At 38.7% G+C, this 72089-nt stretch overlaps 4 protein-coding genes across 4 annotated transcripts; 2 read left to right on the top strand and 2 right to left on the bottom strand.

Annotated features, from left to right (window-relative positions):
• The first annotated feature begins 12795 nt into the window (after positions 1-12795).
• LOC104426427 (putative receptor protein kinase ZmPK1) lies at positions 12796-15346 on the top strand. Its single transcript, XM_010039485.3, has one exon. The coding sequence runs from the start codon at positions 12915-12917 to the stop codon at positions 15336-15338; it is 2424 nt and encodes an 807-aa protein (XP_010037787.2). The 5' UTR covers positions 12796-12914; the 3' UTR covers positions 15339-15346.
• A 3411-nt stretch (positions 15347-18757) lies between these two features.
• On the top strand, positions 18758-21345 carry LOC104426426 (putative receptor protein kinase ZmPK1). Its single transcript, XM_010039484.3, has one exon. The coding sequence runs from the start codon at positions 18767-18769 to the stop codon at positions 21185-21187; it is 2421 nt and encodes an 806-aa protein (XP_010037786.2). The 5' UTR covers positions 18758-18766; the 3' UTR covers positions 21188-21345.
• A 19674-nt stretch (positions 21346-41019) lies between these two features.
• Positions 41020-47279, bottom strand: LOC104426425 (BEL1-like homeodomain protein 9). Its single transcript, XM_010039483.3, is given in 6 exon segments — positions 41020-41719; positions 41722-41952; positions 42137-42197; positions 42313-42683; positions 46003-46256; positions 46259-47279. Coding segments are annotated over 6 exon segments (1932 nt in total). The 5' UTR covers positions 46971-47279; the 3' UTR covers positions 41020-41416.
• A 16038-nt stretch (positions 47280-63317) lies between these two features.
• On the bottom strand, positions 63318-67986 carry LOC104426424 (protein NRT1/ PTR FAMILY 5.6). The gene is given in 5 exon segments (XM_010039482.3): positions 63318-64108; positions 64110-64338; positions 64468-65015; positions 65108-65325; positions 67591-67986. Coding segments are annotated over 5 exon segments (1788 nt in total). The 5' UTR covers positions 67748-67986; the 3' UTR covers positions 63318-63472.
• Between the last annotated feature and the right edge of the window lie 4103 nt (positions 67987-72089).

Here is a 72089-nt window from a genome sequence, read left to right as displayed (position 1 = left end):
GAGCCTTGTATTATGGAGTCTTTCTCACTTCTTATGACCTGGAGAGCTTTGTATCCTAGAGTCTTCCCCATTTCTTATGACCCGGAGAGCCTTGTATCCCGGAGTCTTCATCACTTCTTATGACCCGAAGAGCCTTGTATCCTGGAGTCTTCATCACTTATTATGACCCGGAGAGCCTTGTATCCTGGAGTCTTCATCACTTCTTATGACCTGGAGAGCCTTGTATCCTGGAGTCTTTCTCACTTCTTATGACCTAGAGAGCTTTGTATCCTGGAGCCTTCCCCATTTCTTATGACCCGGAGAGCCTTGTATCCTGGAGTCTTCATCACTTCTTATGACCGAGGAGAGCCTTGTATCTGAGTCTTTCTCACTTCTTATGACCCGGAGCGCCTTGTATCTGGAGTCTTCCCCACTTCTTATGACCCGGAGCGCCTTGTATCCTGGAGTCTTCCCCACTTCTTATGACCCGGAGAGCCTTGTATCCTGGAGTCTTCATCACTTATTATGACCCGGAGAGCCTTGTATCCTGGAGTCTTCATCATTTATTATGACCCGGAGAGCCTTGTATCCTGGAGTCTTCATCACTTCTTATGACCTTGAGAGCCTTGTATCCTGGAGTCTTTCTCACTTCTTATGACCTGGAGAGCCTTGTATCCTGGAGTCTTCCTCACTTCTTATGACTCGGTGGGCTTCTATAGCCCGAAGTCTTTCTTCACCTTATTGACAAGACGTGTTTCCATAGTTATGAGTCATTTTTGTCGACCTAATATGTGCATATGCACCTGGGGTCTTTCTATTGCCCAAATAATTAGGTGTCTTCTTGTCTTTGATTGCAACCCCTTGAGGCTACATTCAAAGAGGGGCACTTGACACCTAATTTTTGTTTTCCAATACATAAAAAATTAGAGAAAAAGAGAAAAAAGAAAAATAACAAAACAAGAAAAAGAAAAAGAACAAGAACAAAACAACAAAAAATAGAAAAAAGACATGGAAGGGGCCGGGCCGGATTTCGCCTTGGCCCGGCCCATGCCGCTTTCTCCCTCCTCCATTTTCGGTGAAACCCTAGCAATGGCAGAGGGGAGGAGAATGGAGAGAAGGGGGACGAAGACAACAAACAAGGGAGGGAGTTCTCAGCAGAGAGAGGGAGCTCGAGAAAAGGGAGCTATACCGCCACCACTGTCGCGGACGAGCCGCCCAATCGACGCCGTTCGTCCCTGTCTTCCCTGGAATCCAGATTTGAAGAAACGGAGGGGAGGAGGGCAGCGGCAGCGCTGCCTGACGCCGTCCGAGCCACTACCCTCCTCGCCGCCTCAACCGACGCCCGGCCGAGCCACCTCGCTACGGCCGTGCCATCGCTCGCCCGCCTCCACCTGCAATCCAACGCCGCCGCGGCAACTGCTGCATCCGACTTCGTCACGCGCCGCGGTGACCACGGGCTTGAAGTTGTGACACCGCTGCAGCACCGCGGCGCGGCGACCATCGCGCCAGCAATCGGAGCTCGAGAGAGAGCTCGGCGAAGAGCAACCCCGAAACGAGAGAGAGAGAGAAAGGCGCTCGCCGCGGCCACTCGAAGCATTCGCCGTGCCGACCGCCTCGCGGCGGGCCGCTCGCCCGCAAACACCGCGCCACCACCGCTGCGCCCCAACTCGCTGCGGCCCGAGCTTTCGCGACCCCCACGCTACAACCGCGACGATCAAACGCTCACGCCACCTCCCGTCCGGCGCGACAGCGCGATTCGAGCTGCCGCCGCCCTCCATCCCAGACGCCACCCGAGCTTCCGCCGCTCCCTTCTGCCGGATTGCCGCAGCAGCACCCCTACACGAACACCCTCCCGCGATGCCAGAGCCGGTCGCCACTGCATTTGCTCCGCAACGCAACAACCCCGCCGCCGGCCGCGACGCCACGCGCCCCTTGTCTCTGCTCGACACCGGGAACCCGTGCCGGCCACCGCACCTCGGCCGCCACGCCGCGCCACCGTGACCAACTTCCGGCACCGTGTCGTTGTGCCTCGCCGCGAAGCCACCGGAGAGAGGAGGCGCAAACCGGGTCGGACGAAACCCCCATCGGGTAGGGTTTTGAGTAATTTGGGCTGAATGTTAGGGCTTGGTTTAGGCTGTTTTAAGTAGTGGGCTTATGGGCTTTGTTTTTAAAAAAAAAAAAATTAAACCATCGGGCGGGCCTACACATCGGGCCCAATCCGACTGGTTTCTGCTTGTTTTGGGCCGCCTAGCCCGATCCGGTCCGGGTTCGGGCCCTATTCACCGAACCAAGTCGGACCCAACCCAGGGATCCGACCCGGTTCGTTTCAAATATATTATATTATTATAATATTAAAAAATATTTTAAATAAAAAAATATTTAAAAAAATTAATTAAAAAATTTTAAAAATTTCGAAAATTTAAAAAAATGTAGGTTTTGACTAGGAATGGCCATGTATTACTTTTATAGTGTAATTAGACTTTTATTTGCTCGTATATTAATTATGTTGCATGTTTAATTTGCATATCTAATTATGTTTAGTGCACGTGTTTAATTTTACTGCAATTAGGCTTTGATAGCTATGATTTTTACTTTAATGATTGCGCACCTGCATAATCACCTCACATGTTAGTGGATAAGCATAAAATCAATTCAAGCTACTTGCCAAAAATTATTTTGATAAAATGAATAAGATTAGGTACCGAAAGGGCACTAATTGGTTAATTAGTGTAATCAAGTCATCGACCCTAGATTCTCTGGTTGCGTAGGAAGTAAGGCACGCTCCCATGCCTCACTTGGTTTCTAGCCGACCCCAATAGGCTAGTGGCGACTCCTTTTGTGCAAAAATTGTTAAGAATATCCCAACGTCACGCGAGGTATGGGCTTGGGAGAGCCTGCGCCTAATCATGGGCTTTAGGCTCGTCCTTTAGGCAATACCCCTAAACATGTTCCCTCCCCACGAGAATAGGTCGCGACAGTCCTTTTGCGTACAAGCAAACACTTTCCCAAAAGGTCACCTATCCTAGTAGTGTTGTAGCCTAGACTCGCTTAACTTTAGAGTTCCAAAGCAAAGCTTGCCATTAAGTCAAAAGGCGCCATCGTGAGTTAATTTTAGTTTTCTTACATACACACACACACACATAAGAATCGCTCTCTCATTTTTCAGTGCATAGTTCGGTTCATTCGTACCTCCCTTCGCCATTGTAGAAGTTTGCCAAAAGCCGCTTCTTGTTCAAGCCCTCTCTAGCCCTCGCAACCATTCCCCGCCTCATCAAATCAGGCCATTACAGGCCCACCAGCTTCCACATAGTTTGTCCCCAAACCATACACCTACTAGAAGGGTCCCTGTCTATTACATATTATGCCTCTTGACACCCACCTCCTGTAACGACCTAGTCTGACGAGGACGGGAAATAGTCGCCAAAGCTAGAGGGTTTGAACAAGGAGCAACTCCTAGCAGACTTCTAGGATGGCGAAGAGAGGCAAGAATGAACTAAGCTATGCATTGAGTAGGGGGAGAGTGATTTTGGAATGTATATATAAAAACTGGAATTGCCTCACAAAGACGTAATGGCAAGCTTTATTTTGGAACTCCAAAATTAAGCAAAGCCAGGCTAAAGCACTACTAGAATGGGTGACCTCTTGAGAAAGTACTTGCTTGTATGCCAAAGGATAAAACCATGAGGCTTGATATGGGACAAGCCAAAGTCGAAAATACCTTGAATGAGTTGATCTAAGGATGTCACAATATGGTATCAGAGTGAAACCCCTCTAGTAGGTATATGGCTAGGGGACAAACCATGCAAAAGCTGGTAAACCTGTAACAACTCGATTCGATGAGGGTGAAGAATGAGTTAATCTAGGGATGCCATATTATGGTATCAAAGCAAAATCCCCTCTAATAAGTGTATGGTTTAAGGATGAATCATGCAAAAGCTAGCGGGCTTGCAATTACCAAGTCTAACAAGGGCAGGGAGTAGTCACCAGGGCTAGAGGGCCTGAACAAAAAGCGGCTCTTGATAAGCTTCTAGAATAGCGAAGGGAGGTAGGAATAAATTGAACAAACTATTCATCAAAGGGGGAGAGCGATTCTAGAATATATGTGAAAATATGAATAAATTCGCGAAGGCACCTTTTGATGTAATGGTAAGTTTTGAGTTGGAATTCCAAAGTTAAGCGAGCCCAAGTTAGAGTACTATTAGGATGGGTGACGTCTTGAAAAAGTGTCTACGTGTACATCAAATGATAAAACCATGAGACTTGATATGGGACAAACCAAAGTAGACAATACCTTGAGTGAATTAATCCAAAGACGTCACATGTAGATACCTTAACGAGGGAGTTCGAGTTTCACAAAACTTGATGTGAAGTACAAAGTCTCTTGGAACTCAATGATTGTAGGGTGTGGAATGCATGGTTTAGGAATAGATGCAATGAGATACATTGATGGAATGATCAAAACTGGAATTAAGCCAGATGAGGTCACTTTTGTTGCTGTTCCTTCTGCTTGTAGTCATGCAGGGCTTGTTGTTGAGGGTCGTAAACTTTATGATCGAATGATTGAAGAGTTTGGAATTGAGCCGCAAATGGAACACTCTACATGTCTAGTTGATCTATTGAGCTAATCTGGTTCCCTATAGGATGCTGCAGAGATAGTAAACGCCATGCCATTCAAACCTAATGCTTGTTTTTGGAGAGCTCTTCTTCACCCTTATAGGATGTTTAGAAATACAAATTATGTGCATTTTCAGTCAGAACTCGGAAACAACGGGAAAAGTTGCGATACAAAGTTGAGAATGCTTAATTAGTCTCTCTTCATGGAATTGCTTGTTTCTTCACCCAAATGGCCAATAGGCTATCGAAAATTCTCTGCAGTCTTAACAGATTTAGCTGGTAGATGACAAAAGGGGTTTCGACACTAAATTCTACTCGTCTTTTAGACGCTTCTCATAACTTCTAGTGATTAGTTCGTGGAAAAGATTTCTCTAGACCAGGCTGACTGGGCATATTGTTTTGCACCCTTCAAATCTAATTGAAATTTTTTGCCATATTTCTACCTTATATTTTGCCACATTATGCATATATTTAAGTACGAAATCATGGAGGTATAAGTAACTCTAGCAGTGAGGACGAGGATTCACATCCCAGTTAAAACAGCACATCCTCAATATAGCTTGCTTTGTAGCTCAATGAGCAAAAGCTTTAGGTGCCCTTAAGAATACAGTTAATACAAAAGACTGAAAAGAAATATCCTCAATTAGCTTTTTATATCTCCAGTTGCCTTCTAGATGTTGTTCCATGAGACATTCAAAGACATTAGCTGGGCCCATCTCAATACATACCTTTGGCCAGCCTTTCTCCTTAACTAGTAGTACACTATTCCAGCATGAAGTTCAACCTCTGCAGGAGAGAGAGCTGGCATAATGATTCTCCTACACCTAACAAAAAATTCAACGCTATCACATGCAGCAATTCCAGCAGAGGCCTTATTTGTCTCTTGAACAAACGAACCATCACAGTTTATTTCCATGTCTAGGTTTAGACCGACCCTCCTCACACTGCCCTTCATCTGGAATATTCTTCCCCGCCTTACTAAGCTCTTGGTACTCCCACAATGCATGATTGATCTGCCCAATAACAGCCTCGCATATAAGGGCTATATGATTAAAGACAGCTGCATTTCTGGCCTTCCAAATGTACCATGCAGTATAAGCAATCTTCTTCAACAAACCCCTCACCTCAGTCTTAATCAACTTGTTATTAACTTGTTGTAGCAACCATCTATCAAAATAAATAATTTGGGACCTATCAATCATAAATTTAGTAGCTGCAAACCACACAAAGCTCCTCCATTCACAGCAAAGTAGCAAATGTTCCATCGATTCTGTCTCCCCTCAGGGAGTGTAGTCCAGAGATTGCTTAATCATTCTTTTTATAAATTTTCCCCTATTGCCACTACCACAAAGCACATAGTCCCATTAAAAAATGTTCCATTTTTTGGCTGGCTATCCAAGTTTCATACCAGTTTCCACAATCTACTTTCCACTTTTCTAGAACTCGAAGCTTTAGCCACATTAACTTTCTGTTCCAGCTTCTTCAAAGGCACTTGATAAGCAGATTTCAAGGTGAATGAATAATTCATGTTCCATGGCTAGAATAATTTGTCCCTCTTCTGGCTCAAACGAATAAGGACTTCGTAAATTAGCTATTTTCCCCCTCCAACAGATTATGTCAATGCTTTCCAATTTCCATTCCTTTGTCTCCCCATCATTTAGTTGAGCTACCTTCGTATCTCTATTGGCCTCCTCATCAGTTTTTGGATGGAGTTGGAAGTTTCGAGCATCAATTGTCCACTTGTCACACCAGATAGAAATAGATTTTCCATTAGCAACTTGCCATAAATCACCTTTCAATAGTGATCTTCACTCCAGGATGCCCCTCCATGCCCAAGATGCCTTGCCTCCTTTAAATGCTTCCTAGAAAGAACAATGGGAGATATACAATTCTGTAAGGGTGCGAATGATAATCATTTTGATTTTTGACATAATTTTATGCCATAAATAGATTTTTGTAATTTTATTTCCTTATAAAGTTTCTAAGAAAAATACATTCTAGCAACATAAATTCATTTGATAACAACACAAAATTTCTCATTCCCAAGCGATCGACAAGCGGCGGTGGGAGGCAATCGAACAGCGGTAAGCGATGGCGAGCAACACGAAGGACAGCGGCAAGCAATAGCAGGAGGCAAGCGGTAGTGGCAAATGGCGCCCGATGAGGGGCAAGAGAATTGTGAGCGCAACAATGGAGGGCAAGCAATAAGAAGAGTGTTTATTTCTCATTTTTATTCCCAAAATAGAAATTTTTTACCTTTTATTTTGGTTCCAAACCTATTTATGGACTAAAAATTTGTTCAAGAAATTGAAAAAAATTGGGTTACCAAAGGGGTTTCCGTTTCAAACCTATTTTTGGGAACAAAAAAAATAAATTTGACCAAAAATAGAATAGCTATCATGCATGTCTTAAATAATCAAATGCATTAGTCGTTTGGGCAATATATAATTCTCCATATCACTTTGGCTAAGAGAGTAGTATCAAACTTCATCATGACCCAGTTCAACCACCAAACAGGTGACTGATTGAACCGAATCAACACATTAAAAACATAGATTCAGGGGGGAGTCCAATCTCAAAATTCACAAATTTACTATTTTCGCAATTTCGACCTATTAGGCTCACTAGAGAATTTTTTATTTTTTTACAATCGGTACGAAACTCATCTTAGGTAGATAAATTTGGCCCTATAAATTAGGAAATGAAAATTACATCATCAATTCTAAGAGCCTTAGATGAATGGAGAAGATAAATAGATATAAAGGGAAAAGTACCAAAAAAGTCTTAAACATATTACATTAATACAAATTCAATCATAAACATTTCAATCGGATCAATTTAATCTTAAATATTGTCACATTTATACCAATTTAGTCCATCCAGCCAATTTTGGACATTCGACGCTGAGGTGGACGTCGGACACTAACATGAGAACTTTTAAATTTTATTTTATTTATTTTGAATTTTTATTAATTTTTTCTTTTCTTTTTCTTTTTTTTTTTCCTTTTTTTCTTTTCATTTCCTTCTTCCTTCTTGGACTTTCTTGCAGTGGCCGACAAGCCTCTAGCGAGGCTAGCTGGCCACTAGGCAAGGGCCGCGAAGCCCTTGTCCGACCTCGCTCAAGGCTACGAGTGAGGTTGGTCTCTCCCAAATTTGGGCGAAGCCACCTCGCCCGCAGCCCTAGGCAAAGGTTGCAACCTTCACTAGCAGTTGGCGGCTTTGCGGCCATCACCCAGTAGCCACAAGCCTCGCTACAAGTAAAGTCCAAGGAGGAAGAAGAAGGAAAAAGAAAAGAAAAAATGGGAAAAAATCAATTAAAAAAGAAAAATTATTTAAAAATTGTCACGTCGGCATCTAGCCACCAATCGACGTCCACATCAATGTTGGCCAGCCAAAATTAGCTAAATAAACCGAATTTGTACCAATGTGAAAAGGTTTAGAACTAAATTGGTCTAATTAAAAATTTAAGACTAAATTGGTATTAACGTAATAAGTTTATGACTTTTTTTTTATACTTTTCCCCATTTCAAAATATTCTTACTAGAAAGAGTGAGATATGTAAATATTTTAGGCGAAAAATTAATAGATCACAATATATATTTACGAAGAGCTTTATCGAGGACCTTTGTCTTAATCACTTCCACAATCAATTTTGTTCCATTTACTATAGGAGCTACCTAATTTGGAAGGTCCAATGTTGGGATTTTCCTAATTTGAGTTCTATTATTATCCAAATTGGACGATACCTTCCCCACCTCCCTTCATGGTTTGTTCTTCTTTTATAATTAATTATGTGCCTAAACCGTGTGCTTTAGACCAATGGACAGAGGAGAAGTTTCTGCCGTCCTTGTCTCTAGAAAAAGAAGTGCTCTGGAATAAAGTAACCCCGTGCTTCTTGATTGGGAATATGCAGCCGTAGGCATTGATTTCATATTCTTTCTAAGTCGCAAAATACATATTTAAACAAAGTTGACCAGAATACAACAACATAATCATCTGATAAATTCAAAAGTGACACTAATTGATACGAATTTCCAAAGTATACATAAGTTTTATAAAACAAATTAACAAAAAAATATAGTGCTTTTCAATTACAAAACTTAACCCATCTATGAAGCCCAATTATAACAAGTGAACATGAATTGCCAGCGCACTTCAATCAAATTAATGGTAGTTCATTCAAACGGGTGTTCACATAACACGCAAGGTCCTTAATGTCTAGCTTTCGCATACATCAGAAATTCTTTTTGTGACAAGTAGATGATTGAACTATTGTGTACCGTAAGAGTGAGATAATCCAGAGTAAGCCAGAAACCTAGTTTTTACTATTATTTTCATTCATATTTTGGTTCTACCATGCAACATAATTATAAAATCCAATAGCGTAGCGATATACTTTTAGGGTCCCTTTTTTTTGTGGAAAATGAACTATTATCCACATTATTTTGGTTAAGGTGAATAAAATCATTATAGGTAGAGCTTCACCCTACAAAAATTTCAAGTATTCCCAAGCCAATATTGCATTAGCTATTATGTGGAGACTTCCAATCTCCATCCTCACCCATTATTAGTTCTATTTGTAATGTTCAAAATGCCCGTAAGTTTATATATTTCATTTTATAAACGATAAAGAAATGATTAAGTGACAATTTTTAATCCATCATGATAATAATAGTCTATTGGGCCACAAAAAATAAATAACAAATAATTAGAAATTGCTGCAAGTATACTCCTTCAAAAATTTGTGACTCACAACATGTTGTTATTCTCACGGTTACCCAATGACTGTTGCGCTGGCAAAACTAGGGGTAAGCATGGTCCGGGTTGGGCCGGGTTACCCCTAACCCTAGGACCAACCCGCACGGTCTGGTTTTCAATTTTTGAGACCAAGAACCGACCCTATTGAGCTTGGGCTGAGGATTGGACCGACCCAATGGGTTCGGTCCGATTCCGGGGTCAACCCGAGACCAACTAATAATTTTTTATTTCATTTTTTGTACTCTTTAAAAAAGCGATTGAGGACCGGATTGATCCAATGGGTTTGGTCCGATTTCAAGGTCAACCTAGGATTAACCAATAATTTTTTATTTCATTTTTTGTACTCTTTGAAAGGGAAATTGAGGACTATACCAACCCAATAGGTTCGATGATGAGCAAGGTCAGCTAAGAAAGGTAAGCAGTGAGGGTCAAGTGGGGTGAGCGTCGAACAGAATGAGCATCGAATGTCAAGCGAGGAGCAACAAGCCAAGCGAGCATCGGGCGGCGAGCAACATGAGTGACCAAAAGCGAGCGAGGCGAGTGTCGAGTGGCAAGCAGAGAAGTTTTTTTTTTCGATTTTAGCAAATTGAAGACTAAGAGAACAAATAAGATAGAAGATAATGAATACTAGAAGAGGAAGCCATAAGGTGCCTTTTTGGATGCCGTGAGGACTCCTCACAAAAACATTTTCCTCATTCGTAAATTATGATTATTGACGCCGTAAAAGACATTAGAAACCTAAGTTATTAAAAAAACAATGTAAAATTACTTAAACTCCTCACTAAATAGCCGTTTAATGTTGTTGACGCCATTTATTTTAAGATTTTCTCTATATAAACAAATTATAGATAATATATTAGATATATAGTTAGGGTTGGTCTGGGTTGGACCGACTCGAAACTCTCAGGACTGAGAACCGATCTGCATAGTACTGGTCCAGGAACTCTCGGACCAAGGGCCGACCCAGTCTTTCTGGGAACCAGACCAGGATCGGCAGGGTTAGGCCGGTCCAAGGTTGACTTTAGACCGATACTCGCCCCTAACCCTGGACCGATGCTCACCTCTAGGCAGAACTCTACATGTTACTTATACTTTACTCCAAATAGAAATAATAAGCATTGTTTCCAGTCAATTTCCACGCTCGTCTATTTTTGGACCAAGGGAATAATCCCTAGGTTGGTCTTTACACATGTGGCCATTTTGACAACTCACGATTGCTACTTGGTTTTGTTTTTGAGATATTCTCAGCCAATAGGACCCAACTTGACCCATTTTTTAAGGGTAAACATAATTCTAGGGTAAAACTTGAAACTGAAGAACCGGACCAATGAAAACTTGTATAGTTCCAAATTTTAAGATATGTAAAGTAGGCTTCATGTTTCAAAAATTGGGGAACCGATCTCAACAATAGATTCCAGATTCTAGATAGGTGGAAATTAGAATCTAGAACAAATTAGAACCTGGAACAAGCTTTTGTATTTTTCTTGGTCTATATCTTCGCACGATCTTGCGATATCCATGACATCCCATGATAAGTACATAATTTGGAACCACTGATCTAAGCTTCAATTTTATAATCGAAACTTTTATTTTGTTAATATTTCATTTTTTTATGTGTCTAAATATTAGTTATGATTGACGAATTATAATAATAAGTGATGATCATTAAAGGTATTTACTACAATCATTGAATTGTTAATATCGGTAGAACTTAGGTAAAACCAATCTTGAAATCTGTGACAATGTGGGTTCTCGGTTCAAGATATGTAAGGTAGTTTTTGAGTTTTGAAAAATGATTAACCTATTCTAATGAGTGACTTCCAGATTCCGAGTAAGATTTGCATAGAATTTGAACGAAACCTAAAACCATTCCCTCACACCATTTACAAGATAGGACAACAATTGATTGACCCTAAGACGATCACTTTTGCATTGATTTTTATAACTTTTTCTAAAATTTGCTATTCGATCCTCAATATGATCCGTGACTAAATGTGGAAACTGATTACTAATCTCTTTTGAAAGCGCATTGGATTGTTTTTCTGTGGAGAGTTGGTGGGTCCCACCGCACCTGTAAAAGTCAAGCAAATATCCTAATAGTTTGAGAAGATTCTTGTTAAGGGCTGTCCTTGGGACACTAATAAAGAACCATTTTAAAGAAACCGAACAATTTTCTAGCGCATCGTGATTATCATAATCGACGCATTCGAAATCAAAATATTCTTTATCAGTTACACTTAATAAGTGCTTTGGGACTCATTAACAAAACCCTTTTAAAAGGTTTACTCAAGTGCTTCTTGATTTCTAATCGTTTAAGTAACTAACTGAAGGCAGAGGTGTACATAGGAGAGTACAGTTAACGTACTATAAAGTACTTGTCCAGGTTTTTGAAATGCATAACACATCCTGTAGGATTCAAAATTACCCAGAAACATATTAGTTCCATGCTATCATGTCATATATAACCGACGCATTCGAAATCAAAAAATTTCTTATTAAATACATTTAATAAGTACTTCGAAACTCATTAATAAAACTTCGTGGTGATCATGTTATGTGTAATCAATGCATTCAAAATCAAAACATTCCTTATTAGATACACTTAATAATTACTTCGGGACTCATTAACAAAACCTTTTTAAAAAGTTTACTCAAGTGCTCCTTGAAGGTAAAAATGTGAGTAGGGAGTACAGTTTCCCATTTGGGTATTTGCTCAAACCTGAAACGTACTATATAAGTACTAGTTCTAGGTTTTTGAAACCCATAACCCATTCTATAGGCTCCGGAACCCTCAAGAAACATATCAAATGCACATGTTCTAGGATATGCTCGATTACCCATCTTTCTTTTCCCAAAAAAAATTATGAGAAAAAAATTGTCGCATAGTTATCAGTACATTTTAGATTCAACACAAAACATATGGATCACGTGATACACTACATGTTAATGCTAGTAAAAATAAATAGAGAAGTGAATCAGTTTCCGCTCATGTTTTATATCTCTAAGTTTAGATGGAAGCCTATCCCAGCATGAACACAAATGTTCCGACATAGACATGGCCAGACTTGTCACAGAGAGAGGGAGGGTGAAATGAAGTTGGAGATTTATTTTTTCTAATGAGATTGAAGATTGCCAATGAACTAGGCTTTTAACGCAAAAAATGTCAAATATTATACTCGATTTGAAGTGTTTTTTTCATCTTTTAAATTAGATAGATCTATATAATAACATTAACGATTTCTTTATAATATGTAATTATTTATATTTAGGTACTAATTTATTTTTTCTTTCATCACATTCTTTAAAATTAATTGTGTGGACCCTCTTATGATTTTATAAGCAAAAAGTCAACTTGTTTCTATTCAAAATGCGTGGCCTTAGTTGACGTCATATAAGCCGAACCATTTCCTAAAAATTAAAAAAGACATTCAATTTGGGCAAGTCATTGACTTTTATTATTCACCATTTATACGTGTTTTTGCGCCATCGGCGTGCACTTCAAGCGTCTATCAACAAAACAAAATCGAGAACTCCCTGTCCTTACAATTCGTAAAACTCCAGCGATGAAATCCACAGCCATGACATTTTCTAGCTTTTCTCTCTTCCCACTCATTCTATTTTCCACATGCTTTCCCTTTGCAAGCTCAGACGTTTTGCTTAGAGGCTCTTCTCTGTCAGTTGAAGAACATGACTCCGACACACTAACATCCCCAGATAAGACCTTCACATGCGGCTTCTATGGTCTTGGAGGCAATGCTTACTGGTTCTCAATCTGGTTCACCAACTCCTCGGACAGGACAGTCGTTTGGACGGCCAACCGGGACAATCCCGTTAATGGCCGAGGCTCCAAGATCAGTCTCCGGAGCACCGGTGCGTTGGTCCTGACTGACGTGGATGGTTCCGTGGTTTGGGAGACCAAAACGACTTCCACCAATGCCAGTTCGCTCAAGCTCTTCGATACAGGCAACCTTGTGCTGAGAAGTCCCGACTGGAAAATTCTATGGCAAAGCTTTGATTATCCAACCGATACTCTGCTGCCAAACCAGAACCTCACTAAGAGCAAGAAATTGGTGTCATCTCGGAAAGGAGGAGCCTTTTACTCTGGCTACTTCAACCTATACTTCGACAATGACAATGTGCTGAGGTTGATGTATGACGGACCACACATATCCAGCCTCTATTGGCCTAACCCGGCCTTCAACGTGTACCGGAATGGGAGAACGAATTACAACAGTAGCCGGATCGCAGTCCTTGATGAGACGGGCCATTTTAAATCGAGCGACCGGTTTCAATTCGATGCTTCCGACCGTGGCCTTGGGATCAAAAGGCGGCTGACGATGGACCAGGATGGGAACCTGAGGCTCTACAGCTTGGACAAGCAGTCCGGATCTTGGGTGGTGACATGGCAGGCGCTTCCGGGATTGTGCAACGTGCACGGGATATGTGGGATGAACGGGATTTGTGTGTATACACCTGAGCCCAAGTGCACATGCCCTCCTGGTTATGAGATGAGCGAGCCTACAGATTGGAACGAAGGTTGCAAGCCCAGGTTCAATTTCACTTGCTCCAAGTCTCAGGACGTGAAGTTCTTGGCGCTTCCCAACACGGACTATTATGGGTTCGATGCCATCTACAACAACAGCGCCTCGTTCAATTTCTGCAGGCAGGCCTGTTTGGATGACTGCAGCTGCTTGGGGTTCAGCTACCGGGAATCGCAAAGATGGTGTTTCGGGAAGAACTTGCTCTTCAGCGGCTACAAGACCCCGTCTTTTCCTGGAACTTTACATCTGAAACTGCCCATCTCCATGGTGGCATCCTTGGAGCAGATTCACAACGGCAGCAATCCCAATTGCTCCGCAGCTGGAGACCATTCAGCGGAAGGTTCATTGACCATGTATGACACTACAGGCAAGAGGGTGAGATGGACCTACCTCTACTGGTTCTTGTCCGCAATTGGGGCGGCCGAGATCCTTATCTTTTTCTCGGGTTGGTGGATTCTCTTCAGAAACTGTAATGCGCAAAGCATAGTGGGAGACGGGTACCACGCGATAATGAGCCAGTTCAGGAGGTTCAGCTATGGGGAACTCAAAAGCGTGACCCAGAACTTCAAGGGAGAGATAGGGAGAGGAGCGTCAGGATCAGTCTACAAGGGCGTTTTAGCGGATGAAAGGGTCGTGGCCGTAAAAAGACTCGGAGATGTGTACCCTGAGGAGGAGGTCTTCTGGGCTGAAGTTAATACAATTGGGAGGATAAATCACATGAACCTGGTGAGGATGTGGGGCTTCTGTTGTGAAGGCAAGCACAAGCTCCTGGTCTATGAGTATGTGGAGAATATGTCCCTGGACAAGCACTTGTTCTCTGGGAACATCGTCGAGTGGAGGGATCGGTTCAGGATTGCGCTAGGCATGGCCAGAGGCCTGGCCTACCTGCACCACGAGTGCCTCGAGTGGGTCATCCACTGCGATGTGAAACCCGAGAATATTCTATTGGATAAGACATTTGAGCCCAAGATCGCGGACTTTGGGCTGGCGAAACTGCTCCAGAGGGACACCGTGAATTCACAATTCTCGCGCGTAAGGGGCACGAAGGGCTACATGGCACCTGAGTGGGCCCTGAATCTCCCCATCACGACGAAGGTCGACGTATACAGTTATGGTGTGATGGTCCTGGAGATAGTGAGGGGGGTTCGGCTCTCGAATTTGGTCGTGAAGAAAGGAAAGACTAAGGAGTGGGAAACCGAGCTGATGGTCTTCAACCGGGAGATGAAGAGGAGGATTCTATTTGGGGAGGATTTGGGGATAGAGTATTTGGTGGACAAGAGATTGAAAGGGCAATATAGCAGGAAACAGGCAAGAAAGCTTGTTGAGATTGGTGTGTCATGTGCGGCAGAGGACAGGAACAAGAGACCCACCATGGCCTCAGTAGTGAATCAGCTGCTAGAACTTGATGATGAACCTAACTTGCCTAAGTCAGATCATCAAGATTAAGCCTAGTGCCGATGCTTTTGGTAACGTGAAAGATTGATTTCCAATTTTTCGCTTTTTTTGTACTTCATAAATGATAATGTCATCTTCATGTTACGTGAGAAATTCATCGCATTATGTTTTTATCTGAAAATGAAAGAAATTATTCATCATGACATCGTGAGACGAATCTTAATTGGTCAAATTTGCTTTTAAGAAGATGGTCGAAAAGTCAAAAGAATGCCTAAAGAGGGCCGCTAGAGAGGAAGAAATAAATTTCGGTGCTTGATAGGCATTATAGAGTGACGTGGCAGCGGGGCCAGATACTAATGTCAGTTCCCCACTCGTATTAAATTCAAACATTTCAGCTTGGCCGGCCGCTTTTGTGATGTGACAACGACCGACCGAATCTTTCCCTGTTACAGCATGTGATTGGACTTGCCGAAGGAACCATATTTACAACATCCTTTTCGGTCAATCCATCATCTATTTTAAATTTTGAGGTGCCCATTTAAACGCCTTCTAGTGTCAGACATTTAATAATTTCGTAAAAAATAAACAATTTAAAAATACCTTCTTAAAAATAATCATTTTATATAGTTTACGCAGATAAAGATATAAATAATATTTTATCATCTGTAGGATATAAATTATCTTTATTAATGAAAATATCTTTTATTAATTAATTATTTCAAGTATTATGAGCGATTATTTTTAAAAAACATCTTTTAAATTATTTATTTATCATGAAACAAATCAAAAAGTATCATTCGAACGAAAAAAATCAAGAAAAATTAGAAAAGTTTTAACTTGAAATTAGATTAGAAATTTTTTAACTTGAAATTGGATTTTTTTTTTTTGGGGCCACCTTTGTAAAAAAAAATATAGGTTCATATTAAACTTTGTTTCAAATAAATGATTAAGCTCGTCAGCCAACCAAATGTTCACAGCGAACAAATCATTTTTCTGGTGGCCGGACCACGGGGCCACCTTTGTAAAATTTAAATCCCTAAAATATAAAATCTCCGAATTACTTCTTTTTCCCTTCTTCCCATCTTCTTCTTTCCCTGCACCTTCTCTATTTGGCACTTTCACCGGGCCTACCCATCCAACAAAAGAAAAACGCGCACACACAAATAAAATGTCATCGCGTTCGCACCGGAAAACGGAAACTTTCCTCTTGCGTGGTCTCCTTCTGTCCTTGGTGATCTTACCGTTTGTGGGGAGAGCCTTCTTCATGATGCGGCTAATGTTGGCAAAAAGGAGGTACCTGTCCTGCTCGCGGACGCCGGAGCAAGGTTTGTGGTTGCTGCTCTTGTGATTGCTGCCATCGGGACTCAGTGGAGCCTTCGCCATCGTAACGCCCGAGATCCAGCAATGGCGAGCTGCGTGAGAAAGCCCCATCGTCGCCGATGGAAGGCACCAGATTGAAAACCCTAGCTCATCGAAAGCGATTGCGAGAACGAAGAACTAGGACTAGGAATTAAATTGCCAAGGGTCATCTCTCTTGCTGTCTTTTGGGGCTTGCGTGGAACGAGTAATTCCTGGAATGGGATTTGTTGGTATGTGTATGGACAGGTATCTTGAAGTATAAGAAATTTCTGATTAAGTGTATGACTTGATGTGTGAAGGACAAAGGTACAACCCACCAATCAAGGATAAAGTATTGAAATAGATGGCAACTCACTATCAAGGTGTGAAGAATTCCTCTATTGGCCAAAGAGAAAGGATTGTTGGACTCACCACCAACAATTTTAGATAAAAAATCCGGATAAATATTCACTCTTGCAAAGGAATTCTCGTACATTCACCAAGTCTACGTTGTTATAACTGAGAACACTCCTCTAATTATAAGGACTAAGAATTAGAAAATAGACAAACAATAAAAGACATGGGGACTTCCCAAATATTAAAGACATACTAGAAAACATGATAAGGACCTAGGAACTCAGAGATGCAATTAATGACATGGAGACTTGTAATCTTGACCCTTCAACCTTGCGGTTCATCTCTCAAAATTCGTCCACCAGCCTTACACGAAAAATAACTATCTTAGAACTTCAATAAATAGCCAAGGAAATCGCTCAGAATAGCCTCCTATCTATATGTTGCCAATTAGCAATTATTGTGGTGAAACGAAACTTCATCGACAGAACTCAAGAATCGACAACTCCTTACAAGTTAACCGGCAATCGTCCTCGTCATTAATGAAGCTCTCACGCCTCCGCGTCATCCATCTCTCACCCCTCCCCCTTAGCATCTCATCATCTTTGCAAGTCTCCCTCTTGTCCGGTTCTTGTGATATCTAGCTCCTCACCATGACCCATTTTCTCTGCTCTATTTTCTGTGCAGATAGTGCGGTTTAATCTTTCTCTTGGTTTCTGTTGTTAATGGGTTAAGAAGATGCAATTTGCCCAAACTTGAGAGTCTCACTCGACTTGCTATTCTCCAGAGACTCTCCGGAGCTAATCCAACTGATACTCTGCTGCATAAGTTTTATAAAACAAATTAACAAAAAAATATAGCTCTTTTCAATTACAAAACCTTAACACGTCTATAAAACCCAATTATAACAAGTGAACATAAATGGACAGCAGCCTTCAAACAAATTAATGGTAAATCACTCAAACGGGTTTTCACATTCTATATTTCATAGAAAAGGCCTAAGCAAGGTCCTTAAAGTCTACCCTTCAATACATTCAAGTTTCGTTTTGTGACTAGTAGATAAATGAATGATTATGTCCCATAAAAGTGAGATGATCCATAGTAAGTCGAAGCCTAGTTTTTCACTATTCTTTACATTCATATTTAGGTTCTACCATGCAACATAATTATAGGGTTCAATCACATAGAAAAATGAAACAATCATCCATATTATTTTGGCTAAGGTGAGCAAAATCATTAAAAGTAGAGCTTCACTCTACAAAAGTTTCAGACCTTCCCAAGATAGTGTTGCATCGGATACCATGTGGAGACTTTCTATATTTTCTCGCATTATTAGTCTCATTTGTAATGTTGGGGACGCCCTTAAGTTTCTGTATCTCATCTGATACTTACATTTTTCTCCATATTAAAAGGGGAAAAAAAACGTTGTTACCGGTCAGACTTGTCACAGAGAGAGGGAGGGAGAAATGAAGTTGGGGATATATGTCTCTCTAATGGGATTGGAGATTGCTGATGAACTAGGCTTTTCACGCATAGAAATGTCAAATATTATCCTTGACTCGTGCAACGCCATCCACGCAATATTTGATCGGACATCGAAGTAATTGCATGAACCCCACCTGTGAATTGTCCTAAAACAAAAGAAAGACATTCAATTTGGGCAAGTAATTGACTTTTATTATTCACCATTTACACGCGTGTCTTTGCGCAACCGACGTGCACTTCAAATATCTATAAAAAAACCAAACCCAGAACTCTCTGTCCATTCATTTCCTAAAACTCCAGTGATGAAACCCAAAGCCATCACGTTTTCAAGCTTTTCTCTCCTCCCACTCATTATCTTTTCCACATGTTTTTCCTTCGCAAGCTCAGATGTTTTGCGTAGAGGCTCTTCTCTGTCAGTTGAAGAACATGACTCCAACACACTAATATCCCCAGATAAGACCTTCACATGCGGCTTCTATGGTCTTGGAGGCAATGCTTACTGGTTCTCGATCTGGTTCTCCAACACCTCGAACAGGACAGTCGTTTGGACGGCCAACCGGGACAATCCCGTTAATGGCCGAGGCTCCAAGATCAGTCTCCGGAGCACCGGTGCGTTAGTCCTGACTGACGTGGATGGTTCCGTGGTTTGGGAGACCAACACGACTTCCACCAATGCCAGTTCGCTCGAGCTCTTGAATACAGGCAACCTTGTGCTGAAAAGTCCCGACCCGAAAATTCTATGGCAAAGCTTTGATTATCCAACCGATACTCTGCTGCCAAACCAGATCCTCACTAAGAGCAAGAAATTGGTGTCATCTCGGAAAGGAGGAGCCTTTTACTCTGGCTACTTCAACCTATACTTCGACAATGACAATGTGCTGAGGTTGATGTATGACGGACCAGACATATCCAGCCTCTATTGGCCTAACCCGGCCGTCGACGTGTTCCAGAATGAGAGAACGAATTACAACAGTAGCCGGATCGCAGTCCTTGATGAGACGGGCCATTTTCAATCGAGCGACCGGTTTCACTTCGATGCTTCCGACCGTGGCCTTGGGATCAAAAGGCGGCTGACGATGGACCATGACGGGAACCTGAGGCTCTACAGCTTAAAAAAGCAGTCCGGGTCGTGGGTGGTGACATGGCAGGCGTTTCCGGGATTGTGCAATGTGCACGGGATATGTGGGAGGAACGGGATTTGTGTGTACACACCCGAGCCCAAGTGCACATGCCCTCCTGGTTATGAGATGAGCGAGCCTACTGATTGGAACAAAGGTTGCAAGCCCAGGTTCAATTTCACTTGCTCCAAGTCTCAGGACGTGAAGTTCTTGGCGCTTCCCAACACGGACTATTATGGGTTCGATGCCATCTACAACAACAATGCCTCGTTCAATTTCTGCAGGCAGGCCTGTTTGGATGACTGCAGCTGCTTGGGGTTCAGCTACCGGGAATTGGAAAGATCTTGTTTCGGGAAGAGCTTGCTCTTCAGCGGCTACAAGGCCCCGTCTTTTCCCGGAACTTTACATCTGAAGCTGCCCATCTCCACGGAGGCATCCTTGGAGCCGATTCACAACGGCAGCGATCCTGATTGCTCTGCGGCCAGAGACCGATCAATGGGAGGTTCATCGACCATGTATGACACTATAGGCAAGAGGGTGAGATGGACGTACCTCTACTGGTTCGCGTCTGCGATTGGGGCAGTCGAGGTCCTTATCTTTTTCTCCGGCTGGTGGATTCTTTTCAGAAAGCATGAAGTGCAGAGCACATTGGAAGACGGATACCGTGCAATAACGAGCCAGTTCAGGAGGTTCAGCTATGAGGAACTCAAGAGCGCGACCCAGAACTTCAAGGGAGAGATAGGGAGAGGAGCGTCAGGATCAGTATACAAGGGCGTTTTACCGGACGAAAGGGTCGTGGCCGTGAAGAGACTCGGAGATTTGTACCATGAGGAGATCTTCTGGGCTGAAGTCAGTACAATTGGCAAGATAAATCACATGAACCTGGTGAGGATGTGGGGCTTCTGTTGTGAGGGCAAGCACAGGCTCTTGGTCTATGAGTATGTGGAGAATCAGTCCCTGGACAAGCACTTGTTCTCGGGGAACATCATTGGGTGGAGGGATCGGTTCAGGATCGCACTAGGCACGGCCAGAGGCCTGGCCTACCTGCACCACGAGTGCCTCGAGTGGGTTATCCACTGCGATGTGAAGCCCGAGAATATCCTCTTGGATAAGACATTTGAGCCTAAGATCGGGGACTTTGGGCTGGCGAAACTGTTACGGAGGGACAGCATGAATTCTCAGTTCTCGCGCATGAGGGGCACGAAGGGCTACATGGCGCCTGAGTGGGCCCTGAACCTCCCGATCACGGCGAAGGTCGATGTATACAGTTATGGTGTGATGGTCCTGGAGATAGTGAGGGGGGTTCGGCTCTCAAATTGGGTCGTGAAGAAAACAAAGGATGAGGAGCAGGAAACCGAGTTAACGATCTTCATTCGGGAGATGAAGAGGAGGATTCAACGTGGAGAGGATTTAGGGATGGAGGATTTGGTGGACAAGAGATTGAAAGGGAAATATAGCAGGAAGCAGGCAAGAATGCTTGCTGAGATTGGTGTGTCGTGTGTGGGGGAGGACAGGAACAAGAGACCCACCATGGAATCATTAGTGAATCAGCTGCTAGAACTTGATGATGAACCTAACTTGCCTGAGTCAGATCATGAAGATTAAGCCTCTTGCTGATGCTTTTGGTAACATGAAAGATCGATTTCTGATTTCCAATTTTTCACCTTTTTGTTTTACATAAAATATTGTGTCATCTTCATGTTATGCGAGAAATTCATCTCCTTTTGTTTCTATCTGAAAAAATGAGAGATTATTTATCATGACATCGTGAGGAGAATCTCAATTGGACCAAAAGATGGTTTAATTCAGGTCTTGAAGATGAATTACCTCGAATTTGCTTTTACATGATTTAATCCAAGTCAAAAAGTCAAAGAATGCCTAAAGAAGACCACAGGCGAGGAAGAAATATTGGTGCTTGACAGGCATTATAGAGTGACTAGGCGCCTGAGCAAGATAAAAAAATTTAGTGCTAGCATTCATTTAAGGGAAAAAGACCACCAAAAACCCTAAACTTTGCTCAAAGTAACAAATTTACCTCAAATTTTTTTGTGACAAAAAACCCCCAACTTTGCAAACGTGACATATTTACCCCTTCAAAGGCATTTTCATCTTATTATTTCTATTTTTCCTTTTTCTTTTTTTTTTTTTTTTTTTTCTTCTTTCTTCTCTTCGCCGGCCATAGCGAGTTGGAGGAGGGAAGCCAGCGTCCGGCAAGGGTCGCCCTCGCACAGGCTAGCTAGGGCCACCCTCGCCGGTGTCGGGCGAAGGCGACCCTCGGTGGGTCGGGTGAGGGCCTCCCTCCCCAAATGCCTAGCGAGGGCACCCTCACCCGGCACCGACGAGGGCTCTGGCGAGGGGCCCTCGCCGGATGCCAACGAGGGCTGGCGAGGAACCCTCGCCCGCCGCATCAAGCAAGGGCCACCCTCGCTGCGTCGGGCAAGAGGTGCCCTCGCTTGCACCGGGCGAGGAGGTCCTTGCGACCCGGCCAGGGCGGCCCTCACCCGACGCCTGCTTCCCTTCGTCATGGCCGACGGAGGGAAGAGAGAAGAAGAAGAAAAAAAAGGAAAAAGTTTTAAAAAGTAAAAAGACCAAAAATGCCTTATAGTTTATGATAAATGTGTCACACGGATAGAAGTTCGGGGTTTTTGTGTCACAAAAAAAAAATAAATGTGTCACGATTGACAAATTTGAGATTTTTTATGTCACAAAAAAATTTGAGTAAATTTGTCACTTTTGGCAAAGTTTAGGATTTTTTTGTGGTTTTTTCCCTTCATTTAAACAGTAGTATGATGAAAGAACTAGGTTTTTTTTCTTCGAAAATAAGCCAACTAACCCAAAACCTCTAATGCCAGTACATTTCCTCCTTCTCCAAGAACCAGCCAGTTCTTGGATAAGTTGTTCATCAGGGGAGCCCTCCTGTCCTTCAGCTAATTTCTTTTTAAGTTCCTCTTTTCCTTCTATTGAGGTGGTCCTGTTCCTCCACCCAAGTAGAACATGATGGCATTTGACAAGTTTAGCCTGCATCTTGTGAAGATTCTTGGCTTCGAGCTGGCTATTCCAGGCTTTAGTATAAGATAGATAAATTAACAATTTATGTCACCCCCAGATGTAAATAGCGCGTCCAAATCTATTGTGGGATTTTTATTTTTTGTATGTAACTGAAGTTATTTTCTCAAAAAATGATCTAAAGTAGATTTTATCTCAAATAAGGTCATGAATTAGTCAACTTAGCCTCAGATAAGAGTTTTAGTTCAGCAGCCGCCTAAATCTTTGCTGGTAAGCTTATTCAAGAGGCAACATTAGGGGCAATTTTGTTTGACATTTTCTGCTTTCACCCACTTTTTGAAGAAGCCCCAAAATAAATTTAGGATTTATGCTGACTAATCAAGAAATGTAAAATCACAAGAACCAAAAAGCCCCAAAGTGAATTTTGTTTGAAGCTAGGGTTCTTCATGAGTTTTCTAGCTCTCCCGCTGGCTCAGGTCCCAATCTCCGACATCAAATCGCTCCTCACCCCCTTCAGTCCCTTCTCGCAAGCTCCATCCTCAATTTTTTTTTTTTTTTTTTTTTTGGGTTAGAACTCCATCCTCAATTGGAGGAACATCGGTACCATCTAAATATCAGCGTCCTCTTTTTATCACTTTTTCGATCACTACAAGTGTTGTTTTTTCTTTGGTTTTGCTTCTTTCAGAGTGAGTGATGGCGTTGGGAGAAAATTAGGAAGAGGCGTGAAGGGGTAGTCACTAAAAAGAGTCCTACTTGATCGGTTGAGCCCGTAGATAGTGTCATACCATCATATTGCGAGGATATATCATAATACCATCGGAGCACTAGACTTTTAAACCAGTCAAAAACTGATATTTAGTCCATATTTCAAGCATTCCAACTGAATTATATTGTCCTTTTAGCTAAGTAATTTCCTTTTGCTATTATAATCAAGCTCTCTCTCTCTCTCTCTCTCTCTCTCTCTCTCTCTCTCTCTCTCTCTCTCTCCCCCCCCTCCCTTTCTGAGCTTTCAATCGGATCAACACATAAAAATACTAATTTAAGGGGGATTCTGATCCAAAAGATCTAGATCTATTAGGCTCCCTAGAGAAGTTTTTTTTTTTTTTTTTTTTTTTTTTACTATCATTACCAAACTAAACTGGGTAGATAAATTTTGTACCCATAAATTAGGAAAAATTGCATCAACAATCCTAAACGTTTCATTTAATGCATAATCCAATCCAAAAAATTTGAAAAAAAAAAGCGATATTAAGTCCTTCCAGACAAACACTCACCTAATTTCGCCTACTTATCATGACCAAATCCGACATGTCGTTTTTAATATCTTAGTAGTTATGGGAGCTGACGTGGCGATTTCAGATATACCTAGAGGAGTAATCTCTTGATAATTTCGATCCATCGCCATCGACTTTTCTCGGGGTAGTGTCGGCAGAGAGGTCCGATAGGATGAATTCACCGTCCCTGGATTTCTTAAGAGGGGACCATCACAGAGAAGATTTTTCTCGTTTGTGTCTTTTGAGACTGAAATAATGATAGAAAAGTCACCCAAAAATGATTAACAAAACAAAGGACTGAACACAGAAAATTAGGTTTTGGATTATTGGGAGGTGATCTCTTTAGGGCCCCCGAGCAAAGACAAAACGAAAGGAAACCATTCACCCAGATCTTTCTATCCTTGCGAACGTGGGAAGGCAGGTCTAGGTCGCTGCACATGAAGGGAAGAAATTGTACACGCACAATAAGATATTTCCATCTATTCAAAACAATCGTCATAATTTTATCATTGATTTGAGCGAATGTGAATGTATCGAAATAGTGGCAAGTAAAAGTATTTGAACAAATGAGATGATATAGATATATGCTCAGTTCAAAAGGTGACATAGAAAAATGTTTGTTCTTCTTTTCTAATTCATTATTAGGAACCACGTGCTGAGACGAATGGACACAGAGCTCTCCTCGGTCCTCCTTTCTAGAAAAGGAAGTGCTCGTTCGTTGAAGCGACCATGCGCTTCTTCTGGATGAGCAATATGACAATCTGCATAAAACAACGCATTCATATGACAATCTCCAAAGTGATACAAATTGACACTAACTTTTAACGTGTGGACAAGTCTTATAACCCAATTAACAAAAATAGAATGCTTCTTGAATGCAAGTCATGACAAGACTAAGAAAATTCAATTATAACGGGCGACTTGGTGGTGTCGCGAATTTTCTAGGGGCGGCCAAGTCCTTCCAAAAGTATTGTCTAATTTTCCCCTCGGAACATGGTTAAGTCATTTTTGCCGCACCAAAAAATAGGTTTGTTGATTATTTTTGGCAATTTGTTCCTATTATGGGAGAAAATACTCTGTTTCCAGTCATTTTCCGCGCTGGTCTATTTTGGACCCTTGGAATATTCTCCAAGATTGATCTTTCTACACGTCATTTTGACAACTTGCGATTGCTACTTGGCTTTGTTATTGAGATATTTTCAGCCAACTGGACCCAACTTGTCCCCTTTGCAAGGCCACGGCAACAATTGACTAATCCTAAGATTGTGTTTGGCAATCAAGATAAAATTCAAGATATGATATGATACGTTTAGTACTCACTTAGGACGGGGATAAAGTCGGATATAAGGAGAATATAAACAGTATAAAATTATTTCATGGGGGAGGTGGGATATAGGTGGATAGGATTTAAATGTACATAATAGGAAAGTTATTTTCTCGAATAATAAACTTATTAAATTAACAAAATTGAAATTATATTTCAATATAAATAATATTTGAATTCTAATTTAAGAAATTAAAAATTAAAAAATTATTTTTAATTAATCCTATTTTAATTTATATATTCAACTTTAATTCTATCTTATAATAAACATTCAATCTATAAATTAAATATTTATATTTATTATATATTTTAGGTATTTTTGTATTTTTGTATTTTAGGTATGTTAGTACAGTTTACTATTTGATAAAATTTTATTAAAGAATGTTGAAAGGGGAAAAAAGAAATAATAAAGAAAATAATATCAAAAAAGAGGAAAAATAAAATAAAATAAATTAAGAAATAGTGTTACGAGGGATTTTTACTATCTCCATTTATGAACATTTAGGTTCATTTATGATGATATGTTGTTTATCTAAATAAAAAATATATACATGATATGATGTAAATATATCCGACTTTAATATGCAATTCACCAAATGATAGATAGGATATAAAAAAAATCTCAAGATTTGATATCATATCCTATCCAGTTCTATTCCGATTAGAAATCCGGACGACCAAACGTATAAGAAGATTATTTTACATTGACTTTTACAATCGTTTTAATTTGATTTCTAACCAAATGTGGAAACTGGTTAATAATCTCTTTTGAAAGCGCATAGTATTGTTTTTCTGTGGAGATTTGTTGAGTCCCACCGCTTAATGTAAACATTAAGCAAATATTCAAATGGTTGAATCTTAAGGGCCCTTTTAAAGAAAGTGTGCAATTTTCTAAAGCACCATTTTCATCATGTTACATGTAGTCAACGCATGCAAAATCAAGCATTTCTTATTAATGAAACCTTTTTAAAAATATCTCAGGAGTTGTTACAAAGCGCCCCTTTGAAAATAGACTTAAGTATCTGATTGTTAACTGTTTAAGCAAATAGGGGAAAGGGTAAAAATATAAGTAGGGAAATACAAGTATTCGATTGGGTAAGGTCTTTGCGCGACCCTTAAACATACTTTATAGCTACTATTTTTAAGCTTTTGAAATCTGAAACTCTTGGAACTCTCTTAAAACATGTTGGTTCCACAGGTTCTAGGCTACCCTCAAGTACCAGTCTTTTTCATAAAAAAATCTATTAGAAAAATATTGTCACGGTATTTTTTAACACTATCTACAGTCAATACACAAACATATGGATGACGTGATATAATGCATGCTCATTTTAGAAGTAAGATCATTTTTAAAGGATAGTAGAAATAAAAGTAAAAGATAAATAAAACAAAAAAACAAAAAAATTAATTGATGTTCACCTATTATTTGAATCTTAGCTTACCTGAAAGCCCATCCAACTTTAGCAAGAGGATGAACTAAAATCTTTCGGATAGAAATTGCCAAGCACATCACAGAGAGAGGAAGGGTGAAATGTAGTTGGAGATTTATTTTTTCTAATAGGATTGTAGATTGCTGATCTATTAGGACTTTTGCACATTTAAATGTACAAATTTCATAATTAATAAGAGAAGGGCCATAAATAATTAAGTATACACGGCAGTACCCTTTACTCACTAGTCATGTAATTTTTGAAACTTAAACCTACCCTGCAAGTTCGTATCCCCATCATAGAACCCACCAAACCATGCCGGTTCTGCAGGGTTTACAGGTTTCGTAACTTCTCCTGTACACCCTAGATGAAATAATTCCAATACTTAAAAAGAATTAAGCAAGCTATATGAAATAATTCCAATACTTAAAGTATATTTGTTTGAGAGTTAATATCAGGAAATATTTTAAACCAGTATATTTACAACAAATTTACTTCAAATTAATTTACCCAAATCTAATGTCTAGATCAACAAAAATCCTAAACCGATATATTTTGACATATTTTCCCTCCATTACCTTATGTCAAATTTTACCATGAAAAAGCTTAATTAAATAACAAATGGTTGTATGGCAAATCTACATGGAAATCTATATCAATTTGGATAAATTTATCATAAATATGCCGACTTAAGGTTTTTAATAACCTAAAAATTAATTTTGAATGAAATTTATCATAAATATATAAATTTAGAATTTTTAGTGGTATTACCTCAGTTTCATTTGCGGACTTCTTTTCCCTTGTTAGTAGTCTTTGATGGGAGAACAGTAATAATTTGAACAATATCAAAAGTAACGCGGCGGAATAAAATAATCTTCTTCTTTTGTAAACCTAACAGAAATTGATATAGTAGAGTAAAATAAATACCAAGCATGCGAACACAAGACGATTTTTTTACGTGGAAAACGCCCTCGATGTGAAGAGATCAAAAACCACGAGACGAGAGTCCACCCCAAAATCTTCACTATCAACAAAATTGGGTGAACAATGTTCTTCTCTAGCAAATACTAGAGGTACATAGTAGTAAAGACCTCAAAAACATAATTATTGGCAATACACATGAATTTTACAAGAAATCAAGGATAAATCTGACCAAAAACGCAGGTTTTGATTAATTCATGAAAAACCTGATGTAAGGAGTTTTAAACGAAAATCAAACCGTTCATATTCGAGAAGATTATGCCACGAACATGCTGACAAATTTCAACTCAATCGGACTACGAATCGACCTCCAATGCCAGCTTGATGTAAATCAAACTTTGCCACAACCCCTAGATTTTCTTTTTTCTCTTTTTCTCTTCTTACTACGTCTTTTTACGGCTACCACTTTAAAGATAGTAAGAAACCCCATTTCTCCATATGACTTATCATATGGGCTCAAATCCTTTTTGAACTTGCAACTCATTGGGCTTCCTCCACATAGGAGTGAACCCAGCTAACTGTCCCATCGAGGCCTTTGAAGTCATGTCATAATGATGATTTTCTGTATTCACAGATGTGGGCCAAGGTCAATCAAAATAAATCGTGTAAACCAAAATTTCTCCTTTGTTTCCTCTTATTTGGCCTTTTAACTATTTATACTTCAATATTGTGTTTGCACGATGAAACATCTTTCACCGAATGATATTTTCAATTTTTATTTAAAGGAGATATGGGTTTCGGGCTTAACTCCGGACAAAGGATATCAAATGCGATAATATAACATCTCCAATCACGAACAAACCATACTACAACCTTGATGATCAAACTCAAACTTAAATTATGCTGGAATCTTATCGACAACACCATTTATACATGTATTAGCATAATGTCAGAATCTAATCAACGACCATGTATATGGGTAGAGGACACAAAGCCAAAATTCAATCAACGACGCTGGACAAAAGGTATAACACCAGAATTTAATCGACGGTACCGCATCAAGATAAAGATATTCTCCGAAATCTAATCAACGATAGGAATCTAGAAGTTACAGCTAGAGAACTAAAATGCAATAATGTAAAGATAAAGTAAAGACATTTGATGTATTGTTCAAGCGGGAGGGGGATGCTCTGTTTCTCGACTGGGGTATTTACGGAGAGATTTGGTAACCGTTTAATAACCGCCTGCTTTATCTTCAAGCACATTCCTTCTACAACCAACTCGCCCGATAACCACTTTGATGTGTCTTAGTCCTTACTAGTTTGTCGACATTAATTCCATGACTAGGTATTAATTTCTCCTTCAATTGCGTGCTCTCTTGGCGCTCCTTGAAATATTTTGAATACCTCAATCAAAGATTTACCGCCAACTATTCGGGCAGCCATTTTGGTCCTCCTCATTGCATTTCGTTAATTGGACACGTGGCAATTCCTTACTTTATTATCGATCACTAAATTCTCCTTCATAGGCTTGCCGATGATTAGTTATACATCAATATTCTCAAGGTGCATAGTTGTGATGTATTTCTTACTCATGTGCCTAGCGTGTGATGGTACGATTTTCAAATTCTCACTCACGTGAGCAGCACGTGATGGTATAGCCTACATTGGGTGCCAACTCAGCCTTTTATCCACGCAACCGACATATGCTAATACGGTCAACTTTGGGTGTCAACACTATGTAATGCCATTTATTTAATATTCAATCAAATATCAAAATAAAAGTTCGCACCCTACTTGCGACAGATATCATCTTCCTAAAACTAAAAAAAGACATTCAGTTTGGACAAGTCATTTGATTTTTATTTCGCTCCACATATATGTGCGTGCGGAATCGACATGCACTTCAAATATTTGTAAGCAAAATAAAATCCCGAACTCTCTATCCATTCGTTCCCTAAAACTTCGAGTGATGAAACACAAAGCCATCACATTTTCAAGCTTTTCTCTCTTCCCAGTCATTATTTTTTCCACATGTTTTTCCTTAGCAAGCTCAGGCGTTTTGCATAAACGCCCTTCTCTATCAGTTGAACAACATGATTCCGACACTCTAATATCCCCAGATAAGACCTACACATGCGGCTTCTATGGGCCTGGAGGCAATGCTTACTGGTTATCAATCTGGTTCACCAACTCCTCAGGGCAGGACCATCGTTTGGACAGCCAACCCAGATCCCGTTAATGGCCAAGGCTCCAAGGTCACTCTCCGGGGCACCGGCGAGTTAGTCCTGACTGACTTGGACGGCTTCGGGGTCTGGGAGATGAACATGACTTCCAACAATGCCAGTTCACTCGAGCTTCTGAATATAGGCAATCTTGTGCTCAGATGTCCCGATAGGACAATTCTATGGAAAAGCTTTGAGTATCCAACTGATACTCTGCTGCCAAACCAATTGTTTTCTCTAAGAGCAAGGAATTGGTGTCATCTCTGAAAGGAGGAACATTTACTCTGGCTATTTCAGTCTGTACTTCGACAATGGCAATGTGTTGCGATTGATGTATGATGGACCGGACAACTCAAGCCTCCATTGGCCAAATTGTGGACTGGGCTTTGGCAGCTTTTAAGTGTTTTAATCCATCAACTTTGCTAGAATTTTTTTGTCATTTGACAAGTTCATGTACAGTACTTTGAGCCTCTCAAACTTTGCAATTTTCTTCACTAATGTTACAAGAAAGTTTCTCAAAATTGGCCATTTTTCTTGCATGAAACGACCAATTTAATTTAATTTGGTCCTTGAACTAGCCCAAGCTCAATTTTGAGCTTAATTAGGGGTAAAAAAATGATAAAAATGATTATTTGAGGGCTCGGGTAAATTCTGTAAAATTTTGCAAATTGGTCCCCTAACTTTTGGAAACTGCACTTTAGCCCCAATTGGCTGTTTCAATTGCAATTTGACCCCCATAGGACTTGGCTACTTACATTTAGATCCTTGGTTCCAACTTTTTCCTTGTAGATTTTGAAGAAAAAAAAAAATTTATATTTAATAACTATACTAAATGTCTAGTAATCTATATGCAAAAATTCGATATTGAATATTTTTGTGGAAAAATAAGTTTCAATTCTTTAGAAATTAACCAAACGCGATTTTTGAGCAAAAATTTAAATGTCAACAATTGTCCCTTCAAAGAGATTCTTTTTAAAGACAAATGATATATTAATTTTTTCAATAGACCATGCAGATATAATTGTGATCTCTCTCTCTCTCTCTCTCTCTCTCTCTCAATGTTAATCATTTTCATTTTTTCTTTTAAAATTTCTTACCTTTATTTTCTTTATTTTTACTTTTTTTCTTTTTTTGCTTTTTTTCTTCTTTATTTTTTTTGGAATTTCTTTATTTTCATCATTTTTAAGTAAATCGAAACAGAGTTGAAACTGAAAAGAGTAAGGATACTTACCTGATGTTGCTTGCAAAGGGAATTTGATGAAGAGGTTTCCGGGCAACAAATTATCATCGTATTAATCAAGTCAACACCACTTGGGAGGTAGAAAAGTCAACTCGGCTGGGAGGTCAGCTCCACTCGGGAAGTTGAAAAGATCAACTCCACTAAGGAGCTTAAAGAAGTCTGCTCCACTGGGGGTTCATTTAAAATATAGTCGTAAGACGCTACGGGTTGCGATCTGAAGAGGTCCCGAGGCTGCTGACCCGCGTGCAATCACAAAGGACTATGAAGAAATCACTCCACTTGGGGGTTAATTGAAAAGAGTCATCCGAGACTACATGCTACGATCACTGGCGGAGGGGGAAAGCTCTGAAGCTGCAAACGTGCGTACACTTGTGGAAAGATTATTAAAATCACTCTATCCAAAGTTATGACAAGTCTACGGACTTGTAATTTGATTTGCAATGCCTATTTTACAATACCATCATTTAAGATGGTAACAACTTGCGGTTGCGACTTGGCTCTGTAATTGACGTCAAACAAAGTGTAAAGAAGTATGAGGTAACATATGTAATAACTAAAATGGATAGATCATTCGCCAGTCGTAGGAATCAATCTAAGAGATGAGAGCAAAAGAAGAAATCATTTTTGTACTCAAGGCAAAGGCTAAACAAGTCATCAATCAAAACAAGTATTCCTCCTTATTCATCACGGCATGCTTATATAGATGAACTTGGAACAATCCTCCAAGTATGAGTAATTATAAGACTCTCTGAAAAGACGAAAGGACTCATATGGAAGACAACTAGTCTTACTAGAAAACAATGACAACTAAATAAAAGCTCTAGAAACTTTAGACGATATTTAAGAAATAAATATTGTTAGGTGCACGTATCCAAAATTTGCTTGTTCCAATGTTACGGAGTTGATGTCCTTCAAGGAGGGATCGGTTCAAGATCGCGCTCAGCACCGCCAAAGGCCTGGCCTTCCTGCATTAGGGGTGTGCAAAAAAACGAGGATCCGCCTAGCCGCTCGAAACCGGTGGTTCTTGAGGGAACCGAACCGATTCCCAATTCCAATTTATGGGAACCGATGGGTATCGGTCAAGTTCCCAATTCCATGGGCGGATCCACCCACTCGGACTAGACCGATTATATTATAATAATATATTAATTTTTAATATTAAAATAAATTTCGAAATTACTAATTAGCAAACTTAAATTTGTAGGACTTCATTTCCTCTCACGGTTTCCGTGTTTTTATAAGAATTTAGTAAAGTGTGTAAGTTGCCTTTTAGCAACTCAACAAATGGCTCCTTCAAAGGATACTTCCGGGACTTACATAGGACACTGAGTTCAAGAATATATAGAGTATCGGTGGAATTGTTTCTACAAAAAGAATTTAGTAAAACAAAGGTTGTAAAAGATTGATCACCGTTAGGGAATAAAGGAAAAGACAATCTACATACCAGAACCTTGAACTTAAAGAATATTTTAGATTTCAACTGAAATTATTCAAAAATAGGAAAAAAAAAACCTATTTCTCTTCTTTGGTAGTGTTTTCCAATAAAATAAATAAAAATGGTACCCTTAATTAAGCCGGTTCAATTTAAAGAAAAATATTACTCGATATGAAGAGTACTCACGGCGGAATTTGGAAAACGATATTATTATTGGTGACACCAGTTCCATGGATCCATCCGGGAACCAAACCGGACCGGCGGTCCGGTTCTCGGGTAGATCCATGCAACTAACGGGTGGTTCGTGATTCCAATATTTTGGAACCAATCCTTAACGGATGGTTCCCGGTTCTAGGCCGGGCACTACCCACCCAGATCATGCATACCCCTATCATGCAGCACGAATGCCTCAAGTGGGTCATCCACTGTGACGTGAAGCCCATGAATATACTCTTGGATAAGACATTCGAGCCCAAGATCGCGGACTTTGGGCTGGCGAAACTTAGAGGGACGGCACGAATTCGCGGTTCTCTCGCATAAGGGGCACGAAGGGCTACATGGCGCCCGAGTGGGCCCTGAACCTACCAATCACCGCAAAGGTCGATGTGTACAGCTACGGGGTGATGGTCCTGGAGATAGTGAGGGGGATTCGGCTCTCAAATTGGGTCGTGAAGAAAGCAGAAAACGAGGAGGAGGAAGCCGAGCCGACGGTCTTCATCAGGGAGATTAAGAGGAGGATTCAATGTGACCGGGACTTGGGATACAGCATTTGGTGGACAAGAGATTGAAAGGGAAAAATAGCAGGAAGCAGGCAAGAATGCTAGTTGAGATTGGTGTGTCATGTGTGGAGGAGGACCGGAACAAGAGACCAACCATGGATTCAATAGTGCATCAACTGCTAGAAATTAATGGCGAAAGTAAATTGCCAAATTCAAATAATGAAGATAAAGATCGATTTTTCATTTTTTCTCCTTTTTGTTGGGTGTAAAAGATTGTGTCATCTTTCTGTTAAGCAAGAAATTTAATCGGCCTAATAAGTATTATTCATCGTGACCTTATGAGAAAAATTTCCGTTGAAGCAAAAGTTGGCTTAGTTGATGTCTCGAAGATGGTTCACTTCAAATCTTCTTCTAGGAGAATGATTTAATTCAAGTCAGCAATATGTTGACGAGGGATCAATTGATATTGGTGCTTAATAATAAGGTCTCCTCCCACTCTCTATTAAATTATTATTAGGACAATCCAAATCTATTGGTTAATTCGGATAAATGGTCAAATAGGATGATTAATTTTCTTCATTTATTTAACCATGCAATCACTAAATTTCAAACGCGACAGCTGCGGCCGGCCATATGTACGTATCATGACAAAGATCGGCCGATGCTTTCTCCCTTTGACCAACAAACCATGTTTAATACCTGATTTCCAGCCAAATCAACAATCATTCTAATTTTGCAGCCCGTGCATGGTCACTTTTTATGTTAAATTTTAAACACCAGAAATTTTCATGATATATAAATATTGACAAGTTAATATGTTTATATATAAGTGGGAAAGTGAAAAAATTTACTTTCTCTTTACAAATCCAAATAAACAAAACCGTAGTATATCGATTTTGTAATCTTAACAAACATAGAATCATCAATACGGCAAGGATTAATTCTATTATGATTAAAAATAGTCTAAGAATTTGATATATCAAGTGATATGGCAAACATTATATATGTAGTCATCAAATTGGTAGTGCAATATTCAATGGCCTAAAAAAGTTTACATTACTTGATATATCAATTTTATAAATGAACCTCGAATCCATATGTATGTGTGTGTGTGTGTGTGTGTGTGTGTGTGTGTGTGTGTGTGTGTGTGTGTGTGTGTCTATTAAATGCATTCCTCAAACAAGTCTAAACCTGAAGCACTAGAAGAGCGTCCCCTGATACCTGTTTTTCTTCCTGAAGGTAGAAAGAGCATGTATTTCTCATTATTCTTTTCTGTGACGGAAGATCTTATTGGAATTTGACATTACTTGGAACCCATGTTAGTCATTTGTTCTTCAAGTCTGCGCATTCATGCTTAAGAAATCGCTTGTGGATTCCATGGCTTTCATACAATAAAGACATCTCTCTTACCACCTCAAATGAACTTGGAATCTTCTAACATGGCGGCAGCGAAATTGAGTGAGAAGAGTAATCTATGAGCTTAGAAATGAAAATTAAATTTTAAAGATTTATTTTCATCACATAAGGTTAATTTTTCGGATTATCATATTTTGTAGAAATTTTTAGGAGTTTTTGGTTTAAAGGCGTCTCCTTTTTATACCCAAAGGATAAGGCTTGTAGATCTATCAAATTGATTAGCTTAATGCCCATTAGTGACTCGAAAAAGTGACCCTATTAGTGCCGGAAGTGACTCTAAATAACTTGGCCACTCTTGCGTAAGTCGTCCAAAGAGCGGGGCGATTCTACGTCAAACAAAAACAATCTTTCAAATCTGTCCATGTCTATAAATCTCTATGATAGTAGTTTCTCATATTATTGACAAATTTCTCCAATTGAATCTATAGAAAAATGATGAAATGGAGGTTCTTCCAAGCCTCCTTAGAGAAAATAGTGAGAATGTGAAATGGGTGAGAGTGGGACAGAGTCCACCTACTCCACTTCTATAGAGTAACAAACAAAGAATATCGTTTCTTCATTAGAAAAGCTCTAGCAACTGTATTTGCCAATCAATTTAACAGCTCGCAGCACCAAAGAAACCTAATATGGGTAGCCTTTTTCTCTCTTCCATTTTCCATTTTTCTAAAACTGGAACACATTATTCAAAACATCTAATAAAATATTTGTGTTTATAAACTATAATTGATGTTAATACATAAATTTTGATGACCCATTTAGATATTCCATTGCATTGAAAAATTAAGGATCGATCATGACCCCCAACAAAAATATTAATAAAATTATATATACATATTAGGATTTTTTTTTTTTTTTTTTAGCATAACAAGCATGATTGCATTGGAGTTAATGGGCTTAAGTGATTGAGGATATGAGCTTTATTGAATTAATTGGACTATGCCCATGGTAAATAAAAATTGGGCTAAGCCCTTTAATTTCACAAGTTGGCTGAAATTTGTGTATGGGGATGCCAAGTTGGAAATAAAAAAAAAATTAATTGAAGTCAAACCTGGAGAGTAGTTTAACTTCATATTATCGAAATAAGAGATATTAAGAGTGTTTCCTATTATCAAAGATAAGGTATATCTTTTAGAATCCAAGATAGAAAAACAAGGGATAATGTTCTTAAAAGAAAAACCCTAGATTTGAGGCATTGAAATCGGGGATCATAAAGGGGCTGGCAATACACAATAGAAAAAAGAAAGGACACAATACACACAAGAGCTCTCTCCCACCCCTTCCTAGGCTTTCGGCTTTCCTAATACTAGCATTTGGCCAATGGATCTCAAAAACACTTACCAAACACCTCATATTTTCCTCAAACCTCTTGGGAAAGCTAAATCAAACAAAGCCAAAGTGGTGGAAGCTCATGACCATTAACTGAAATTGACATCGGTGATAAGCAATGTCATTGACCAATTTATATTAGTGCATTATCAGACGAGGATTTCAAAATGCAATTTGTCAAGCTATTGAAGGTATACAAGGATTGTTTTTCCTGGACTTATCATGAGATGCCAAAACTAGGAAGAGATGTTGGAGAACACAAGTTGCCGATCAAAAAGGGGTTTAGATCAAATAAACAACCTCCGAGGCAATTTGCTCCCAAGGTTATTCTCAAGGTCAAAGAGGAAATTAAGCACCTATTAGCAGTGGCATTCATCAAAACAACGTGGTATGTCGAACGACTTTCCAACATAGTGCCTATGAAAAAGAAAAAAGGGAAGTACAATTTTGCATCGGCTTTAGAGATTTAAATATTGTAACCCCTAAGGATGAGTATTAGATGGTGATGGCAGATATGTTAGTTGACTTGGCATTATGCAATAAAATCATGTCTTTAATAGATGGCCATTCGAGATACAATCAACTATTCATAGCAGAAGAAAATGTGCACAAGACTGCGCTCAATGTCCTAGTTCTATTAGTACATTCGAGTGGCTAGTAATGCCTTTTGGGTTGAAGAACACTAGAACAACGTACCAAAAAGCGATAAATTTCATCTTTCACGATATGATTAGGAGTTCATGGAAGTCCACATAAATGAGATCATCGTCATATTAGACTAGGTAAGTCATATGAACTATCTTGAGTAGGCTTCCATTAAAGTGTAGAAATACTCTGAGATGTACTTTTGAAGTTAGAGGTGGCAAATTTTAGTGTTTCTAGTAAATCATAGGGGAATTGAAGTAAATAAAAATAAAGCAAAGACAAATCTTTAATTACAACCACCAACGATTAAAAAATAGTTGCAAATGATAATTGGTAAAGTGAATTTCTTGTATCAATTTATTGCTAACCTATATGGAAGAATTGAGGTTTTTTCACCCTTACTTAACTTGAAAAACTAGGAAAACTTCTTTTCGAAAGAAAAAACAGTAAAGTGTTTTAATTGTATTAGAGAATATCTATTTGATCATCTGGTTTTGTTGCCATCTAATTCAGGTAGGCTTTTGAAACTTTTTTGTCAGTGCCCAATGCGACTATCAGAAGAATGCTGACACAAGATAATGATGAAGACAAAGAGTAGACAGTGTATTACCCTAACAGACTGTTGAATTATGTAGAAAGAAGATAACGCCCCCATCGAAATGTTATGTTTGTCCTTATATTTTGCTTTTAGTAAATTGTGACACCACATATTGTCGAGCACGGCTCATCTGATATGCAAGATAGATGAGATAAAATATATGCTGACCCGACCTATAGTTAGAGGCCGCATAGTTAAGTGGGCTTTCATCTGTCCGAGGTCAATTTGATATATGTTCTACTTTAGGCATTGAAAGGACAAGCAGTTCGCAATTTTATCACAGAGTATTCATATGTGCACATTGAAAAAATGAAAAAAAAAAAAAGTAAAAATCAAATCCTGGTCGAATATATAATTCCCCAAAACAGTCGAACATTTAGAGGACGACAATCCATAAAGATACTCTTTGTAATGATGGCGATTCGAAAACCGTGCCGATCAAGGGGATGTATCAAAATGCTACGAGGTTGCCGACTGCGCATGGAATACAAAGCGTTAAGAGGAACAACATGCACCGAAGTACGTTATGAGTATTTATTTTTAAAAGGCATTAAAATTACTTTTAATCTCTTTTCTTTTTTTTTTGTTAGTCCTAGTATTTATTTTTAAAATTTGGCATTATTTATTTTTAAAAGGCATTAAAATTACTTTTAATCTCTTGAAAGGGGCATACATTGGTACAAAAAATTGGTCAGGTCGTGGATATGAATAAGCACGTGATAAGAGTATCAAGTATTAAACCCATTATGAAACCCATTATGGACAACCGCATGAATTATTATCAATATTAATGCACATCGATGACCTTTGCTGACCGGTTGTCGACAAACGACGATGGATGATTAATAGTCGACAAAAGTATCGGTTAATAAGGTCAATAAATTATCATTTGGCATTAGGAGAAAGTTGAACGCGTAAAGGACATCAAGATGCAATTACAGGGTTGAAGTCAAGGGAAAACCATTTGAAGATAAGATTGTGATATTGTGAGAATATCAGCACAGAACTTTCAAAGATGAAGGAAGACACACGGCTACAACCGCAGGAAAACAAATTTACCATTTTTCATTTATTTTTACTTACTTGCATCGTACTATCAATTTCCATATTCAAGTTGTTAATTAAATTTCAACATGTTTCTTAGCTATAGTTTCCAAATTTGCATCATTAATTTCCAACATTTATTTAAATCCTAGATGGCACATTGTTAATCAAATTATGACATTATGACATTACATTTTTGAATTCTCAAGCTTCGTCACTATTTAAATTCTGACATAGTTTGTTTGCGTTCAATTTCATGAAAGGGAAATGTTTTTTTCAAATTTTGTTGTCGATTAAATTCCCACAAGGATTGTATTTGCACAATTCTATCTAAAGTAAAGTTATTGTTTGTTTTATTCTATATGAAGTCACTACAGAATTTGTCTCCTTTAATAAATATCAAAGAATGATTTTCAATAAAAGATATTTCGTTACGAGATCAATTCCAATAAAATATATTATATATACACACAATGTTGGCAACATTCTTGTTACCAACTAATGTTGAGTACGAACTTTTACTTGATTGATTTATCGATGTAATTTGATTGTTTTTAAATAACCTATCTTTCTCCTATCAAGCTATTGACCCTCATTTGATTGATTTACTAATGTTTTTCTTATTGTTTTCAAATTACCATTTTTCGGAAATAAGTTTTTTGCCTAGAAACTTATTAATTTGTGCTTGTGTAGCTTATAATCTTAAGTTGAGGGAATAATTGACCTTTCTTCCATTGAACTTCCTACTAGTCTCAGGTTATCAACTTTTATTTGAGTGACCACAATGGGCAGAATGTCAGCTACAAGCAGCACCTCCTATACTGAAGTCTTCGATCACATTGGCATACTTCTCCATGCAGCCGCGGCAGGGTCTCAGTCGCATCCATTTTTGGCCCCATCTGAAATTTTAAATATTAATCGGTTCTTACTAGAACTTTAGGGTTTTTTTCACGTCTACTGAAAACGAGTTCTCCGGGCACTGCAAAACTGGAATTCGACCTGCAGTTGGCTTCAAGGAACTGGAGGGGCAAGGCTTTTTCTGCAAGTATTTCCTAAGTTAAATCTCGTGCGACGATTTATCACATCTGGCTTCCTAGAAATTCTGAACTCCAAGACGACGAGATTCTTCTTGCGAGTAGTACCATTCTGCCAAATTTAGTGGTGCCTCAAAACAGATTGCGTTCCTTGTATCTCCAGGCCGTTTCTGCAGTTATTTTCGTAACTCCTTGGTGTCCCACGATTCTTCGCATTTAACGTACTACCAGCCCAAACTCAACAACAGTGATCATCATTTCGAGTAGTTCAGTCATCTTCAAGTTCTTTATTATGTTTCCTTTCGATTGCAAACCTTGCACTCCTCCCCGAGACTCCCGACAAGCAACAGACCCACCACAAGAATTCACATTTCTTGAGACTTGAGACGAAAAACCCACATTGCGTCGCTATATCTGTTGACTTGTTTAACTTTTTGCCGCAATTTACCAGCTAGTTGAAAGGTCATTTCAAGAATTAATTGATGTACGAAAAGCAATAGCCTCGTGAGAAGAATATCACTCATAACCATTGGTCTAGGGGCTCTGGTGCAATTGACAGTGTTGAGACGAGGACCCCGTGATCACGAGTCTTACATATCTGCTTTGTTTTGGCTTAGTAAATACCTTTAAATACTTGTTTCTGATCGCCGACTTGGGCATGAAATAACGCAGCCGTTGTGATCCAAACTCACTACGATTTTAAGACACCATATTCACACCTAATCGTTGTTGGACATACAAATTGTGCTATTAACTTTTGACCGCTCAGGAAATAAAGAGTACAGCAACCAATCTAACCTAGAATGGGTCATAAGATGAACCGAAAATTTAAGAGAGAACTCAACTACACGAATTCAAATGTTCCCCACCTAAAACTCACCATCCCATTTTATAAACTACTCTCAAAACATTCTTCGCATCCAGGACCATTTTGTTTGTACTGTTCGGAAAATGTGGTGACAACATTAACCCAGACATGAGTCTAATTTGCCGCACGGAAAATATAATTCTCATGTCCATCTATCACCATATAATTATCCTCGCAATTATTTCAGTCGTGGCTGACAAGTTTGATGCTTGACAATGTAGAACCAACATCAAGAAAGATTGGATATTTTGTTGACCTAGTCAATGTGTTACGGTGAACAGAACCAATCATTATACCACAATAATAGGGAAACTTGTGTTCCTTTTCAAGGTCCAGTGAAAGATCCTGTATATTTTTGAAATCTAATTTCTTAGTAAATACAATATCTTGCTCATGAAAACCCTCCCAACAAACAAACTATTTCAAAACAATCCATGTATCTAATCAAGGAAAGGCCTTACTATAGTTTCCAAGAAAAATCAAATTCTCTGCATCCATAACCATTATGGAGAAAGTAAATTTCAAGAAAACCAGACACCTCATTCACAATTTCCAACTAGCATACGAACTCTCCAGTTATTTACAGGACCTCAAGAGACTGGGCACTATAAAAAGTAATACGAGAGATATGTTCACAAAGACTCGAATACTACAAACGTAGACAGCAAATATCGTACAGCCTCATGACTCTGCATACATCTCAACAAATAACTATATATCTAGCAATAGATGACCATTCGAGCCTTTTGACTGAAGGTCTGAAATTAAATATCTCCAAGATTACTCGAGACACAAACACCATCATAAGTTGATGCTCGCGTGGAATCACTTCAGCTAATACTAGAAAAACCATGAGCTTTTTGACAAGCAGTGCTTAGTTCATGTGTGGTCACTGAGATCTTTAGAAAAGAAAGGAAAAAAAGGCGAGCATACTGAAGGGTAATCTTTCATGCAATATAAAGGCAATGTAATCTCTGCACACCAGAACAATAGCCTGGTTACTTCCATTCACATCAAAAGAGAGAGCGTAGGCAGGCCATTTTTAGCTTCTTTTTCTTAAAGCCCTCCATTTTACACTTCCCAGATGCTGCTTAAGAATGTAAATAAAGCAGACCCATATACTCCAGTAATAAGAGGCAATGTCTACATAATGAGAAGAACCGAACACGTACCTTCTTACATTATCTTAATCTTATGGCAGAAGCCGCAAACTTCCTTTCATTGGTGTCGGCTCGGGGTTGTCCTGGTTGATCTAAGAACATCTACTGTAACTTTGGTGAAACAGTACTCCGAACAAATGACCCCCAGGCTGTTCTAGTCAAGAAAAACTTCAGCCAACAAAGTCATGCAAAAGTTGACCACCAAATACATCCCTTCCAAAATGCCGATCCTGTGCTTCAAAACTACCTACAACATACCCTTCGTTGGTCGTTTCAAGGCCAATGCCAAAACGCTGTGCTGCGTTGACTGGGAACGAATCTGACAAACCCATCCCGTTGTTGTTCTGGTGAAGACCCAGTGTTAAAGAAACACCACTGCTCACACCTCCAATGCTCTCACTAACAGCAACATGTGGGTGGCTAGACATATTGTGGTATAGATTAAGTGATTCATCATTTCTCATAGGCACCGCATGGGTAATTCACTTCTGGTTCGTTTAGGTAGGGCATCATGGAGCCTCTGAGCAGAGGTGGACGGGTTTTCAGAAGAAAACGAATTTGCCAGCGGTAGCTGGTCAATAGACTTGTTGACATTGCGGTCCTCCCTTTGCGATGATTTCTGACCTTGCTGTGTTTCTAGCATGTGTATTTCCTCAACCATGGGTTTCCAAAGCCTCACTCTCGCATTGATAAACCAGTTAGAAACCTGTAAAAGAAAAATCAAATGAAAACTAAGAGAACACTTCCCATATATTAAAACAATATCAAATCAGATTTATTGAAAACTCATAAGGGAAAGAAAAACGGGCAGAACTATTGCTTGCCAAAAAGGAGAGCATTTGATTTACGTGAAGTTGAAAACCAAGTTCAACTTAAGAAGGGAAACTCACCTGACTTCTGGATAGACCCGTCTGCTTAGCCAGCATAAGCTTGTCCGTATCGGTAGGATAGCTGTAACATAAGTTAGCAATTAATGGGTATGCATGCAGACACGAGTAAAAATGGCATTGATTAAAGCAATTTTGACAGTAATTGAAGCCAGTCGAAGGTTTGCAATTTCACTCACGGGTGAAGGAAATGTTCAAACAACCATGCCCTCAGAACCGTCACTGCACGTTCAGGAAGACCCCTTTGAGGACGCCAAACAGGCTGGTGTTCCAGATATCCCGAATTCTGGATAGCTCTCTGGGCATACTGGACGCGTTCCTCAGTCCCTAATCTTGAGGCATCATCTCTTTTTTGGCTTACTTGACTAAAAGCCTTGTTGGTGAACTGAAGTTGGTCAGCAATTGCATTTTTCAGGCACTTAAAATGTTTGGACATAGCTTTTAAAGCCAAGTTTGCGTAAGGAGCTGCATTACTAAGCCCTGCCACACATTCGAATGATGCTACAACAGCTTGCATTTGCTGACAGTATTGCTTGTACCTCCTGCAGACCTAGCAGGCACAAATGAAACAATATAACAAGTAACAAAAAATCATCCAAAATCCAACTAGCAAAATATAAGCTTATCCACAGCAAAATGAATCACGCACTAAACCATCACATTAAGCAAAAGAAACTTTTCAAGAGAAACGGAATTAAAAACATAATATTTAGCATGATATACATTAGCCAAAGAGAGAAGAACCATGTACTGGTAATTATTAGGATAAACAAAAACAGTTTTTTCGTTTGAATAAACCAGGGTTCATAAGTGTATGAGAACCATATATAAAAATAATTCTGGCCATGATCAGGTGGGTAGACATGCTTAGAAGACAACTGAGTCCCTATAGGCTATAGGGACAAATAACCCGCACATGCTTCTGGATGTCTAGGATTCTCAGGACTGCTTGAACAAACACATACGAAAATAAGTCATGCAAATTATTTTTATACTATTTTTAAAATCCACATCAGATGTTTCTGGGATATGCTCTCTGTTAAAATAGTTCATTCAACCCTCTCATCAATCCATAAGACCACAATCCATAAGACCACGGTACATCAAACAAATCAAATTCAAGTCCTCTTCCTACTTAAATGGGATATGCTCTCTGTTAACATAATTACTCCAGAATCATGGCTTTCATTAAAGCAAGAAAGACATCTTATACATATGGATCACATAATTTTCAGGGAAAAGGATAACGCCCGCGTCTAGTTAATATGCAGAAAACCTTTTCACAGCTAACCAAGAAGTTGATCAATGCGACAGAAAACATCACTCATGAGTATCTTAGCCTTATCCTTCCCAAAATTTTGGAGCCACCATTTCAGCATATGCAAGCATTCCACTTCTCTTCAATATATATATCCAATCAATTTTTTCATGCACCAACTGATGGAACTTTAAGTTCATTCTCAGATGGAAGTAGGAGAATGTTGAATGGAATGTGTCAGAACCAAGGTAATAAATTGGACCCCTTGTAAGAAAATCATCCTAGATTTAACACGACGACAACAAAGCCAATAAGAGTTGGCCCCAGTTGCATCACAACAATCTTCTTATCCAGATAATGCAACAGCAATTGACAGCAGTAAACAAACATAATATATATCACCAACCAATATCATCCACTCGTTTGTGGGTACAGCCCCCCTTTCATAATCCACGTTTGGTGTACATTGACCACAAAGCACCAGCTCTTCAAAAATAAATATAGCGAATATAAAGGAAAATGATGAATAGAAAAGAAACGATGCTAATTTCATCATTGTTTGGAGGAAAAACACAGATAAAGGAAATAAATGAAAATTAATGGAGATGAGAGGGAAGCAATTCCTTATAAGCTGCTGATAATTAGAAGTGACATATATATCGGCAACTCTTCTCTTGCATCACTCCCCCTAGGAAGGTGAAAAACCAGCGTTCTTTTTTGTTTTTACTTTTTCACTTTCCAAGGTACATCCAAGCAAACCAAAGAATTTAATATTTCCTTTCTCTTCATTCGCCTCCATTTTTCTTTCTTCTCCTTTTACCTCAGATGCTTCCTCCCGACTAAACTGCGAAAAATAGTGCAGAAAAAAAAAAAAATATATATATATATATATATATATATATATATATATATATATAGTATATTCCCAATGCTTGTGTCATTTAGTCATATGAAGAGTGTAGGTCTATAGTAGAAGTTTATACTGAGTCGTGTACCAAACAAACCCTAGTTTGAGAAGGTGAGGTCAAATATTATCCCAAATCAGAAACTCCAGCACCGAATCTACTCTGGGTCATGTTCCAAAAAGAGCCAAAGTGATGATCTTATTACCTCACCTCTGAAGTCCTAATAAACTGGGGACTTCTACAACCATCTCCAAAAAGAAAGGGTCTTCAAGCATGACATCAAATCATAGGTTATATGCATACAAAATCCAGTATACATCATGAGACAAGCATTTTACACACCAACAAAGCTGGAAGTGGGTTCGACCAAAATAAATAAATAAATAAAGCTGGAAGTGTTGAGGGGGGGGAATAGCATCCAGGCTAGTAAGTTCATTCGTAAAGATGGAGAAGTCTACAAATAACACCAACTTCAACGTGACTTGAATAGAAATGCAGGATAACCATTATTACTCTACTTCGAGTGGAAAAAGTTTGCATTGGTCATAACTCGACATAATCTGAATGGCTGATTAATGGAGGCTAATCATGCGAGAAAGAATAAGAGGATAGGGATCATCTGATCAACATGGCCCCCACTAAAAGTCAATGTACAAATGACAGCAAATTTTGCACCACGTCCTTGAGATATGATCGACAGACCAACAAACACAAGAATGATCTTGTCTTATAGCAAATCTATTATCGACCCTTTAGCTTGGTCATTGCCCAGAATAATCTCGAGCACAAGAAAAGGACTTAACTAAACCTCTATCTTTACTAACATGTCTAAATGAACTCGCAGTAAGAGTTAGGCATTAAATGTTTTTTGAAACAAAACCACGGTTCAACGTTCAATCACCCAAGCGACACAGCCATCCAAACAACGGAACAATATATAATATATCCCAACACAAATAGAAAATGGAAGGCACACGGAACAAATTAATGGTGTCAACAACATGAGCTTGTGCCAATACCCTTGTGCAGGAGTCTTGTGCCAACTCAAAGTCCAGGAGACTTGTGCCATACCCTTCCTTATTCGCATGGGTTGGGGAATAGCCTTACACAAGCACTCAATATTTTGGAGTAAAAAAAAAAATTTCCACCAGATTCTTTCACTCACTTTTTGCACATTTTTAGTACTCAGATCCTCGGTGACTGAGTCACGTATTACAACTCTTTCCCTAGTTGTCCGACACTTTATGGAGCCAAGTTTTTGGGCATATATTCCCCTCCCCTCTTAACTTTACCAAAAAAGATCATTTTTTACGGTCGCCAAGGCCACACCTTTCCCTCTAACGAAAATTATCTTATCTTAAGAAGCGACAAAGTACGAGGACGGAAGCTATAAATTACCCTAACACCAAACACTTGCATTTCAAGACACATAATTTACGCTCTTAACGCCCGAAAGGGAAATCACAATCGGCTCAATGATGGACGATATCGCAACTGGAAGATTCTCCGATATCACAAATCCATGGAGGCAGTGAACACGAACACTTTGAAAGGACAAACACTGATGAACCTCGCAAAATCACACGAAATAATCACCCAAAGCAAGTAACCACCGAACAAAGATTCGCACAAAAGATGTGACCAGTGAAGCTTCCATCAACCAGCAACAAAAATAATTGACGAGTGACGGAGATTGGTCCACGTACCTCGTCAAGCATCGAGATTAACCTCGACTTCTTCCGGCGGAACTCGCCGCCGTCTCCACCACAACCATCGTCCATACCAATCCCACAACCACCACTCAAGCTGTCCATGGCAGGCTCCGTCATCGCGCACGAATCATCCGTCATTTTCTCGGTACAAATTGCGCGGCCAGCTTCGCAAAGCTCCTCCAGCAGCTGCTGCGCGGGCCTCAAGAACCTCGACCCCTTGAGGATCGACGCGTAGCCCGTGAAAGGCCGAGAGGGACCGGGCTGCTCATGTACCCGCCACCGCCGCCAGAAGCGGTCGCCTTCCCGCCGTACACGGCGGCGGATCCGAATCTCTGCAAATTCAGCTCGAGGGGCAGGGTGTTATGGTGATTTCTGGTGCTACCCACATGAGACGACAGCGAGAGCGACAGTCCTTGGCCGGTGTTCCCCGCGCCCGAATCGTGCGCCAGCGACAGAGGGGGCTCTCCGCCGCCGCCGCCGGCGTTGTTGTGGTTGTTGTACGGCTGCGACAAGTTACCGAGGTTGCCTTCGATGCCTTGAGACGCTGCGTAGAGGAAAAGCGGGTGGCTCGCGCTGCCCATGTCACCGATCGAGCTAGGGTTTATTACCATAGTGGAGTGCGGATCCAAGTAGGAAGAAGCCGACGACGAGGACGACCCCCCGCCCCCGCCGCCGCCGCCGCCGACGAAGCCGATCAGATTCGCGCCCCCTCCCTCTTCCTTGACGAGGGAGATTGAGTTGTGGCCGCCGCCGACGTGGCCGCCGCCGGTGCAGGCTAGCAAATCGGACTGGAGGAGGGACTGGTCGTACAGAGGGAGCAAGCCGGCGCACCCATGGAGGCTGGCTGAGGTGGGTTCGACGAGGCAAGAAGGTGGGTGGTTCTGGTTTTGGACGACGACGACTCTGAGCTTGTCTCTCCTGCTCTGCTGCGGGACGTGGTAGGGCTCGAAACCCTCCGACATGGCCGTGAGAACAAAGGACGGAAGAGAGGGGGGAGGGGGCTAAAGATAGAGAGAGAGTGAATTATGGAGGGTAGAGTGAGAGAGAGAGAGAGAGAGAGGAGGGAGGGAGGGAATAGTGAGAAGCAGAGAGAGATGATTTAAAGAAGATGAGGGGTGGGGTGATGATGAAGTGAGAGGTGATGATGATCTCTCCGGAGCTGCGAAAATGGCAGACTGGCACAACTTAGCAGAGATACGTGAATGGATGGAGAGAGACAGACAGAGAGAGAGAGAGAGAGAGGAGAGAGATAGTAGGAGTGGTTCACTTCTCACGCATCATCTCTTCTCAGACACAGTTCAATTCAATTCAATTTATTTCTTTATTATTATTATTATTATTATTATTATTACATACAAATTAATCATAACTGCTAAGTCTCTTCTCTCTCTCTCTCTCTCACTCTCACTCGGCACCCTCTTCGATTCGCACAAAATCCAAACTCAAAAAAATTTCCAAAAGAGTAAAGTTAGATAATAGTAACTGGCCCATGAAATTCATGTAGCAGCAGTCGACCGATTTATAATAAAGGAATTGCATTAAATAATATTTTTTTCTCCCGATATTATATATATATATAATAATAAATAATGAGTTATTGGAATCTTATCATATCTCCGGACATCTCGATTACGTAAAATAGTCGTGAGATATATTGAGCATTATATTCCTTTGCAAAAAGAAGAAGTGAGATGAGAAGTGATTGCTTGCATAGGAATTCGAGTCACCGGGAGGCCACCGGCTATTTCCGGTAACAATTCGTGGGAGCTCCCCAGCTGCTCCTACACATGCTGACACAGGTTTCCCTAATTGTCGTCTAGCAAGTTTGCAGCTCCCCTTTTTCTTTAATATTATTATTATTAATATTGCAAATGTTCCCTCCCCTGCTTTTTTATTATTCTCTCTCCTTTTTCTTCCTATATTCTTTTTAATTTCAGAAAAAGAAAAGACTTTACAGATCCACAAGCAACAAGCCCAAGATTTCCGACTTGTTTGGATACTTACTAGACAAATTACTCTGCTTCTTGCACTTTCTTTTTCGAACTACCAAAATTTATATTATCCATTTTCATGATCCGACGTATTAATTAGGAATATGTATGTTCTACCCAAAACTTGCCATGTAGATTAACGGTTTTATATATTTCAAATTCAAACCCTATCCTATAAGAATTAATACTCAAGAACTTGTTGATACAGGTATCTTGAACTTGAGCTAAATCTGTTGTCGAAATAGCATACTTGTCAATTAGTATTGCATTAACAGAAAAAGTTAAACTTGCTTTAAGAAGGATATATTTATGTAAGGAATAATATAAGGTCATGAAGGATGACATGACAAAAATATCTCTTGTCTAGTGATATAACTCCATAATGAAATTGAAAGAAAAAATGAAAAATACATTACAAAAAGGGCTAATATCTTGAAGAACATTAAAATGGTATACTTGTGACAAATTTTCCTCCACTAGTTTCCGTTAATTTTGATAATATGTGACAGTTGATGAACATACAAATTTGAGGTTTTATTCTCCGTTTATTATAAATATATCAGTTTGTAATTTTTTGTAGTATTAATTCGATTAAGTGAAAAGTAACAAATAGTAGATTTGTTGCACATGTAATAGTTTGAGGCTTCAAGTTGTCAAAAAAATTAGTTTTTAGTAAATTTGTCATAAGTATATTAATTTGAAGTTTTTGGTATTTAAATACACATGTCATATGTACATTAATTAGGGTTTTATGTGATATTAATCTTTAAAAAACTTATTAAAGTGGATAAGGGGTACAAAGAGTTGGGTATAAGTAATTGAGTAAGTTTTGAATTTGAAATAACCTTGTACTTTAGAACTTACTCTCTAATTATGGGTTTCACGCTACATGAACCTCAATTCAGTTGGGTGACTTTTAATATCACTTGTCATTGGTATTTTTATATTTTGAAAGGTCTGAGAAGTTCTATACTAAACAATAATTCCATATTAAGAGCCACATAAAAAAAAAAAGTACTTGAAACCACTCTAAATTTATGAGTATGGATATGTACCATGATAGTGTGACTTCCATTATTTTTTTAGCAAAAAAAAAAATTCCACGAATTTTCGAAATGCTTTGGCAGTGGTTAGAAATTCAAAATAATGTCTTTTATTTTAAATTGTCGCAGGCGAAAAACCATATGGAAAAGTACAAAATAACAGATAAGTACAACTAAGGAGAGATATGTCAATCATTATTATTATACAGAACGGAAAGGGACGGCAAAAATCACGTAGAAATTTTTCAAAATTCCAAACACGTCTCATCGCCGAGATTAATCGAGATCGAGTTCGATGATCCCCGTTCCCAAAAAGAGAAACAAAATAAATAATAAATGAGAGAATTATGACGCACGTGAGAAGGCGGGAACAGAAAGAGGGACAGGAACAGGAACAGGAACGAGAACAGGAGCCAGAAGGGTGTTGAATGAAAGGGCTGAGTAGTGAAGGAGGGCTTTGCCGCTTTCAACACTCTTTCGTCACAGCTTTTTTCACCCCCTCCCTCTGCCCCCCTCGTTTTACGAGGACGACCCCCCTTCCGTCTGATTTTTTAAATGAGTAAACAACGCTGTCCTTTTCGCATTATTGAAGTTTATTGTTCTTTATAATCGATCATTAGGAGGAGAAAAGAATGGGATAAAAATCACAGGGATCGGTCGTCGGGCTTGAAGAAAATTCCCCAAGACGCTCGAGAAAAAGGGCAGAAGAAGAATCTACGCTGGAGGCTTGCATGATTATCGATTAAACTAATCTCGATAAAATGATTATTTACTTCTAATGATTGATGATGCCCTATACCACGGTTCCCGAGATGTACAGAATTTTGTTTTTGCTGACAAATACGCCTGTTACACAGATACACCTTGGATCTTCTCCATGACGTCAAAGCTCGGCTGTTTATGCACTTTATATAGTTTACAGCAATTTTCTTGGTAAGGCATTTGAAGAAAATAGTTGCTTAGGATGACTTGTTGGCATTGTCATCTTGGTGGTCGATTATTTGATTAATGCGATTATATTCCCATTTTGCATTTCATGTCTAATCATTTGTTTTCAAGTTTAATGCAGACTTGTACGTGAGAGCGTTCGGAATACAGTAGAAGACCTCAGCCAGGAGTGTGAGCTCGATGCCTTGCGAGGGTCTTGCTGAAACACACGAGCTTTCACGCAGTTCTACATTGTGAGTCATTCTATCCATTGTATAATTCATTAATTGAGTCTATGTTTTATCTTTCGAAGGCATTAAATTTATACATAAATAACACTAATGATCCAAAGGCACTGACATGTGACCTCAGCTACATAAATGTTAGTAAGATATCTTGTAAGTCTCATTAACACACTAAGTTTAAGCTTTAGGTTTATGCAAGCAGCCCTAACCCAACGTAGTTTGCACACAACTATTAGGATTTAAGGAAATTACATAGAAAGATAAAATCATTTGCTGTGTATGACCTAATATATATTCATGACTCAATTAAAGTAGAATATTATATGGACAAAACTGTTGCCTAACAACATAATTCACAAGTTCTAAAATATTGAAATACTACTTTGACGCCTAACTTTTTGACAAAGTCGTTGAGTGTAGGCATCAAGATTTTCTATAATTGATGTCTATGAAAAAATTCTCAATTCATTCTCCTATAATAATCAAGATTTTGGTAATATGATATTTGTATCAACATATTTGCATATATACATAATAGAGATTTTATCAGCCTTACATGGTTAAAACTGTAATGCTGACATTTTTTAAAGAGATAAAAAGAGTCTTAAACATATTGTACATCATAAATGACCCTTATTGAGCAAATCAGATAGCTAAAGACCATATAATATTTTGCTCGTACATGGACCAAGCCGAGTCACCATCAAGAAAGTAGTTATGTTTTTATAATGAAACACGGAAAATATCATATGGTTACTACGTAACCACTGTTGTTAAAGATCACGAACAAAACTAAGGGGTTTTTCTATAGTGAACCTGTGTTTTTTTCTTAATTATTTTTGGCTTTCCCTTTTCAGGTTTTTCTATAGTGAACCTGTGTTTTTTTCTTAATTATTTTTTGGCTTTCCCTTTTCTATAATCCTCGATAACTTAGCTTTAATTAACATTAAATACCCAAAACCTTTCAAATGATATACATATTGACATGTATATTGTATAGTCATTTATAGACGTTTTTCGTAATTTTTTAAAAAAATGTCCTTTTTTCCATGATTTTGAGGGAAAGAAAAAAATGTTATTTTGGGAGTTATTCTCGTGTATTGAAAGATTGTTATTCTTAGAATTGTTTTAGAGAGGGGGGAATAAATCGCTTTCGCTATTGAGGAGACACGCTTTGGATGAATTGGAAAGATTGGTCAGAAAAGCATCGGATTAGCATTTCCTCTTCGATTGGCTCCTGATCTGCCACTAAGTTCAAAAACTAGACAGACTGCTTTTAGCAACACTTTTTAATAATTATCAATCAAACTTCTGTATATTCTCTTACCGATCATCTCCCAAAAGCATAAGCCCATCTGGTAATTACCGAGGGTGCCAATTATTATCTTCTATAAGCTAATGTCATGTCATGTCGTTGCAGAATATTATAATTCATATTGAACATATTGAGAGATTTGATTTATTTAAAATTCAAATTATTCATGCCGTTCCGAATATCTCGATATCTAATCCGATAGAGATGTCAAATCACGTCGAAAACCATCACTCTAGTGTGCGCATGAGATGGAATTTATTAAAGATCAAAAAGTTTATAAGATCCCAATATAAGGATTTCAAATCAATTAAAAGTTGCCAAAAAAATTTACTTTTAAGGTACAAGCTTTTATAAAGAACTGTGGATTTAAAGGGTTAATTACTGTATAGTTTACTCCCAAAAAAGGCAACGGTGTAAAGCGATTGTCAATTATAAATTTTAAAGAAAAGGCAGACCGGGAGGTGGGCACCGGGCAGTGATTGCTTGGTAATTAGACTTTTTGAATAATTTTTTGCTTTTTCCAAGATAGGAAAAGGAGAAGTTCATGCATGACAAGCCTATGTGTTAAACATGATTGCACTGGAAGTATTTGGAACCGAAAAAGTGGTTGCCATGCATGAATAGAGAAGCACGATGCAGACAAACAGCATTGTTCACCTTAATTTTCCTCAATAAAAAAGAAAGAAAGAATGATTCCTCTAGCCACTCGAGAGGTAGGTTTTTGAATCCCTAATGATTGATTTCATTTGTTTTGTTGAGTGATGGAACTATTATGTAGTTCATTTTGAATATAGAATTGCTTGTTTAGATCCGTTCAAAGATGAAATCCTCGTGTTCCCTTAATTAAAATATTGAATGAAAGATCGTTACTCGGATCAATCAATTACGTGTAATCTTCTTTTTAGTGTGTTTGAGTTTGACCGTTCAATAAGCAAATAGGAGGGAGAGTAGGTCCCGAGGTATGATCACTTTTCTCTGCTCTCACTTTCAAGTTGATCCAAATACACTGATAACTACCCTCAATAATTGTAAATATACGATTATGACATGCCTTTAGTTATTTTCATTTTGAGATAAGTCATTTAGAAATTTTAAAATTTACTGTGAAAGTGCTATTGAGTTCAAAATAATTTTAAAAGTACGGTCAAATCTTAAAATTTATTAAAAATGTGTAATTAAGTGCCTCCGTTAATTCTATCTAATTTGATTAACAAAACTGTTGAGGTAATTTTTTATTACTTTCTCCAACCACGTGATGCTAATACTGCTTTTACTAAGCAAAAAAGGAAAAAAAACGAGAAGAAATAAAAATTTAAATAAATAAATAAAAGCTAAAAATCCATAACATCCATGCCCACCTCAGCCACCGCTTCCACAATGGCGCCCCACCACCACCTACCGCTACGGATCCAGCCTCGCACCAATCATGACCCCAAATCTGAAGTTATGGCCGATCGAGCTCAGAAAATCAGCGTTATGAATTTTGAACTCGTGATCGGTTATACTACTTTGCTTATTCTCGAAACAAAAAATTAGTGTTCGATTACTTCCCCTCAACGATCGATGCCCACAAAATCATTGTTATTGTCTCCGCTAAATTTTTTGAAATGTTAGGACAAGATTGCATTTTGACAAAGCATTAGGATTTATGACGCATTTATACATTTTATTTTCTAATATAAAAATTTATGAGAAAATTTTCTCTTAATGAACTAACAATTAATCAAACTTTTATTTATATTTTGTGATTTATGAGTTTTAAAAAAATTTTTCTCGATGACATAATGGCGGCCATTCTAGAAAATACTCAATATTAAATAAAGAAATTGCAATGGCTGAACTAAAGCCTTTCTAGAACTTTATGGGAAATGTATAAATTTAGTGGTAAACTTTTTAACATAATTTATTTGGACTATTTTGTTTAGTATATTCGGCTAATTTTAAGTGGAATCGGTGACACGAATGCTAACTGTTTTATATGACATGATTAACGCTTGCGCACATTTTTAAAATATTATGATAATTATTTAATCTTTTTATTTTATTTACTTCTTTTCTTTTTCTTTTTCTTTTTTTAACTAAGGCTAATAAGGATCATTGGCCATAAGCGCCATGGCCAACAATTTGTAATTATTCGTTATCCATTTTTTGCTCTAAAAACAAAAAGGAAGTCAAACCAAAAAATTATAATGAAGTGCATTATTCACTTATTCAACACTAAAGTTTATTTTCATAATGAATTAGAGATCATCAATGCACAAAAATGTACCTTGCGACAATTTGTAATCATCTTTTTTTGAGCCAAAGCATATTATTAGATTATCAGCCATCTCTACCCTTATAGATTATAGCCTACTAAGAGAATAATTGTCCAAGTCGTCCTGACAATTGTCTCTATTTCCTCTTCCCGCTTCCATAGAAAGGGCATCATTCTTCTTTTTGTCAAATAGTTAGATGGAACCAAATCTAGAGTAAGAATAGGATGGGAAAGACAAGGTAGATCTTCAAAGAGTACTAAAATTGTCCATTAATTGGCCTCATAATTTCCTCATGGATTATTCCTAGGTTAGGAAGTTCAAAATTCAAAATTAAAAAAAATTAAAAAATATTAATGACAGTGCGACTAGCTAAGCTAGTGTTTACATTAGCGATTTTTTTGTCAAAATTGACCAAATGGAGTTAATTGGCAAAATGAAAAAAGATTGATGACTCAATTGACATAATTTAAATGTTTATGATTAAATTGACATACATATAATAAGTGCAAAACTTCGGTATTTTCCCCCAATTTAGTAAAAAATTTAGCCTTTGTTTTGCTTAGAAGATTCACATTCTCAAATTGAATAAATCTCACGGACAGTAACAATATTCTAATTTATCCAGTCAACGAATCAAAAGACGTCGATGCCCCCCTCCCCCCAAAAAAAAAAAAAAAAACCAAGGGAAAAACAGAAAGACGACATATCAAGAATCTAGCGTGATTTATATTTACATTCTTTTAACATATGCTATGTACCAAAATGGAAGTTTATGATTATTTTTTTTTCTTAAAATAAAGTACCACCAAATGAAAAATTAATGATTGCTATGTAAGTCCCGAAAAAAATATTCACATGTCTCCTCATTTGTATTTAAATTAAATGCGCAATCAGATATTTTGTTTTTCCAAAATCTGGAATTCTGAAGAACCACATTAATTTCCTGTCAGGCTTATGCAAAAGCAGTTTGGTTGACCAACTTTTCGTGAGTACGAGCTTGATGCATGGGGTTTCGGAAATCCGCTCTTTATAGAGGAGGAAACTTCCTAATTACAAGGGTGAAAAAGTTGGAGCGTGCAGCTATTTGTTTTTAAATTCATGTCATTAGAAACACAGGCTAGTTCCAAGTGCTCTCCCTTTCTACGGTCGGAGTGCGATCCTCGAGGTGGAAAAATTCAGAGCGTTATGTCTAAAAAAATAAAAATAAAGAGAACACCCCTTTGACAAATAAAATTATTATTTTATTAAAATATTTGAATATTAAGTAATGCATTCATTGGGTTAATATTCTGAAAAACCTCAAACTGGTACATTTATGACAAATTTACCCCGATTAACTATAAAAAATCATAAACTGATACATTTATGACAAATTTATCATAAATTAATTTATTCGATCACAAAAAAACCCAAAACTAATAAATTTGTGACAAAGATACCATTCGCTAAATTGAATTAATACCACAAAAAATCACAAAAATTATAAATTATGACAAACGGATCATAAAATCATAAATTGGTATACCAGTTAATTGTCATGTGTCATTTGCCTTAATAATTTGATAAAAAAATTTAACGAAAATTAATAGAGGATAAATTTGTCACAAGTGTACCATTTTGGAGGGTAAATTTGTAAAAAGTATACTAGTTTTGGGTTTTTAGTGGTAAAAAAAATAGTTTTGGGTAAATTTGTCACATGTGTACCAATTTGGGGTTTTTTAGGGTATTAGCCCTTCATTAAACGTTTAAAATTTTCGAGCATTTAGCCGTGGTCTTATAAAATTTCATATAGTACTAAAGTCGAAAATTTTGAGTTCAAATATTACCAAACTCTTTATTTGCGTCTATATATATATTTCCATGCTTCAATATCATAACTATTGTACATATAAAATGGCTGCACATAATAGGTCTTTGGAGATGTGAGATGTTAAATAGGTCTCATGTAATCTTGTCTCCACGTTCATGTCCCTTGAATATAATAAAAAAATAAATCATATATTCATTTAAAAATTTAAGTTTCCGGGACAGTTGACTTTGATTCTCGTAGAATTTTACGGTCTTTCGTTCGAAATATTATATCAGTGCGTGTCCAATCGTGGACTGCCCATGTATTATAAGTATTGTTTTTTTTTTCTTTTCCTTGTTAAATCGATTGTAAGCGTATGGGGTGCCGTCGAGAATCATTGCGGGCCATTTTTTTTTTTCTGAATTTAAAATAAAGGCTAGTCATAGTCCCATGATATGTCTGGACTAACGCTTTGAATTGACGAACTAGCCAACTAGCAGGAAAAAACAATTAATTTAAAATGGGGTCACGTGTGTAGGTTACTTTACCAAGCAAACTTGCCAATTTCAGCCATTTTTTTTTCTGAACGGGGCGATCCTGTGAACCTCCCGATGCCATGCAGAAGATTTCATGTAGACGTGCACGAGTGTTGGCGGTCGAGTGTTACGAAGACTATCGGTGAGATGCGGAGGAAACTAATTATTATTCTTATTATTACTTTTGGCCATATTAATCATAATTGTCAGGAGCCGCGTTGATATTCTCGCTGGAAATTTAATTATAATTATTGTTATTGTAAATAGAAATTATAAGGAGACAATTTGTTGGGTATACATGTCATTCTACTCCATACCATGTCTATCTGATTACCGTATGTAGTCAGAATTATAACCAATTTAGCAGCGAAAAACTGAAGGGGGGGAGTTATGAGTCGAACATTTACCTCATACTTCAATTTATAGATAGCGAAGATGGACAAGGTATCTACGGCTTTTAGTTATGAGTTGTTTTCATTTATTTTCATGGTTCAATCTGGCGAAAGAGACCTAGAGTAATGGTAAACATGAATAATCTTTATAATTCTATTTAGAGGAAGAAATCATGGATGAAGGTGGGTACTGTTGTTATAGTTAGCACACGCAACAAAGCAAAAGTTCAATCTAGACAAGTCGACACAAAGAATACTTGAATTAAGGAAAATATACCTAACATTGAGCTCCTATGTGAGGAGGAAATTGTTGATATACACACATGAATCGTGTTAAAAAGTCTTACATATTGGAGTGTTTGTGTGATGTGAAGTAGGTAATTCATTAATTTAAATTTACGAGTAAAGGTGAGTATAATCGGATATATTGACTAAATTGGACTTTAGCTCCATCTTGACAATCTCTCATGTGAATGGTATCGTGCTCTTACCATGTGCATCTCATTAGATTGGCGCAAATCTAACTACTTTCCAGCAATTTGACACTGCTAGTAAAAAGTAGTTGATGCATGCAGAATTTAAAAACTTAAAAGATTTTAGAATCAGGAACCAAACAAAATCTAAGATGATCCAAAATTTGAGATGATTCTCCCTGAAATTTGCTTGGAATTGAAGCTTGTTCTAACTGGTTCCTTAGAAAGTGCTCCATTACACGTTCCATATAGCAAAGTACGGTCCATAAAGTCTTTCCAAACGATGATTTTCATTTTTATTTTCCATAATTCACAGCACAAAATCCCAATGCGGCCCCAGACTGCTAGTTTGACCGTCAAAATTAACTTAACTGACATCGCAATTACTTTCTTCTCCAGGGTCATTCTGAGCAGCTATCTTTCAGAGCGCAGTTCACTGTTGAAACGTCGAGACTCCGTAGCTCCAGGCAGCAGTAGTGGGACAAAAAGCGGCCTTCCCAGCGTCATTAACTTAGGAACAGCAAAGCTCATTAATGCCTCCGTCATCCCATCGTACCTTAAAAAAAGAAAAGAAAGAAATAAATAAGAACGACTTAACCACATGAGAACCCACACGCTACGCTGCACCACCCACCACGCTACGGCCCTCTCTGTTCCTCGCACCTCCTGCTTCGTAGCCGAGCGAACCCCCCCTGAGACAGCGACATTTACTGAACTGTCCAAGTCCAACTTGCGATCTCTGCCCGAAATAATTGAGGATCGAAAACCGAAAGGGCAAAGAGTTCAGGGAGCTCCACGTGGGCCACCCGCCGGGCCGGGGGGTGAAGCTTGCAGGTGACGTGTCCCGCGCGGCTGCTGACGTTGTCGGGGTTGGGGGAGGGCTTTCCTTCTCCTTCTTCCTCTTCACGCTAACCTAAGAGGGTGCGAAGGAGATCTTTTGCTTGGAGAGGTTTACGAGGACCCCCCGATTTTGGCGTCGTTCGACGGAACGGAGTTTCAGTTTCGCCAAACAGTCGATCGCATCGAAAATGACAAGAGAGGTGAGAACGAGATCCGTACCATGTTCATCTGTTCTGTCCGCACTCGCTTTCACGAGATAGAGATCGGGTTATGTGCCATGATCTTCCCTGTTTTCCTTTAAATAAACTTTTTTTTCACTTGAAGAAACTGAAAATTCGATCATCTTGATGATAGAGCACAAGGTTAGAATAACTCAAAACAAATTGTATTGAAAGAAGAGAGAGTGATAGATTTCAAACAAAATGGATGATATCATAAAAAAATTTCAAATTAATTAGTTGATGTCATATCTATTTAAGAAAAATTATTTTGGAAAAATTTATATATCACATTCACCTCGACTAATTTTTAAACAACAAAAAATCTATACCAAATAATTTTTTTTTCAAATTCAGCAATAACTACTCTATGCTGCCAAATGCTTTGAAAAATCATGTGAACTAGGGTTTAATAATATAAATAAGTAATTTCAGATTCCGTACATATTTTAGGATTAATATTAACATTTTTCTTTTGAACTTAAAACTTACATTGTATGCTCTAGAACTTGAAATTTGCCTTTTCATAGGTTTCCGAATTTATCCATATTTCATCTATATTATTAATTGCACGATTATAGTATACTAAAGCATTTAATGACCACTATTTGCTGTTACAATTCACCGACTATAAAGACATATGGAAAATATAAATATTAATAAAGTAAAAGTATCAATCATAAAATGGAAGCTCAAACTAATATTTTCAGATTATATACTCGTTATTGAACAATATAAAATATCACAAGAAGATATGAACTAAGAAAAGTATTAAAACTTATTACAAGTTATAAATTACAGGTCATGGGTTACAGATTCTAAGTTCCTTCAACTAAAAACCTAGAATCCATCAATTGAAACAAGTTTCTCAATTTTAAAATTTGAAACCTATCCTATATACTCCGAAATCTAAAATCTAGAGATTTCTACAAGTATAGTTCTCAAGTTCTAAGTTCTACCCTAACACTATAGTCACTCCTATTTAATAAGTTTAAGAGTTAATATTACGAAAAATCATAAACTAAGACATGTGTGAAAAATTTACCAAAAACTAATTTTTTTGATTATGAAAGACCCAAAACTGATACACCCACAACAAATTTATAAAAAATTATCATAAAAAATCCAAAACTAATACACTTAATACAAATTTACCAAAAACTTTTTTTAATTGTAAAAAAATCATAAATTGGTACATTTGTGACAAAATATACCAATTGAATTTATACCACAATAGATACAAAATCCGGTATAACTTTAACAAATGAAAAGTAAAATTTCAAGTTGATATACCAGTTAACTATTATGTGTCATCAAATTCAGCAATTTGACCATAAAATTTAATAGAAACTAAAAAAATTAAAATTGTCAAAAATGTATCCGTTTAGGGTTTTTGATTATTAAAAAATTAATTTTGGGTAAATTTGTCTAAAATGTACCCGTTTTTGATTTTTTATGGTATTAACCATAAATTTTAAGATTACATTTTAACTTATTTTCTTTATTTAATTTCTAGATATTAAATTATTATTTTATAAGTTTAGTTAACTTCATTCCTTTTCATTAGTTGTTTGATTTGATTCTAGATTATGTTTTATGAGATTTTATTTACTTTTTGAATAGTTTCCGATTATATTTGATTTAGGTTTCTCTTTAGGAATTTTAGGCTATTTTACGATATTGTTACTCTCTTTGAATTATATTTGAAATATTATATATATATATATATATTAATTTGTTATACTCTATTCCTACTTTAACTCTCACTATTAGACTTTTGCTCTACTCTTTTGTAAGGCAAGGTAGTTGACACCTACACTTGAAGTTAAATCATACTCACCCCAATCTCTCATGAGAATGTGACAATTCGAATCTCCTATCTCTCCATTCCCATTTGGGAATGATGGCCACTGGGATAAACTCAATCAGTTTATTGAATACCGATTAAATGGTAAGTTTTGTCTCTGTGCATGTGCTGCAAATTGCGGCTTGTGCTATTCTATTTTCCACTATGTCGGTTGGTATAGAGCAAGGAGATCATGGGAACGCAGTAATCTGTGACTATGGTTTTGGGTACAAGCATTTTGTCAACAAAGAACGAGAAGTGCAGGCTCTTTTACGGCCGTCTTGTAATAACTCGAATCATACATTGACTATCCGGCTGGAGGGTGAGGTTAGTAAAAGCAAAAATGGAAAGCCTGAGCACTACCGTGGTGGGAAGATTGAAGGAGCCTTGAAGGGAAGGCAAAGCGCCTGGGAGAGTATGGTCAAAGACGTTGTGGGTTATGAACAAAACAACAAATACTTCCTCATCTTCACAAGAAAAGCGTCCAGAAGGAGAAGAATATCTAAGTGCTTAGCTATTCAGGCCAGTACGCACAGCTGGGCCCGTTTAGTTCTTGCGCAAAAGCCCGAAGCTACTGCTCAAACCTTTTTTCTGACCAAAACCGGGCTCAAAGCCGAACCATCAGTTCAGCAAATGATTCACATTTTGCACCTCGGAGCTATGATGCATACAGTTCTTTACATCCCCATTTCGCATGCCTCTTTTGATTTCTGGTTAGATCTTTTTACTTTCCAGCTATTTGCTCATAATGTCAAGCTTCTTACATGGGAAAGTCCATCGCTAACCTAAAGACTTCTTGAGCAATCTCCAGGAATTTATGGAGCTGGTTTAAGATCTAATATAAAACTTCATAGTAGAAAGAGTGTTGTGTGGTCATCATTTTTAATCCCAACAATAGATGTTTCCTTGAGATTCACATTATGTTTGGAAAGGAGTTACTACATTAAAAATCCCAAGCTCATACACCTAAAATGCATTTACTGAAAACCAATTTCTGTCTCTAGAAATATGTCGAACTAGTACCAACACGATACATTTACTCCCACCTAATTTTCATTTGACGAAAAATCCCAAATTGATATCTCAACCCCAATCTACCATCCATTAACATTCCATCCAATATGTTGCCAAATTGTATGCATGTTAACACGTTCTGGACAACTACAACATGAATTTAATGTGGATTATGACAGATCCAAAGCATTCGGTCCATCGTCCTATTAACATGTATGTCTGCTAACACTTGTGATAGACAACTTCAAAATATGACATGGATAATGACAGATCCAAAGCATTCCTTCGAATATTCTGTTAAAGTGCGTGTATTCAATATATGTAGCATATGACTGCAAGACAAATCCGACGTGAAAGATCCCCCGCATGTTGATGGAATATTGGGTGGGATGACAATCGAGAGTAGATTTGAGTTAGGGATATTGATTTAAAAATTTCTTTGAGACAAAAATTAATTTGAGGTAAATATGTTATAAATTACAAGTATGAGATTTTTTGTGAGACAATAATTACTTTGGGATGAATGTGTCTTTAGAATTTTTGGCAATAAAGATAAATAATTTACGGTAAAATTGCTATAAAATGAGGCAAGGAGGACAATGAAGGTGTGTGGAAAAGATGGGAGAAGATTTCATTTTTCTTTCCCTTTTGGCTGTCCAAACATAGCCCAAGTGCTTAAGACATCCCACTTAATAAAAGTAAAATTTTTTATATCTTTTTTTGGGATTACCGTTAAATTTACCATCAGTATAGGAAAGTTCTTATGGTAAACCATTAGATGAGTAGCATGTATGTTTAGAGTTAATTTTGTAATTGAATCATTTCATATGTCAACTATTTAATTGGTCACTTTGTAATTTTTTTTATCCTGTCTGTGAACCTAATAAATTTCTTTTTATTGGCAAGTAAAATTCTGACTAGACCTTGCGGGGGGGGCTTTTCAGAGTTTCAAGAAATAGACATATCTAGCTGAAAGAGGAATAAGAAATGGGACTATTTCATATGTGACCCCGTACGCATGGAGGAAAGCCTGAGGTCTAATGGAGATTTCAGATTCTTCGGCATGAAACGGAGAGATGTGGACAGCTAACAAAATAACAAAAGCGATTTGTCATATAATAATATGCCTCCTCGTACATCGTTCTTTGTCGTTTCGCTCAAAAATCGCTCTTCTCGAATCGTCAACTCGATAATAAAAATAATTGCGCCTTGACTTGTTGACAGTCCTAGCCAAACGATCTTGCTCATACGCATGAATCTCTTTACGCGGGTGTTCACGTGTTAATAAATTGGGAGGACATAAATGATCTTAACAAAAGCATGAATAAGATTTTGAGCGTGGCTCGGAAGCCTTTTCAGGTAACTATCTTTATCCATATCGTGACATTATGCATTATTGATCGAGCGTGGTCAATGATCTTTGTCTAACTTATGGTCATGACCATGACTAGTGCACATGACTTGTCTTTCACCGATTGCTCTTGTCCGCCTTGACTCATTCCAATTTGAAATCTTCCCCTTTGCCTCAATTGAGGCGTGTGATCGATTTTGAGTGTCAACAATTATTTATAGAAGAGAAGATTTTTTTTTTGTTAGTCCTACTCTACTCATACTCTATAAAAGAGGAGATTATATAGCTTGTTTATCATTTTTTCTTTTTATGATATTTCACCAACCTTCCATCTGAGTTAATATTTTTTAGAAGTTAGCTATTCAAATTAATGAAGGTACATGTATCTTGGACAAGTGAATGTTGCACAGCTTGTGTTTTATGTCTAAGTCCACACAAATAAAAAAATAAAGAAAACAAGAAGAAGAAGAGTCAGCCCTAAATCTCGAATCGGTCCGAACGTTCAGATCAGGGCCAAGATTTAGTTCACTCTTTTAGGGCTCGAGCTAGTTCTTAGGATCCAGGAAACGCCAAGCTCCTAAATGCGTTTGAACAATACCTAAAGATATGTAAGAACCTCACTCCTACCATAGTTGCCGGGTCAGGCCCGATACAATCTTCGGATCTCGTAAGTCCTTCCGGATCAAAAAGATCAAGGCTCGCTGTAGCCAAAGCGTGCCGACTTTCGTTGAAAATTTGCATATCAAGATCGTTATTGCCGGTATATTGATTTCAAATTTGTATTTTTGCATCTTAGACGTTTGATGTACCAATGAAAAGAATTACAGGCCCAGATCGAACGGGAAGTGGTTTGGGCCGATTATATGCTAATGCTTCTGCATTCTATTCTAGGAATTACACGTAGAAAGCCAAAGGTATGTATGGCTAAGAAGTTTGTCAAACCACTTTCTCAAGGCCGAATTGCCCCCAGTATATATTGTTGACTGGGATTTTGTAGTTTTGAGTTCTCTTGATGATGATAAACGTCAACTAGATCATTACAAGTCCCATTGCGATTCTCTGACTAGACGATTACTTTACTAAGTGGAGATCTGCTCGAATTACTTATATTTCGATAATCCCATATTCCAGTTATACACAACAGAAGATATACTGAAGATAAATTAATCTACCACATATGCTTGAATTCAAATTATACTAACATAAGAGCGGGCCATCTCGATTGTTCAAGCCAACGTGCTCGGGTCGTTTCCTTGGTAGCAATCGGCCACAGCCACGCTCCTCTGCACGTTCTTGTAAGTGTACCGCCGGGCCAGGAGCGTGTAGACGATCAAGTTGACAGCCGCCATGCCAGCCAGAAGCCAGTAGAATTTGTCCAACCGGCTGCTGTTCAGGTCCTTGCCAAACCAGCTGCGGCCATGCTGCTCCGTCAAGCGATCGACTGCTGTGATCATGAGACTGCTCAGGAAGTTGGCAGCGCCGATCACACTGAGATACAAGGCAATGCCCAGGCTCCTCATGGAGTCTGGCACCTGGTCGTAGAAGTACTCTTGCAGCCCCACCAGAGTGAAGCCGTCGCCAAAGCCAACGATCAGGAACTGTGGGGCAAGCCAGAACACGCTCATGGACATGGAGCCTGTGAGAGGGTTCTGCCGCACGACAGCCAGCCTCCTGTGCTCAACCACGGCGGCCACGACCATCGTTGCAACTGAGAAGAGCATACCGATCCCGATCCTCTGTAGGATATTGATGCCACGCTCTGAGCCTGTTGTGTGCCGCAGTATTGGCACGAGCACCTTCTCGTAGAGGGTGACGGAGATGATCATCCCAATTGCAGCTAGAGCATAGATTGAGGCTGGGGGGGATCAGGAAGCCGCCGACATTTCTGTTGAGGGTCGTGCCCTGCTTGATGAAGAAGGTCGCTGACTGTGCAACGCATATGCCGAACGGCAAGGTGGCTAGCCAGATTGGGATAATGTTCAGGATCAACTTCATCTCCTCAACCTTGGTCACACTCGCTAGCCGCCATGGATTTATTTGCTTCTCAGTTGAACTTTCATTTCCCTCAACGATAGCAGCCTTGTCTAGGAACCTGAAATAGAAGTCAATCAAAATTGGATTAGACTAGGGAGATATCAGATAAAAATTCACTGAGATTTCGTGATATTCTCTGTTTCAGATATCAATTTTGCATGCATATAAATTATGTGTATGAGCTTACTTAAGGTTGCTGGTGTGGCACAAAAGCCTGCCTTGTGCCTTTTCGGGCTTCGAGACTTCATACAATTCTGAAGGCTCGGAAGGATGAGGAAGATTTCTCTTGGCAATAGCCGCCACTAGAACTTGCAACATCGGGGTCAAGGGGCTTCCCGTTGGCAACCGATACCGATAGAAGGGCCTGCCAATGATGAAAATCACCAGAGACATGGCCATGACTGCGGCGAGGAGAATGTCGGCAGCACCCCAGTTGACGTGGTCCTGCACGTAGACGACCGCTGTGACACTGAGAAGGAGCCCGCAGCAGAGGCCGAAGTTCCACCAGTTGAAGAAGGACATCTTCTTCTTCCTCTCCTGGGGGTGATCTTCGTCAAACTGGTCGGCCCCGAAGCTCTCAAGCGAGGGCTTGTGGCCTCCCGTCCCAATTGATATCAAGTAAATGGCCAGGAAAAACACAACCTCATGCGCTTTCCTGGGTTCCTGGCACAGGTGGCCAGGCTCGCAAGCCTTCAGGCTCGGGACGAACCAGGACAATGTCAGGAGGATCAGACCCTGCCATTTATCACATTGAGAGTCGCTAAAAATTGGATTGGAACCGATATTTATCCATAAACATAAGCATTTATCAAGTTACATATATGTACCAGGAGATAGATGATCACGGAGATGAAGACCGTGGAGTAGCGGCCCAAGTAGGCGTCGGCTAGGAATCCCCCGAGAAGAGGCATCAGGGTGGTGACACCAGACCAGTAGTTGACGCTCTTCGCTGCCGTCTTAATGTCCTGGTGGATGACCCTGGTGAGGTACAGGATCAAGCTCGTGGCTATGCCAAAGTAACTCAGCCTCTCGCTGAACTCTATCGCTGCATAATTTTCATCATTTTGTCAGAAAATAAAAATATTTTGTAGGCAAAAGGTAATTTATCAATACTACTTCCCGGAAATGTATTTGACAGCTCCAGTTGATCGCACTATGGTCCAAAGTCCTAAGGAGTTTTAAAGCATGACAACTTTTGCGGCCACTGAGTAGGGCACTACTATTATTGAATCTATTTGATCAATCGGTGGCTCCCTATGTCATTAAAATTTCGGCAATTGATGTTCAGGAAGTGCAACAACCAAGTCAACTATTGTTGAAATAGAATAGTAGAAATTTTAGTAGGGGAAAAATCATGTAAGAATATAGTACATATTCTAAACTGGGTCTCATGTGAGTTTTATTAAATTCGACGGTCGATATTAAATTTAGGATATATACGGTCACTGGGCCCTTTCTCTAGACAAGGGGGTCCAAGTCCACATGTCGTGTCCCTCACATGATTAATCTTTCGTATTCTTATTTAGATTATGCTGTGCTTTTGTGGATTGGACACTATGTATGCATGTACATCTGGCCTTATTTCTTTCCATGAGAAAATAGAGCACTAGCCACTGCTGAATGCACATGGCGCGCCTGGGCCACCAAGCAAAAAACCCTCATGATACTCGAGAATTTCTGCGTTTTGTCGAGAACCTAGAACTGTATAACCAAGATAGGAGTCTTTTTGTACGAGGAAGATGCCTACGAAGCTTTGGCAATCGAAATCCAAGGGACCCAAAAGGAACAGAAACCTAAAAAAAAGGCAGGTGAGAGGCAAGTGGGCAACTGATCTTTTATTCGACACAGCTGGTGAAGTTGATGGATCCTCTGAAGAGAACTAATTGATGACCAGAAAGAGACATTTTTCAAAGAAATCAACAGCGTCATTAAGCAAATTGTATTCATGTGCTAGAGATAGAGGATTCAACGCATGCGTGCACCTTATTATGAGGATTCCACACTTCCAAGGAAGATAGGGTTTCCATAACATCTTCCTCTCTTAAAAAACAGATCTTAAAAAAGAAAAGAAAAAAAGAACAAGAATTTAAGATAGGGAGTTTCAAGAGAATAACTTAGTTCTTAATCAATGGAACTTTGGTATAATAGAATATTATAATCATATCACCGCATTTTCTCTTCATCGTGAATAAGATAATTATATCATCAATTATTTTAATGATTGCCTAAAATACTTGTGAAAGACATTTGTAAAAGAATTTCAACTTTCAAAAGAGTGATTAAATATTTTATATAAAAAGGCAACACTTTCAACCTTGAGTGGTAGTTAATAGACAAGATCATTTGAAATTCCCGAACTGGTCCTCAAAAAAGTTGACTTTCCTTTTCTTCTCCACAACATGACCCACAAATATATATATTGCTTTTTGGGAGATTGGGCACTGTTTGGAATCTGCCTCGTCTACGATTAGCACGAAAACCCTGTGGCCACTTTTCTTGGTAATGGTGAAAGTTCTCAGGTCCACGGATTCCAAGTGTTGCTAACTTAGCTTTTAGCTAAACATCAGTGGTCATCACTATTCAACGCAATCGCAATCACACACTAGAGAAAAGAGCAAATATGCGTTTTCCTCTAATTGGACTGCACAAAAAAAGCAGCTTTAATGATTCTGTAAACTATGGTATTTAATTAGGGGTCCCACTAGCTTCCTCCTCTAGATAATATATTTATCTGAGATATAAAGAAGACATCCATATATCGAGAACAGTAATATATATATATATATATGTGTGTGTGTGTGTGTGTGTGTGTGTGTGTAAACATATGCTAGAATAAGCATTTTTATTTTTAGACATCGGATATGCAGAGAAAATATATGAAATCCCAATAAAAGTAGTCTACATCAAATATACGTACATAAAATATGGTAAAGTAGTACAATAAGAATGCTTATGCTTTCTTTTGAATAGAACAACATGTGGGTTCACATAATTCGTAACATAGAAGGATTAGTGGCTTGAGGGAATTGCCATGATCCTTCCAATATTCATTTTCTGTGGCCTAGAGAACAAGCAAATGCATTTAGAGAGAGAGAGAGAGAGAGAGAGAGAGAGAGAGAGATGCTTGTGTTGTAAGCTTTAATGTGGCTATAGTTCGTGAGAGAGAGAGAGAGAGAGAGAGATGCTTGTGTTGTAAGCTTTAATGTGGCTATAGTTTGTGCTTGTGTTGTAAGCTTTAATGTGGCTATAGTTCAGGTAGTAAATATTCCTTAGCGATAACGAAGAGAGATATATAGTAGATATTCCTCACCAATGATGAAAAGAGAGGCCTTCCAAGCTCCTGTGGAAGCTCGAAGAGGGACTCTTCCTTTGTAATCCACAGAAGAATCATGAACCCATTTCTCCTGATCAATATCGCGATGATGAATCGCGTCTTTTGCTTCAGTTGATCCATTTCTTTTCTCCATCTTTCTTTTTTCAGCTTGAAAAGAGAGAGAGAGAGAGCTTCAATGACCAAGTTTAACTTAAGATGTGGTGTTGGGTTTTTGGATGGTTGTGGAGGAAAAGGCTCGCTTTGGAGCTCCTTTTATAGGAGGGGAAAAGGGCCTTTCGTGACTAGGGAAGGGTTGAAGTTGAGATTCCAAAAAACTATAGGTATGAACTGGGGGGCGAGTTCTCAGCCTAGGAATTCTGCGGTAATTGATTGCGATTTTGTGTGCGAGAGAGAGAGAGAGAGAGAGAGAGAGAGAGAGAGAGAGAGAGAGAGAGAGAGAGTCTTCATTTTCTAATCCACTTAGAAGACATGTGGCTGTTGGTCTCTAGATGGGAATGGCATCCATGCCCAATAGGAGCTTTTCTCCACCGCACTTGGACCAAAGTCAGCAAGAAAAGTGGCTTACCCTTAAAAAAAAACAAAAAACCAAAGAAAAAGATGAAGAAGAATATAGTGGAAATTGCATAGGCCCAATAATGTAATTTTCAAATAGTGCTGCCGTTCTTATCTTAAAATTCACCTCAAATGCGAATTAAGGAAAACAAATAAGAAAGCTCGAATTATAATGTGGTCCAGGGGAGTGTTGCTTCTTTTTCAGTGTCAAAGCCCATTTTAATTGGTGCACCATGGAACATTTGAAGTACGGGAAGAACAGCGCTTTCATCCTACTTATTGAATTATGGTATGTGTTCCATTTCATGTGAGTTTAATCACGTTCAAGTTTTATCTGAGATGGAAAAGATCTTAACACGCTAAAAATGTGTAGGGTTTAGGAATGGGATTCACCCGTGTTTTCTTAATTGTGTAAATTAATATAGCAACGTACAATTTAAGATGCTTTTGATCTCAGAGAGCATGTGGCGATAAATCGTGGATGCAATGCATGATTTGAGGCAGGCAACCTATGTTTGTATAACATCAAATCTTAATAAACCTTCTGTCAAGATTGCGAATCTTTGAAGAGAAAAAATAGTGAAGAAGATAAGCGAATTTTACATGGAAAATCTTTATAAAATCAGAAAAGGAAAAAGTATGGTGTCACACTAAACAATCTCTTTATTATCAATATTACTATTAAATTTCTAAGCTTCAGATTACAACTACCAAAGATATCACTCTAATATATAGCAGGAGTTTAGGGTATATATCTAATATATACATAATAGTTATGACATAAATTACATATATGCTATTAGCATTAAGAAATTCTATTCTTTACATTAACATGAAAATCACATGTATCCCATTAACATAAAAGCACTAAACTTTTGTCAGACTTCGTAACTCCATCGCCTTCCACTATTTCTTCCTCTTCTCTTCTTCCCCTTCTACCTCCGCCTTCACCTTCATCATCTCATCTGACCGCCCCCATTTTCAGTGGAGCTACATCGCCTCCTCTAGGATGGTGGCACCATTTCGACTCTCTCTCTCTCTCTCTCTCTCTCTCCGTCTCTCCCCGCCACTAGTAGATGCCAATGTGGTCCTGGACCTCCTCGTGCTTCCATTTGCTTCCATTAAGAGCTCACATATATCTTAGCATTACTCTCAATCTTGACGGCTATGCCCAAATCGGGAGAAGGATCTTTAGACTTGGAGGTCCATTTTCCGATCTCTCGTAGTTGTCGATGAGTGGCATGTAATTACTGATGAGTAAATTTTAACCAAGGTTGAGCTACGGTACAGAGAGAGAGAGAGAGAGAGAGAGAGAGAGAGAGAGAGAGAGAGAGAGAGAGAGAGAGTATCTTGCCTAGGTATGTTTATAAGATGGGACTAGAGGATAAGTTGGCAGGTCTAGTTCTAATAATTCCAAATCACTTAGATTCGGGGAAGCTGAATCTAGCACCTCAAAATCTTAGTGAAAGTGGGGCGGTTAGAGACGAGCCTATTAGACTCAATTTGATAATATGATATTGATGATCTTACTTCCTAAAGTTCTCTACTGATATATACATATATATATTTAATTTGTCTGGTTTGGATACATTATTGCTTGGAATAATTACTGTAGTAGGATTAGGATGGGTATGCTTTTTTCGCTAGAATAGATAATTGACTGAAAATAGGTTTAAGGTATCATCAAAAAACAAAAAATGTCGAGATTCTAAGATAAATTTTCCATATCTCTCGTTATATAAAGAATCATGTTAAAAAGTTTCCTAAGGTAGGAGATTTAATTTGGAACGATTATATCTTCAAAATCTATCTTAGAGATCTTTCTGTCAACCTCCCACCAAAGGAGATTGCGTTATTCATATGATGACCTAAATTCATGCATGATGCATTTACTTTAACCATTCTTTCGACAATGCTTATATCAATGTCACCTTTTTTCGTTTTGCTAGAAAATCAGTGGCAAACCTATAATTGAGCACCTTAGGACTTTTTTTCTTTTTTAAAGAGCATGCATGTATCTTGGTGATTAATTTAAAGTTAGTAGATAATGAAGTATGCATCATCTGATACATCTTTTGATATGGAAAAACAGTGAGGATGAGTGATTGGCATCAGCGACCCCACTAGACTTTACTACAAGAGTTTCACCTTTGCGATAGAATGTCGTCCGATGCATTATTTCTCAAAAAGAACAAGGGCAGCTAATTGATTGATCTGGCTAAAGCATGGGGTAATCCTAAGTCTTTATTTGCTGTCATGTTCTTTGAGAGAGTGAGAGAGAGTGGGATTCACAAAATCTCTTGTTTTTATTATGAAAACCTTTTTCAGTATTGTACAATATTCATTAGAAACTATATATCTATTTCGGGTGAAAAAAAATATCTTCTTCCAATCATGGTCGGAGCATCCCGGAAAAATCATGTTTTTCTCGTTGTATCTTGGGATTTTGTCTACTTTTATTGGGGCTATCGTTTGAAATCCACTACTTCTGCTGCAAGCAAAAAATATTTTTTCAGAACGGCTACTCTTCCTCCCTAATTCCTGAGAGCTGAAGACTGAAATAACCCTATAGCCACTCATCAGGAATTAATTAGTCTATAGTGCGAATTGTAGACCACTCTCCAGAATGACAGGAACTCAGCTCCTCAGGTACATCAAGTTCAAGGGCATCATTGAAGGTTTGATGTAATACTGCACGTTTGTAATACACCTATGATTCAACCGATTCTACCCCCTATCGCCTAGCAAAAACAAAATGAGGTCACCATCCATCACGCACTTTCTTTTTCCCAGCTGATTTCCTTGTCTCAGATTCTGCTGGATACGGATCTTTATTAAAGCCCAAGCATTATCTTATGCAATAAGCATCGAACTCTTCAGCCCCTAGCAGGGTACTATGGGATGCGTGTGAATAGTTCAAGCGCAGTGCAAATCGTGCCCCTCTCGCGCAAATCGTGGGGATTGGTCCTCGTTTTTAATTCTCTAGTTTGTGAGGAACCGTTTCTATCACCAAACAGCTTTAGCCAGTTGAAGGATTCCAAAAGCAGCTGTTTCAAGTTCCATATGTTGTCTGCAAGACTATGAACAGGCTATTGGAACTGGAAGTACTGGTGCGCATGGTTATGAACTTTTTATTCATGTGCCCGAAGGAAGATGGCCATTACAGTTCGATTCAAGTTTATGGAGAACTTACCAATAATCTTCTTACGTATATCCGACCATTCTTTAATTCTGAAACAAAAGTAGTCTTTTTTTTCCCTCTCTCGAAAGAAATATAGTATATTTTACTTGAAGAATAGCTACTTTTCTAAGTTGATCAGATGGGAATTGGGTATTTTCTTGTTTAGCAGACTTGCATGGTTGAGTGTAGGGCTATCAACGGTTCAGATTTTCACAATACTTGAACCTAATCGAAATATTTGGGCATGCGTTCACTGTGACCTAACCCGAGACCCAAACCACATGTGAACCGCACCGAAAATGCGGCACTGAAAACACTGTTTGGTTTGGATTTTTGGTTTTTTTTTTTTTTTTCCTTCTTCCGATTAGCTCGAATTTGCTCTCCCATGGATGCCATCACCGCCAAAACCTCCACCTCTTCTATAGCCATGTTCGTTGCCGTCTACCTTTCAAGCCACGATGTCGTCCTCCGCGTATGGAGCCCCAAGGTTTGGTGATCGGTGAAATCGAAAGGTAGAGAGAGCAGATCTAGGAGCTACTGTTGCAAAATAGACAAAGTTTTTACCATGTATGAACGAGCTCAACATGGAAGAGAGAGAGAGAGAGAGAGAGAGAGAGAGAGAGAGAGAGAGAGAGAGAGAGAGAGAGAGGCAATTGGAACGCACCTGATCTAGATGGTAGACTTGAGTCCAAGTCTGTGTTTGTTTGGTAATCAACTCACTCGGTTCGGGTGGTTCAGGTTT

This window comes from Eucalyptus grandis, chromosome 11, assembly GCF_016545825.1.
Source record: "Eucalyptus grandis isolate ANBG69807.140 chromosome 11, ASM1654582v1, whole genome shotgun sequence".
In the NCBI taxonomy this organism is placed as follows: Eukaryota; Viridiplantae; Streptophyta; class Magnoliopsida; order Myrtales; family Myrtaceae; genus Eucalyptus; species Eucalyptus grandis.
This window is presented reverse-complemented; position numbering and strand designations above follow the sequence as displayed.

What these genes read in the sequence shown, in the direction of transcription:
- LOC104426427 (XM_010039485.3), top strand. Translation starts at nt 12,915, where the DNA reads ATGAAATCCACAGCCATGACATTTTCTAGCTTTTCTCTCTTCCCACTC.
- LOC104426426 (XM_010039484.3), top strand. Translation starts at nt 18,767, where the DNA reads ATGAAACCCAAAGCCATCACGTTTTCAAGCTTTTCTCTCCTCCCACTC.